The sequence below is a fragment of the Gossypium raimondii genome, chromosome 8 (assembly GCF_025698545.1).
Source record: "Gossypium raimondii isolate GPD5lz chromosome 8, ASM2569854v1, whole genome shotgun sequence".
NCBI lineage: Eukaryota > Viridiplantae > Streptophyta > Magnoliopsida > Malvales > Malvaceae > Gossypium > Gossypium raimondii.
In genome coordinates, this window is record NC_068572.1 from 46,508,657 (window position 1) to 46,563,464 (window position 54,808).

The 54,808-nt window shown below is 33.7% G+C and overlaps 2 protein-coding genes across 3 annotated transcripts; both read left to right on the forward strand.

Annotated features, from left to right (window-relative positions):
- Positions 1 to 17,827: 17,827 nt before the first annotated feature.
- On the forward strand, positions 17,828 to 25,534 carry LOC105791699 (protein VASCULAR ASSOCIATED DEATH 1, chloroplastic). 2 transcript variants are annotated; one of them, XM_012619907.2, is made up of 18 exons: positions 17,828 to 18,171; positions 18,612 to 18,671; positions 19,342 to 19,392; positions 19,605 to 19,670; positions 19,794 to 19,889; positions 19,984 to 20,085; positions 20,519 to 20,619; positions 20,731 to 20,882; positions 21,781 to 21,821; positions 21,928 to 22,015; positions 22,166 to 22,252; positions 22,488 to 22,542; positions 23,040 to 23,106; positions 23,740 to 23,839; positions 24,328 to 24,389; positions 24,478 to 24,517; positions 24,634 to 24,737; positions 25,105 to 25,534. In XM_012619907.2, the coding sequence occupies exons 1-18, from the start codon at positions 17,974 to 17,976 to the stop codon at positions 25,366 to 25,368; spliced, it is 1,734 nt and encodes a 577-aa protein (XP_012475361.1). In that variant the 5' UTR covers positions 17,828 to 17,973; the 3' UTR covers positions 25,369 to 25,534. The 2 variants fall into 2 exon arrangements, with proteins under 2 accessions (XP_012475361.1, XP_012475360.1); XM_012619906.2 differs by having other exon boundaries at positions 17,832 to 18,171; positions 24,634 to 24,935.
- Positions 25,535 to 25,927: 393 nt separating this feature from the next.
- Positions 25,928 to 29,541, forward strand: LOC105791700 (RGG repeats nuclear RNA binding protein A). Its single transcript, XM_012619908.2, has 7 exons — positions 25,928 to 26,390; positions 27,641 to 27,938; positions 28,045 to 28,110; positions 28,244 to 28,376; positions 28,473 to 28,628; positions 28,736 to 28,792; positions 29,069 to 29,541. Exons 1-7 carry the CDS (start codon positions 26,189 to 26,191, stop codon positions 29,246 to 29,248), a joined length of 1,092 nt encoding a protein of 363 aa, XP_012475362.1. The 5' UTR covers positions 25,928 to 26,188; the 3' UTR covers positions 29,249 to 29,541.
- The last annotated feature ends 25,267 nt before the right edge of the window (positions 29,542 to 54,808 follow it).

Here is a 54,808-nt window from a genome sequence, read left to right on the forward strand (position 1 = left end):
AGCATTGTAAAAATCACAAATAATTCGAGGGGTTACTTTAACTTCAATCCCCCGTACAGATACAATATCCCATATATGGTCATCAGTATTTCTAGATTCGTGATCCCGCAAAGATGCATAGAATTCTTGAACTATCAGAACCACTGTAAAATCTTTTGGGATTGTCCAAAAATGTTCCCACCTATGGTACCGAACTAATGGCCATATCTCCTTACAAATGATCATCGATGAATCAAATCCCCTCTCTTGAATGAATGTTTTCCCTTGAAGTTCATTAAAATCATTTTCAACATTTAGGTTCACAAAGCTAGATAGATTTTGAATTATGGATGGCTCCGGTTCGTTAGTTCGCCTAACTTTTCTAGGAGGCATTATCGTTAAACTAAGAACTAAAGTAAAATATCAAGTAAAGAATCTCAATGGAACAGTAAAAGTCTAAGTTAAGAACCCTTAACCTCGTAGAAGTTGTTGAATTACTCGTTCCGTGCAGTGTCTATTGTTCCCTTGAGTGTTCCCATTTTTTGTTGCACCAATGATGATTGAGAGATTGATTTTTAAACAAATTAAAAAGGAGAGGTGAAAAATAAGTTTTAAAGTTTAAGGGGTTTTAAGATATGTGGAATGTTTAAGAGGATTAAAAGGGAAAAAAAGGTTTAAATAGGTGAATAATTAAATTTTTAGTTTATAAATATGTAGTTAGATGGTTTAAAATCGGTTAAAATGGGTTTTAAAGCCACTGGGTTGCACTTAGCGGGTTGTGTCACCTGAAGAAAATTGCAGCGATGTTGTGAACAGGGGTTCTGTGTCGCAACATCCCTACCAGTATACCGACCTCACAGTCCAGACCGACTTGGGGTGAAGGTGCTCACGGATAGGCCATACCAGTTTTGGGTTAATTCCCACAGTGATGACTTCCTAGGGTTGTCAAGCCTAGGTTAAGGTTCTTCCTTTCTCAAACTACTGATCCGTTGTGTAACCCTATAAAATAGTTAATAGATCATACCTCCACTCTTTAATCCCCCATAAAAGGATTAGTTCCTCATGGTTTTCATAAACAAAATAGAATCGATATAAAGAGTAAACATGATAAATGAATCGCAAGTATAGAGTTTAAGAAAAAGCATGATTTGTATTAAGAATGAAAATGAATCCACAAAGTTTGATTGTCTCCACAAATCAGATCTCTCGAGATAAAATAAAGGATAAATTGAAAATAAATTTAAAACCTAAGAAAAGAGAAAAACTAAACTAAAATTAAAAGAAAAATTCTAAGCTAAGTAATTTGTGTCCATAACATGTGACAAGTGAACCTATTTATAGATTTTAGGTGGTCTTCATCCTTAACCCTAGGTTAGTTGACGTTCCTGAGCTTTAAGGTTTCTTGTGCGGACAAAAATACCCCTTAGCTCGTACTAGTTCTTGTCCAAAGCCGATCTCGCAACACATCAGGACCTATGTCACACATAGAAGTCAGTATACTCCTCTTCAACATGTCTTCAAGGGTATGTCGCAACATCGAAGGCAGCCTCAGGATTTCTCTATTCTGTCCCAATGTTGCGACATCGAACCCTCCATGTTGAGACATAATGACCAGTACTAGTTTAGCAAGCTTTCTAATGGTCTCCTACACACTCACGAAGTTCATTAGCCCACCTTTAGGCCTCATTCGGCCCCTAAGGTCAATAAAAGACTTAATTTGCACATCTTATTGAATTTAATTAAACTTACTAAAAATAATTAAAACCTAATGATAATGCTTGTTTTCAAGCTCCTAAAGTGCGAAAATTAGTTTAATTTCCTATACCGAATTATGGCAGATCAGTCATCATCTTCTTCAATTTCATTTCCAAAACTAAAAACTCTATTTTTGTTAACTTAAAGGTTCGACAACCATTTTCCTTTGCTTATAAGTGATTTTTGAGCTCATTTTTAGTAATTTTTATATTTTTGAGATCGTTATAGCTTAATTTAGCTAACTCAATGACTAATTCGTAAAACTGTTAGATGATTTGATTTATACCATTGATAGTTTTTTTTTATGTTTTTCTAGTTTAATGATAGATTTATAAGCTTGACAGTTAAATAAGGCAATTTTGTTAAGTAACTTTGGTTGGTTTTGAACTTAAAGACCTAATAGTTATAATTTCAAAATTTGCATAGTTTAATTGCAAATGTTCTGTTGTCTAGGGGTTGTAGAGGGACCATAAAGAATTTGGAACTAATATTTTTGGGTTAATTGTGAAAATTTTGCAAGTTTTGACATAAAGGCTAAATTGCATAAAAGGTGAACTTTTTGGGTAAATTTGTATAATGATAATAAAAGGGTTTATATGCATAAGTTTAATTATTTAGGTTGTTTAAAATGATTAATTGAATTAAAAATTATTATTTAGATTAAGAAACGAATCAACCAGACAGTAATTGTGGAGAAAAAAAATTAGCGGAGTAGACATCGGTGTCATGTTTGTAGCCATTTTTTATTAAGAAAGTTCATGAGTTATTTAAACTAATTAATTGTTGTTTTTGTGATTTAATACCTATTTATATATATTGTGATTGAGTTTAATTGCTTGATAAATGGTAAGTGATGAAATGGACTAAATTGGAATGTTAATTAAGTTAAAAGTTATGTATGAAAACAGGAAACAACATAGACAAATTTTTGTGATGAAATAATGTGTATTTGATTAAATGATATATATATATATGAAATGCGGCCGGTGCAAACCTTGTGAATGCTTAAGATAGAAATGACATGTCATTAGGGTTATTACCGTTTTGGGTGTTGGTGTTGGATGTCTTATCGATGGCTAAGATCCTGCATTTGTTACAGATTCTTCACAACTCGTGTGAGCAACATCGTGTAGCCTAACATCCTAACCCACAGCTTGTGTAAGCAGACCCATTTCATAGCTCGTGTGAGCATTTATCGTCACAGCTTGTGTGAGTATTCTCCCTCGTATCCAATATTTTTTGATGTGGTTCAACGGGTGTAAATGGATATATGAATGTGTTATACGAGATGATTATATGGAAATGGATTTATGAAATGGATATTTGAAACATATAATTGAAATGAAAATGATAAAATTAGAAGAGTATGTGATGGTTGATTATATGCCAAATGTATTTATTTGTATATATATACTACAACATGATAGTGTTATATGTTCCTTATATGAACTCACTAACCTCGTGAGATTTGTGATGTGTATAGGGGATAAATGACCTCATGGTCTTGATTATGAAATTATTTATGAAATGTTTAAATTATATTCTATATGGTAAGTTAAAGTTTAAGTTTAATACAAGCTTACGAAGCAATAATTTTCTTATGTCTTTTGTGTTTGGTTTCTTTGTAGATTATCGGAAGTTTTGAGTCAGTTAGAAGTCAAGTTGGAGCTCACACTATCCAGTAAATGACTTAGTAGTACTTTTGATCATTTTTTCTTGGTTATAAGTGGCATGTAGCAGATGTTTTAACTTCATATGTATATATTCAAGTGATTGTGTGTTTTGGCAATTTAAATATGGTTGTGACTTTTGGTGGTGGGTACTTTTTGATATATGAAGATGAATATACTTGAATGAATGGCTTTGCTCATGATATCGTTAGATTTGTTTTAGTAAGTGATAGGATAAAATGAATTTAAAGTTAGGTATAAGTTTTTGAAATGATGAATTATGTTTTGATTGAAATGATTCATCTTGTGTAAGCTTACTTGTTAAGGTTAGTTGATTGTATTCTTTATGCATATGGATATTTAATGGTGCTTAAATAGTATTCTTTGATAGCTTGTGAATGTTTGATTGGAGTGCAAATTGTGGCATATTGGTTAGGCGTTTAGGATGGATGATTCTAAGTGTTCTTTTTGGCATATTGTAGTGAATTGAATTAGTTTTTTATACATAAGAAATGCTACCTATATGTGTATATGAAATAAGTTAGGTTTGTGCATGAAATGGACTTTTCAACTTGTGATTTTTTGACCATTTTTATATAAGTATTTATAAAATGGACCAAAGTATCGGTACCAGACCAATTGAACAGTTCCAAGAATTACAGGATACATATTTGGTATCGACAATTTTGTTTAGTATCGATATTTTCGATAATTTGCATCGATACCTTGAAAATAATATCGATACTTTGAATTGGCAGAATGCCAAAATGGTATTGATAAATATTTTCGTATCAATACTTATTATAAAATATCAATACCTATTTTCTTGGTATCAATACTTATCTAAAGTTTTAAAGTTTTATCATTTAGTCCATATTTTCAAACTCTATCTAAATTTTAAGAGGTTTAAAGCTCGTTTTAATTTCACAAAAATATGTACAACATGTTTTCAGATATGTATAACATCATTAGTAAATGTATGGAACGTTTTAATTTGTTATAGCATGTATTGCCCTGTTTTGATTGGTAACATCCTGTAACCTTATTTCGATGACAGAAACGGGTGAGGGTGTTACAAGAATGGTGAAACTACCTGGGTCTTTGAGTTTTGGTAGGACTCTTCTAGACACAACAACACTAAACTCGGCATTAATAGCGAATCACTATTCTCTTTCTATCTTCTTCTCCTAGACATCACTTCCCTAAGGAACTTGGAGTATTTCAACACTTTTTTCTAGGACCTCAAGCAATGGGAGGTTGACGTTCAAAGCCTTAAACATCTTGAGGAAGTTTAGAAACCTTTTATTGTCTCGCTTTTTCTTCTCTTCTAGTTTACTCAAAAAAGGTATAGATGTTAGATTTGGTTATGGTATTGGAATGGTTCTATGCTTCAATTCAATTCGTGTGGGCTTGCTCTCAGGTCCTTCCTTCTCTTTCACCCAATCTCCAACACTAGGAGTATGAGTGCTCTCATCCTTCTCACTCACTTCCTTCTCCCCATTAATTGGTCGGAAAGGTTCCTGAACCACAACCCCAGATCTAAGGGCAATTGCCTTGGCATGTTCTTTTCCTTCCCTCTTCGAGCTTAGCTCAGTAATACTAAGCATGCTAGAAGTTAAATTGTTTTGCAATAATTGCAAAACATGGTCTAGTTGACCACAAATTTGACACACATCGGCTTAAACCACATGCAAACCTTCCTCTACCTTACTTACCCTAATCAACAATGGCGGGTCGCTATTATAGGCTGATTTTCTTTCTTGCTCTTGGAGTTTCTTAAATGGTAATGGAGGTTGATAAGGTGCATTGGGTCTAGAAGGATTAAGGTTTTGGGCTCCTTGATTGGAGAGACCTCCTTGGTTCCCTCCCTACTTACGGTTTGGATGGTCACGCCTGTAACACCCCTAACCCTTATCAGTCGTTGGAATAGGGTTACGAAACATTACAGGAATTTAAAGATCAAATAATAGACATTTCATATCATCTAGCATTCATATTAGAAACCAATCAAAATCAATCATATTGTCCCTTATGTGTGCCTTCGAGGCCCAAAATAAACATTAGAAATAAGTCGGGACTAAACCAAACACTCTAAGAAGTTTTTTTTAGAAAACATTAAAATTTTTCAAAGGTGCAGGGGACACACGCCCATGTGGCCAGGCCGTGTGTCTCATACAGTCAAGAGACACGCTCGTGTCTTAGGTCGTGTGGGCATTCGAAATAGGGACACACTACCGTGTCTCAACCCATACCGAAACTTATGAGCACTCTGACTTGAGTCACACGGCCAAGCTACACGCCCATGTGCTAGGCCGTGTGAGCATTCTGTTTTGTGTAAATTAAAAATACAGAGGACACACGGCTGAGACACACACCCGTGTGGACGAAATATACCATTTTTCTAGCCACATTTCTTTCCCAACTTGTCATCAACCTAACTCAACATTTTTACACAACAACAAGTCATAACAAGGCATTCAAATCAAGCCAAAATCAATATTTAAACATGTAAAACTATCACATACAAACAATATGCCCTTAGGCTCTTCCAATGACAACATAACTCATATCAACTAAATAACCAATTTCACCTACATGACCAATTACATATATGTATAATTTTCCAAATATACCAGTTCAACCCAACCATCAATATACCAATAAGATTACCATCATTCAACCATTTTAAACATACATCAAACATGATAAGGCCAGTTATATACACACCAAAATATATCCATCACAAGCCATTCAAATGGCTAGTTCCAACAAAACTTTTATATGCCATCAATGGCGAAGTTAACCTATACATGCCATTATAACCATAATTAATTTATTAAATATTCCAAAAGGGGTCGATGGATAGTGTGAATCAACTTCGACCAGCTTCCAACCGAGATGAGCTTCTGAATTACTATAAAACATGGAAAATGACACAGAGTAAGCATTTAATGCTTATTGAGTTCATATAACACGGAAATTAACTTACCATTCAATTGCATTTAAGGTAAGCATACAAAATGTATCCAAATCATTTTGGCCAAAAGCCTAAACACATATCCTCAACATGTTAGTCATGTGAAACTCATGTAATATTCAATAATCATGGATGAACATAATCACTAATCAAGTTCCACATTCATGTATCAATAGTTCGTATTAAACTCATTTTGTCTCATAACAGAACATTGCCTGTTGAACCATTTAAAATATCGTTGGATACACGGGTAGTACACACGAAGTGTACAAAACTGTAATCCGTCAATTCATATACATATGTGCTCATACGAGCATGTAAACGGGAATTTCTTCCAAGCCATATAACGAGAGACTCATGTGAGCTGTATAACGGGAAGCTTATGAGAGCCATAAATCAGGTAGCTCAAGAGAGCTATTAATCGGGAATCTCATACGAGCCAAATATCAGAAAGCTCATGAGAGCTGTGGTGTGTCCGCAACACATGCAGGACCACAACCAAAACGGGAACCCTAATGATATGTCATTTGTATCCTTTGAATTTTTTAGGGTCAAACGGGACTCGGTAATTTTTTTAGATGTGATCGATAATTATTCATGGAAATTGTACAAATCCCACAAAATAATATTCAATTTAAAACATAAAAATGTACAGTTTAGTTACACGAACTTACCTCGACAAGTGTACGTAGATTTGAAGACTACTAATCCGATACTTTTTCTTTGCCTCGATCTAACTCAGTATTAGGTCTATCCGGATCTATATGAATGGATTTAACTCAATTTAATACAGTTCATATTCAATCCAATCCAATACACATTTTTTGGAAAAATTACTATTTTTCTCCTATACTTTTAATTAATTACGATTTAGTCCCTAGGCTCGGAAAATGAAATTCATACAATTTAATCCTTATTAAAACCTAGCCAAATTTTCATATATATCAATAGAAACCCATGTATTTCACAAAATTCAAAATTTTTCCATAAATTTGTCATCTTTTCAATTTAGTCCCTAATTGACAATTTTATCAAAATTATCTTTACAAAAGTTGTTTATGTAACAAAAACCTTTCATTTTCTATCATAAAACCTCAAAATTCAACTATACTCATCCATGGAAAAACCCTAATACTTTAACAGTTTTGCAAATTAATCCTCGAGATAGCTAGATTAAGCTATTACGATATCGGAAACATAAAAATCATTAAAAACATGACAAAAATACTTATCCAAATGAGAAAAATAAGCCTGCTAAAACCTAAGCTTCCATGGCTAGGGTTTCCATCTCTTTCTCGATGATGAAAATAGATTTTTTTTCTTTTATTTAATATTACTTTAAATATTTAATTTCCAAAATTAACCTTAATAATTTATCAAATTTCCAAATATGAATAATCATTCTTATCCACTAACTCCTCTAAATGGTCTATTTTCTATATAAGGACCTCCAATTTTAAATTCCATAGTTATTTGATACCTTTAGCTAATAGAATTTAACTTTTGCACTTTATGCAATTTAGCCCTTTTTATCATGTTAGACATATAATAGGTGAAATTTCTTAACAAAATTTTCATACGATATTTCTATCATATTGTAGACCATAAAATAATTTTAAAATAAATTTTCTTCCGACTTCAGATTTGTGGTCCCAAAACCACTATTCTGATTTTACTGAAAATGGGCTATTATAACGCTACCTCGAGTTATTGGTGTTGAAGTATAGATTATATCATCTATTTTCTACATAGTTGGCCTCCATTTGGTTGCTTTCATTGGCGTTTACCCACAAGGTGCCTTCACTATCATGTCATGCATTAGAGGGGGTTAGAAGGGGCTGATTTTGAACTTATGCCTTGGTTGAATTCATCTCTAATTGATTGAGCCTTTCAAGGACTTGTTGATACTTATCCTTGCTACCGACCACATTCATGGTTGATTGTTTAGCTCTGTATGTGAACTACTCAGCCGACCACATATAGGAATTCATTGCCATATCCTCGATAAGTTGGCAAGCCTTGACATACGTTTTTGACATGAACGCTCCTGTAGACATTCCGTCAAGACTTAAGCACAAATTTCAATCCAGCCCATTATAAAAAACTTGAAGCTGCATCTAATCTTGCAATCCATGATATGGACACTTATGTAGCATGAGTTTAAAGCACTCTCAAGCCTTGTATAATGACTCCCTTTCCAATTGCTTAAAATTTGTAATATTCATACAAAGTTTCATTGTTTTGCTTGGGGAAAATATTTTTCCAAGACCTTGCTTGCTAGCTTTTCCTAAGAGTTGATGGAATCTATCAGCTATGAATCTAACCACATAAACACATCATTAGTAAGAGAGAAAAGGAATAACTGAAGATGGATAGCGTCATCAGATACCCCATTATATTTAAAGGTATCTCAAATAATTAGAAATCTTTTAATATGTTAGTTCGGATCCTCATTCATTAACCCTCAAAATTGAATGTTCACTTGTATCATTTGGATCATTGTCGGTTTGATTACGAAGTTATTAGCATTAATCGTCAAATGGGTGTAGTGATTATTGAATCTCTACTCGCGAATTGTCGATGGGTTGATCTTTTTGTAGAGGTTGGGCATCTCTCAAATGTTACGCCCTTCTTGCATGTGTGATGATATGTTTCGATTCCGGCTCAAATGGTCAGACACCGTTACTGGTCTGAGTCATACAACAAAAATAAAAAAATAGTTCAATCAAACGTTGATTCCCCAACAACGATGCCAATAACTTGATCGCCTCTCTCTTGATCGACGAGAGAAAGATAAATCAACACTCAGGAATTTAAAATAAGATAGAAAAATTACGGCTTTATTGCAAGTGTGACAGGTCAGTTGTAATATTTGTAGTGTTACAATGAAACACTAGAGTATTCAAAGGATCGAAACCATTAGAATCGTGGATTGAATCAATTTCTAAATATTGTGCGTATAAAACAAAGAGTCTAACCAACTAACCTCAAAATTTTATATTAAGACAAATCATAAAATTAATAGAAATTAATCTACTTTACTATTTAGCTAGCAAGGACAAATTGTAAAACATGCAAAGTTACGAATTAACTATTAAATAACAATCGGTGATTGGTTGACATTGATGTGGTTTACTAACCCTTGAATTAGGGATCCAAATTGCTTAAACTTCCAAAATGGCTTTGTTTTACCTCTTGGTCTCCACTTTGTCAAGTTAGACAAATTAATCTGGATTATCTCTCGATCTCACCGGTTAACCAGGGACTAATGAATTGTTGCCCAAAAAGATTTCCTCTCGATCTCACTTGTCTTAATGTTCCCTTAGGGTCGTCAAATCTAAGTTTTTAAGCTCATTCAAATTAGTCCAATTTATTAGATTAGGCCATTCATCCAAAAATCAGCTCACCACATCTCCATCAACTAACCCCTTAAAGGTTTAACTACTCATGTTGGAAATAAAACTAACAACTATGGAAATGAAAAGCAAAGAAGCCATTAAAGTAAAGCTTAATAAAATATAAAAGTTGAGATTTTTGTGTAAAAAATCTAAAAGGCACGTAAAGAAAAGCATTTAACAAGAAAATCTAAAGTAATAAACATAAAAGGAGCAAAATTTAACAAATACAAAGTAAAAGAAATTGAAATAGATTAAATTAAATCTGAAAATGTCTTACAACTAAGGTACATGGACTAAAATTACAAATAAACCTAAGCTAGCTATAGTGATAACTAACTTAACTAACACTAAGAACAACTAAAACAAGAAGAAAAGTTGCTAGTAAATGTAAAATCTACAACTAAGGAAATGAAAATAAAAAACCTTAGAAGAAGAATAAGAAAAGCTAAGAGAAAACCTAGAGAAAACTAAGCCTAAACTAAGGTAATGTGGCATCTTCTCTCTCTCAACCAAATTTTGGCTGATATAGTAGCTATCCTGACCCACTTTGTGTACCAAAAATACCCTTGAACGGGTATTCACTAATTGGTGCTTCAGGTGGACAAAGACTACCCTTTTTGTCCAATTTTGGCCCCTTAAGATTTCGGTATCGCGATATCAAGGAAGAGGATATCACGATACCTCGAATAGACTTGAACATGAGGGAATTCTTGGAGGGTGGATATCGTGATACCCAAAGTGAATATCGCGATACCACTGAAGGGTGGTCTCTAATCTTCGAGTCTGTTGGAGGTATCGCGATTCCAAGGTTTGGATATCGCAATACCCTCTCTTTTGGTGCCATTTTCGCTCGTATGTATCCACCAAGTATGAGTTTACAGGTATGTATCCACCAAAAGTGAACCCGCATGACTATCCACCAAATCTTTATGTTATATGTCTATTTGCAAGATTGCCTCAGACTATTTGAAATATGTTTATACGTAAGGCTATCTTCAGTGACTTGTTTCAGTGCGAGTTGAATATTATGCTAATCACTCTTATGCGATTGTAGCTCATGTGCAAGTTGTTCATCATGCAAATCAATCTATATTTGTAAGATGTGTTGTAACAGCCCGATTTCGACCCTAATCGGACATAGTGGTTTCAGGACCACAAATTTGAGTCAGAAAAATATTTTAATATTATTTTGTGTGTTTATTATGTGTGAATTTATATCCATGAATTTTTCGTGTTTTAATTTTGTTGTTTGAGTGCCGATTTAATAAAAAGGATTTAATCGCGTAAAATAAAAATTTAGGGGTTAAATATAAAAGCACCTAATTGTTGTTGTCTTTTTAAATGGGAGGATTTATGATGCAATAAGACCAAAAGAAGGATAGTGGGCGACATTTGACAAAACTAACCTTAAGGTATATGTTATATATTATTATAAGGTTAATTTAGTAATTAGGTAAATTATAACATTATAATAAAATAAGTCATAAAAAGATGAAAGCATTCATCTTTGTTAGCCGAATGTTGAAAAGGAAGAAACCATCCATGGCTTCTTAGGTTTCGACATTTACTTAGCTTGATTAAGGTATGTTTTGGTTTCAGTTTTTGATGATTTTTACGTTTTTGTGATCGTTGCTTTGAGTACTACAAGACCCATGCTTGAATTTTTGAAATTTATGATGATTTTGTGTTTTGCCATTGACAATAGCTTGTGATTTTCTATGTTTGATAATGAAATGTGAAATATATGTGTTAGATTAACATGTTTTATCTTGGGATTTTTGATGAATTTGAGTAATTAGGGTTAAATTGTGAAAATAAAATTTTTGAGGACTAAAATGCAAAATAAATGAAATGCATGGACTTGTATGAGTATAATAAAGATTCGGCCTAAGCATAGTCTGGTCAAAATTTGAATGTTTTGTGTAATTTGGACTAAATTGTGAAAAGTGTAAATGTTAGAAGCAAAATGGTAATTTGCCCATTTAAGTGTTTTTGAACTAAATTGAGTGACAATATTGTTGAATAAGTTTAATTTGAATATGTTTAGATCAAGAAAAGAGAAATTCATATTTGGATCGGGGGAAAACTAAAGTCGTCGACTAGCCGTTCCGTTCCGTTTTACATCACTGAGGTAAGTCTATTAGCAATTTAATGTTATTAAATCAGAATATATATCTATCATACATTTAATAAGCTAGAATTAATAGTATATAAATCGAATAGAACTTTGTGATTTTCATATGTGTTAGCCAAACATATGAATTGAATTAGTTAGATTCAAATTAGTGGTATAACTTACATGTATATTATCTATGGTATGCTTTAAGCTCAATGAAATGAAACTAATAGTAGAATTTACATGGTTAAAGTTCGAATGTATGATACAAGTTTATTAAGTTGAACTTAATATTATGAATTTCATATATATATGTGTGTGTGTGTGTTCAATATATATTCAAGTTCTTGAGTTGAATTTAATGTATGAATTTTATATACATATATGGTTCGAATATTAGTTACAAATTCCTTGAGCTAAAGTTAAAGTTGTGAATTGTACATATATGTTCGAATGTGTGTTTGCTATAAAGAATTTAATATAATTAAATTTTTACGGTGATACAGTTATTGAGTAAGACTTATGTAATCATAAAGAATTATACGAAAGATCATCTTTGTATCTAAGATTTTCAGACTTTACGTCTAGCAGGCTTAATGCTGGTGAAATATTTCAGACCTTACGTCTAGCAAGTTTAATGCCGGTGTATTGAATCAGGCTTCAAGCCTAGCAGGCTACGTGCCGGTGAATCTGTTCAATATATGTGTTTAGAAAGTTTATGTTTATTGTCAATGCAATATCATATGGATTGTAAAAAAATTTAAATAAACAGGTATGTATTACGATATATCCTATTCGATGTTGGGGTAAGTATATTGATTGATTGTATATAAAAGTGATATTGATAGGTATATATATGTATTTGTCAAATAAATATTCGGCCTTATGCTACAGTAGTTTAAATTCAAAAGTTTATATAATGTTTATTAGATGTAATGAAAATGTTCTAAGGTTAATAAATGTTTAGATAATAATTATATGAGGTACTTACGGTTTTAATAAATTTACTTAAGGAATTATATGATTCTTATATATTTTTGTTATGCTAAAGACTTACTAAGCTTTATAAGCCTACTTGGTGTGTTTACGTTTCTCTGTTTTATAGACTTTTAAATCAAACTTCAAGCTCAGGGATCATAAGAAAAGTTCATCACTCTATCTATTGTTTCGGTATTTAAATGTTTGAACTCAACTTATGACATGTATAGGTTGGATGATATTTTGAATGTCGTATTTTAAAATTTTGTATTTATAATTAATAGCCATGCGAATGTGGCTTATTTCCTTACAGTTGAGTTTGTTTTCAATTCATATGTTTTGTACTAATGGTTTAAAACCAAGCTTATACTTAGGCATATTTGATTTTGGTTTAAGCTTATGATATATAAATATATGTGATGCATATGTCTTGTTTTTGAATTTGTTGATTCGGCTACGGAGTTAGTTATTTGGCCGAATGTACATGAGGTTGAATGACATTTAGTTTGAATGTGTATGGGTTATAATAAATAAGTTGGTATTAGTCAAATATGTCATATACATGTAATATGTTTTGAATTTGGTATTATATGAATTCTGTTATGGCGTATAGGTAAAAGGTTTAGCATGTTTTAGATGAAATGGTTGTTAAATTTAGTTCATGAAAAGGTGTTTATATTAACAAAATGTTATGAAATAAATTAGTAATTTGCATATGTATATTGGATTATATGAAATTGAAAATCATGTATAATTTGGTATTAAACTAATTATGAGTATGAGTATGAGTATAGTTGACATGTAAATTGCATAGTCGGCTTATGTTTCTTTTAAAATGGCTATAATAGTATATTCATTTGTGCTAGTTGATAAGCTATAATAATATATTCATTTGTGTTAGTTGATAATATATAATAATGTATGTTTTAAAGCTCTTAAATAATATTATATTTATGTATTTAAAGTAAATTTGAAATTTATAAACTATTTACTTATACGTTCGGGTAAAGATAGTAATGTTAAAATGAAAATTTTTGGGATTAGTATTTAAAGTATTATAATTTTAATGGCTGACCGAATATGTGTATATGAATAAATGAGTAGTTAAGTTTAGGTATATTTTGAGTTAAACTAATAGCATGTGAATTGTTTGAATTCTTGAATTCTAATGAACGTCTGTTCTGAGTTGTGTTTTGTCCGGTAATACTTCGTAACCTTAACTCGGCGACGGATATGAGTTAGGGGTGTTTCATGTGTAGAAGCACTTGCCGTGCCAATGTGAGTGTGGCGCCAATATGTGAGCTATTCCAAGGCAAGTTGTGTAGATGTGTGCGCTATGTGAATGTGCAAGCTTTGTCTAAATGGGATCTCTGACAAGCCTACAAGTTAGCCAATGTAAAGGAAAGTATCAAATCAGCTAAAGTTGTAGATATGTTGGTCGATTTAAGTTTATACTCACTATCAAGCTGTTCATCTCCTGTTCTTTTACGATAGATTATTATGTTATTAAAAAGAGAAAAAAAGTAGAAAAGAATATATAATCATAAATGGAGTAGGTTACAGTGCCAGACTCACTAAATTCAACACGAAATTACCTCGTTCCTTTATCTTGTTTTCAAGAAGAAATCTATTTGCGGGAAGTGGGAGAGGGACTAAGCCAGAATCTTCAAACTTTTGTGAGCCTGTTTTCGTTTGTAGCATGTACATGCTAGGGGAATCTGTAAACTCGAGTTCTTACGCTCATACTTGTTATGTTTTTGAACTACGAAAATGATGTATTAATTTTAATGTCTTAAATTATGTAAAAGATGGATTTTTATAAGAGTATCTCACTCTAGTATATGTAGTTTATTTTGGCTAGCCTTTATCGAATTTCAGGTAATGTATGATATTCTACAAGTTGTTTATATGCACGTGTTACTGCTTCAAGTCAGAAATTAGTTTTGTGTAACCTCCCCGTTGGTTGATCATCTGGCCAGGCGTTGGGTGGGGGTGTTACAAGTTTCAACCCCTTCATAGCTTTCCTTTTTTTTCTTCTAGGTTCCTTCACCCACATGCTCTACCAAAAAAATAACTATAAGCCCAATTCCCTCCAAAGAAGTTATCAACGAGTTTCTAAACTTCAAAATGTTTTAATGGGTTCTTAATATAGCAATATTGTAAACTAAGTACTTTCATTAGCCAATTTATCAATTTAGTCATTAGATGTTAGTTTCGATAAGATGTAAATCATATTTAGCATATAAATTAAAATTTAAAAACGTTTATATATATTAAATAAACAATTTGAATTTTACTTGTTAAAAATAGAATTTAATGACTTTATTATTTTTAACACGTTATATTCAAATTATACAAATATACACATGTAAAAGTTTGATTTATGTATGCTTTATTGTGAAATTTGAGCTAACATTAAATGCTTAATTAGGTTGATGGGACAATCGATTTATATTATACTAATATTTCAAGACTCAATTAAAATATCCTAAAGTTTTAAATCAATTTAAAATATGAATTATAGTTTGTAGATGCTTGTTTTTGGTTAGTAACTATTCTATTAATAGTAGTTCCGGTAGACTTTGTTCTATGTAGGAGCACCTTTAGAAACAATTACCTTTGGGAACAACTATCTTTTGGGAACTACCTTTAGTAACTATTCTTAGACTGTTCCACTCCTGGGATGTCCTAGAGAGCATGGTTTGGAGACTCAGATGCAAAAATGGTAAGAAGCTTACTTAACCTTTCTTTGAAATACAAGTATTTCATTCTTATTTCTTTAATTAACAAACGATGAATGCTAAAATAATTTAAGAGGGTGTAACTTTCATGGAACCGTTATCATACAATTTTAACACATTCATGCCCACTTTCTCTGCATAATCATTTCCCTTTTAACTTTATTTTTTCGAAGCTTATAAATAAATCTTTGAATGTTTCATTAGGAACTTTTTGATCTTTTGGCAAACTTGGCACTTTAAAATTCTCTCTGCAAGTTTCTTTTTACATTCATAACAATCATCGTAACTCTTATATTTCTCAGTAGCTTATTGCTTCCATCACCAATACCTATTACCGAACTTGTTCTTTAGAGTCTACTCCGATCTTCTTCTCTATCATCTTTCCACAACATTTCATTTTGTTAGATAGTAACTTTTCCTCACTTTATCAAAATATCCTTTTACATAATTTAAGAAATTTTAATGAAATTAATCCACATTGAAAAGAGCCAACAATTTGAGCGGTAGTAACAATGCTAAGGAGAAGATATTTAACAGCTAGCTCACTAATGGAATTGTCCAAGAACTCAACAAAACTCCTCTAAGGCCTAGTTTAGAAATGCTTCTTAAAAGTGATTTTTGAAAAGAAAAAAAAAACTTTTGAGTTAAAATTGTCAGGTTCTGAAAAAAGTGTTTTTGGCCAATTTTGGCTTAGGAGAAGTACTTTCTTTATAAAAAAAAGTAGCTTGTTTAGAAATATTTTTATTCCAAAAATACTTTTTATCTCAAAAAGGGTTTTTAGAAGCAATACTAAACTATGCTTTTAACTTGGATTAAATAATTTATGGAGTTGCGTCCAAGTACTTTCAACTTATGGTGAATGCCATTAAAAATTGTAATTTTTGGCTGCTCTCAAGTAAAAAGAATTTTAACGGTATGAAAACGTGAGATAAATAATGGCAGTCAAAAGCCCAATAACCTCGGTTAAATCGGCCCAAAATAGACGTTGGATTTTTTTCCTAATTAAAGATAAGCTTAAATAAAAAAATTAGCCCCAGCACTTTTCTATCTAGACCTCTAAATTATTATTATTTATTAAAAATGGTATCTAAACTTTAATTCCTTCAATTAAAAGGAATTCTAAAACCAATTAAAATGTGATATGTAGCATTTTTAATTAAATCCACCTCACTGTTCTTGGAGGATCAGTCTGTTGGGAAGATCAGTATAGTCACTCGCTTCATGTACGTTCTGCCTCCATCAACGATGAGCTCAAGTCTTGGGAGTTGGGACGCTGATTTCGTCAAGGTCGATCAAGCCATGCTCTTCGACCTAATCCTGGTACCTCTGCCTTTGTTTGATGAGGATTTAAAGTTTATTTCGAAATTTATTTATATCTAAGGGTATGTCTTTTTCCTTTCTTAAAAATTTTCAATGTGCTTGAGAACATGCATGGGGTTGTTCTTCTTCTTCTTCTTCTTCAACTGTTATGTTTTGTCCAATAGTTCTAATGTTAATATATATTTTTCTTCATTAATTATCAGCCTGTATTTCTGGATGCGATTTTGCTACATTGAAGTGGAACATGTAGGAAAACAGAGATCCTGCTAAAGTCAAGTTAAAGAGCTTCGATTCATGTTTATTACAGTGCAACTCAGAACTCGTGGATCCTGCTATTTTTTATCTATTGCCAAGCTACCACTTTTACGGCTTATAGCAAATGAAATTATTGAAGTGGGAGAGGGGATTGGGCCATGGGAACTTGGTGTAAGAACACTGGTGAGGAGCAGCTGTGAGGGTGGAGGGATAAAAAAGACAATGAAACGAGGGATAGGAGAGAAGGAAAAAATAATAATTTAATTTAATTACTATTAAATTTAAATTTTTATTTAATTAAAATGCCATGTGTCATTTTGAGAGTTACTTCTACGGAGTTAACAGTTTAGATCAAAATTAGTAATGAAAGTAAAATTTAAATATCACTTTTAATAAAAGAAATAATTTAAGTACGTAAGTGAAAAAAACTATAATTCGGGTCAATTTTTTATTTAAGCCTAAAAAGTAACTTGACAGAATGTTTTGACTCCGTCATGTGGTAGAGTCCACCGGAGGACCGGTCGGTTGTCATTTTTATCCACTCAATAATACGCCACGTGTCGAAATTGTCAACGTCTCTCCTTCAATGACTTGGCGTGGCAGTGAAATAGACTGCAAAACCGTACCGCTTGTTGGCTTCCACTTTCAGAAATAAGTCCCTGTTTGTCAAACGGCGTAGTTTCTTTTAGCTATTCCTTCCCTTGGACTCTCCCACCCAAAAGAAAAAAAAAAACACTGAAAACTCAGATCTCTGCCATCTCTATCGGCTCTTCCCCACCCTGCTATGGCAGTGACCTCTGCTGCCGCCGAGAGGATCGATCTTCCGCGGTCTTCTATGGATCGTTCTCTTTCTAAAGCAGTCTCCGACGACGTTTCTGATTCTTCAACTTCGCCAAACGATTCCTCGCCTACCCACACGCCTGATCGCAACGATGCTTCCAATGCTTCACCCAACCCTAGCTACAAAGATGTTGATATTCAGGTTCTTTTTTTCTACCACTTACTTTTAGCTTAATTCATTTCCCTGCTCCCTTTACAAAAAGTCAGGAAGAAAAAAACGACGAGAAAGTAGATTAGGATTATGCTTTGAGTTCAATTTTGCTAATTCTTGATTATTATGCCCAAGTTCTAGAATAATCACCAACATTTAATCAAATTTACTTCAAAATTTTTTTGAAGGTTGCTTTTGCCAAACTTTCTATTATTAGAATCCTATTGAAGCTTTCATGTTTTCGTGGTGAAATTCTGAAAGATATATGATTTTTAAATAAAATCCAACAAGAGGTAGAAAAGAGGATGGCTTATAAGGAATTTTGATCGATGTAGTTAAACTTGGACTAATTAGACAATCATCGAGAATTTAGTTTTCAAGAACTGAATACTTCTAGAACCATGGCTAAATCTGATGCTTATGAATTTCAGTCTCAGTCAGCATTGAGGAGTGAAGAATACCGCCAACTGTTTAGGCTTCCACCTGAAGAGGTGAGCATCTTTAGTAACAAGCTGTTAGCAGTTCTCCTCGTCTTGTCTCCTTTGTATTTTGTTTTGACATTCTTTGGCTTGTAAATGCTAAAATTGTTTCTTGTATTTGTGTGAAAATATATTGCCAGTTTTGTATTTTAGAAGTTTTGAGCGCCTAAACATTCATGTAGAATACTCACCAACCCAATATTTAAAAAGATAAAGTTATTGGTTAAAGATTCAAAAATGCTTGTTCATGCTTTCTTTCCTACTTTAGTATCTAAATGTCATCTATTGTTATCTTTAAAACTTTTTTTGAAAATTGAAACACTTTTCTTTTAAGTTCAAAATAAATGTGTTTTCTCGTCTTTAGTCTATTTTTGGTTACCATGGGTAAGTAGATCTCTGATCCTCTCGTTTTTGTTTTATAGTCTTTGTTCTGTAAATGAATTCATTCTTGGCATGATTAGTGTGAGAGAGATAATAACACATTGCGTGCAAGGAATTCCTGATACCTAACATTCATGTAGCATTGATGCTATAACCTATCTTCTTTAGTTTCTTTTGGTGATGGATTTTAAAATACTTGCTAATTGAATTGCTTTTAATTTGAAATTTCTCTCACCGTCTTGCATTTTAGAAATGCATCATAAAAATAGTTTTAAACACTTTCTTTTCTCCTCTGTTGTAGTTCCTTGTCCAGGATTTCAACTGTGCATTCCAGGAGAGTATTCTTCTTCAGGTAATCTAGATCTTTACAATGACTTTTACTGCTTTTGTTCTGCTGCATCTGGTAGTTTTTTAGCTAGGTACATCACCTTATGTTCCTTTTTTCAAACTGTGGGAGGTTTTTTATTATTAATTTTTTCTTGGGGGCGGGGGCTGGTAGGTTTATATTTTTCAAATATTTGGCGGCTGTATAAATGTGTTCCCCTCTCTAATTGCCTTTTGCAGGGTCACATGTACCTGTTTGTTCATTACATTTGCTTTTATTCCAATATATTTGGATTTGAAACAAAGGTATTCCTCAGAAGTTAGTATTATTCTTTCTTTGTTTTCCAGTGTCCTATTTACCGGGAAACTGTTTTAACTTTTTACGTAACATGGTATGATCATGGAATATTGTATGAGTTCCTTTTGCAGAAAGTAATTGCCTTCAACGAAATTACAAGTGTTAACAGAGCAAAGACTGCTGGAATCTTTCCTAATGCAATAGAAATTTTTGCTGGAGGAAGGAGGGTACTAGTACTTGACATGCAGATTTCTTCTATGTGCTTGTTTAAGTGTGCATGCATTAGTTCTTCTATCTGACTCGACTTTTTGATTTGGGCAGTACTTCTTTGCATCATTCCTATCTCGTGATGAAGCTTTCAAGATCATTAATGATGGATGGTTGCAGCATGTCAATGGAGCCCAAGAAATTACAGAACAACAGGTATCTTATATTTCACAGCTTATATATTGAAAAGATAGAAAAATCATAGTTTTTTTTATTGGAAAAAAATCACAGCTTAGGATTACCATCGAAGGGGATTTTTCTGCTTCTTACTTTAAGTAATTCACTAGTTATGCAGTAAATGTTAACAAAGTCATTTAGCCCTTCATACAGCATACTTGCACATCTTAAATGTGAACAACTGGTTTGTCAGTGTTTGCGCTTCATTTAGAGGTATTTTGCATCATATGCTGATTTCATAATCTTGTTCTTTATCTATATGTAGAATTTCAGTGAAAATTTTCATTCTTTCAGTAAGATTTAAGACATTTTTCCCTGTTGAGATGTTCTGAAAACTTTGAGTTTCATAGGTTAGTAATAGCAAATTGTATATTTATCCCCATCGGTTATTTTCATATTCCATTTATTTTAGGAATCCATGTCTGAGTCCAGCACCCAAGAGAATGGCTTTGTTGCAATTGAAAATATCAATAGCTCACTAAACCCTGTAAATGACACGGAATCTGCAGACAGGTATTCTTTATGAGCAGAACAGTTTGGGAACTTTCTTGTGAATTCCTTAGAGTTTTTTTTATATGGATGTGAAACCGTGAATTATTTATTGAAGTACATTTTTTCATACAGGCATGAGGACGCTCCCACTTCTAGTGGCTCTAAGGTTCCATCCACTACTGACACTAATGCAGAAGTAGGTAGTGGATCAGTTATAAATAGTGGGGTTTCAGCATCAGAAGGTACCTTTTCATGGAAGCCAGAGAATTGTGATGCACCAAAGGGTTAGTTAAGGCAGTTCTGAATTTTAACTTTCTCATATTTTTCATCGTTTCTAGTTGTGTCAGTCTAATTTCACACTTTGCTACATAGAAAGTTCCTTGGTTATGTATTTAATGTTATGTGTGCACCCTACTCCTATCTGATTGGATTTCACTTCTGGCCCTAGACTGGTGATTTGGATGATTAGAAATAGGGAAAAGGTGAGAAAATAGAGAAATAGAGGGAGTATAAACTGAAAACCAGAAGAAACAAAGAACCCGGGGGGGGGGGTCAAGGAGAACAATAGTGGAAGGAAAAAAGTGAACTTGATAGAGAAAATTTTGGGATAAATTGCCAAATCCATATGGCTCAAAGAAACAATAATTCCAAAAGCTTCTCAGAAGCTTACAACTTAATTTTATATGCCCTATATAAACCTGATATCATTGTGAAATTCCTAATATAACCGCAAATCTGGTAATAATCTTCAAAGGTGGTTCCAACTCAACTTATTAGGAGGCTAAGGGAAGTCTCGACTTAACTGGTTCTGTAGGTGTTGAAGTAAACATAATGGATAGAGTATGGAAGCTCATCATTTCTTGTAGAAATGGGCAGAATCATCATCATGTTGTTTGCAAATGAGGGTATATGTGGCAAGAGAATGTAGATGTGTTTAGTGTTGTACCATGAAGGCTTATTTAAATGCACTTGTGGGCTTTGGCTGTAGAAAATTTCAAGTGTGGGAGGAAAGTAAACTGATTTTCTTTTTCGGATTCAGATATAGACATGAGGTCATAGATTTTCCACTTTCTTCCTCTGTGCTGAGGGATGATATGCTGCGTCTAGCTAGTCTCATTTTTATATATGATACTTCACGTTCATTTTTGCAAATGTCATTGTAATCTATGTTTTTTTTGCCAGTTGCTGAATGTTTTACCAAGGTTGCAGAAACAAAGTTTCCGGTACTAAATTGTGAACTCATTTTCCTAAAGTTCTACCATATTGCAAAATATTTGTAACATCGGTATGTTCTTTATTTATTCTGAAGTAATGTTTCTTGGGCTGCAGATTAAGGTAGAGGAGTTCTTCAATTTGTTTTTTTCGGATAATGCTGTTAATTTCATTGAATCTTTTCATAGAAGGTGTGGAGATAAAGGTAATCTGCTCTGAACTTTCAAGAATTATGTAATTTCCAATTATGCCTTTTAATTTATGTTTGTGTTAAATTTTTTGATTATATCAAGTCATAAAAGTGATCTTTTTTGTACATATGCCTTTATGCTTAATAAATTGTTATGTTTTACAGAATTTAAGTGCTCTTCATGGTGCCCTCATGACAAATTTGGACATGTCCGTGATGTGTCATTTCAACATCCAATAAAAATATACTTTGGTATTAGTCTTTTTTTCTTCCTGGAGTTATTATTTTATGCAGAGATTAGCATCATTTCTTATACTTGTTGTAATTAATTAAAAAATTTTGAAATAAGAAGAAAAATCTTAATGCCACAAAAAGCTTATTTTTCTTTGTTCTTTTGATGGATTTAGTATTGGTTTAAGTATCGAGTCAGTTTAATGCTGCCTTGACTGTGTTTCTTTTGGTGTTAACTGTTTTTGTTTTGATCAAGGTGCAAAATTTGGTAGCTGCCAGGAGGCCCAGAAATTTCGAATTTACAGAAACAGGTTTATTATATTTTATGGTGCCTTATATGCTATTATATAGTTGAAGGCACTGTTTATTTGTTATTGTTGTTTCTCATTTAAAAGGACGCGTCATTGGAATGAACCATTTTCTCTTGATACCTTTGGTAGTCGAAAACAACAAATGAAATTTAACATGTGTAGGTCTAAGTATATTATAAAACCAGAGCCATTCGTATGTCTATAGTTTTAGTTAATGGGAAATATTATTGAAGTTGCAGTTGTTGATGCACTGAGCTATCAAAATATTGCTGTTTTTGGGTCATATGCTAAAACCAAAGTTTTATCTTAGTAGTTTTCTACCCTTAGATTTCACTAAGTAGTTTATTATTCCATACCTTTAAACACACTGCTCAAACTAGGAATAGGCATTACCTTATAATTCTTTGAGTTGGCTGCGTTTTTTTTACTCCTTTAGATCTTCCATATTAGTTTTATTCTTGTATATATTCTGACAGTACCTCTTTTACTTTGGACAGTCACTTGGTTATAGAGACATCACAAGAGATCAGTGATGTACCATATGGAGATTATTTCCGTGTAGAGGTACAAGCTAGACCTGAGCTCCCTTGAAATGCGTTAACGTGTAAAGTGCTCTTCTGCTCTCCATTCCCTAGTTTGCCACTATTAGGCATAAATTATCCTGCTATAAGAGTATGTGTCAGAATTTTCAGAAACAGAGGAAAATTGTATTTTAGCCCTTCAAGTTGAGAACTAAATACAAAAGCATGATGTTGTGTCCACATTTTGTTGGTGTATGTTCATGCAATATATATTGGAGACAAATTTGTCCATTGCATTTCAAGAAGTTTAGGTTGGTAATTTTCTTGAGCCAAATCTTTTTTTGCCCAGATTTGGGCAATGTGCTAAATTAAATCTTGGTTTAAGAATCATTGATAACTAAGCATACAAACTGGCATGTAAGGTTTTGAGCTAACTTAAATGCGCATTTTTTTACTATCAATCTACTCTAGTATTCTTCTTATCAGGGTATATATCATGGAGAGTAGAAGACGCTAAATATGAATACTTCTAAATTGTGGAAGTTCATGAAAAACAGTTCTGTTTTAGTTGTTCTGAAATATTCCTTGTTTTGTGCATAATCTGTTTTTTTTTTTTGACACTTTTAGCTCAGTTGAAATGTTTCTAATATGTGCTTGAAGTTGCTGTGTATTCCAGGGGCTTTGGGATGTAGAAAGAGACAATGATGGCCCACAAGAAGGCTGCATTTTGCGGGTTTATGTTAATGTGGCTTTTAGCAAGAAAACTGTTTGGAAAGGTTTGCCTTGGCTGAATGATGATGAATCTCTTGTTTATATAGTGTGCTCTTTTATCATTTATGTATTTCTTGTGTCGCATCTTTGTATTTTGATTTGCTGAGTTTCTATTGTTATTGACTCCTGTTACAAAGACTTTACATTTACGTGTCTCATATTATCATTGCATCTGAACTATTATAGCCGAAGTGCCAAAAGGATTTCTCCTTTAAGAATGAAAATGATTACTTATTGTTTGTGGAAGAAGGAATTATTTGGCAAGAAATAAAGAAATAGGACTTTCGAGAGTGCAAAATCTTTTTGTGATGCTTCTAAATTGTTTTGAACTTGTCAATCGGGGCTGTCTTTTAAACTTTGAAGATGAGTTCCAAAGGATGTATGGTGTTCTTTTTCTTGAACAGCTTACGTAGTGGACCTTTTGCTTTTATATAAATGAATAATGATTATACTTGTTCATTTTCCTTCATCTGATGCCATGCACATGGGACAGGGAAAATAGTGCAGTCTACTCTTGAAGAGTGTCGAGAAGCATATGCAACGTGGATAGACAGGGTATTATATTTCTCTTGTAGTTTTATGTTATATTTTGTAAATTTTGTTTGAACATTGATCAAAATAATTTTTATCATTAATGTTTCAGGCACATGAATTGTTGAAGCAGAACATTGATAAACAAGGAGGTTCATAATTCGACCATCAGATTTTTTTTTGAATAATTTCATCTTAATGATATTTATGATCTGAGCAGTTATGCACATGTTGGAGTTACTGACATAAGCTCCTTTGTTTGAATCAGGGGTAAAGCCTTCTGAAAGCTCAGCTGGAAATGGTGAACTCCAAGTCGAAAGGGAAGTGGCTACCACGGAACCTTCAGAAAGATCTCATACCTTAAGTGATCCAGTAAGGACATTGCAGATGTCCGATTCTCTGGATGTTAACCAGCGAATTGGGAATCTTTTGCAAGAAAGTTTGACTAGTGCTTTATCCATTGCATCTTTGTTAAGCGAGTTTGCGAGGAAATCCTTCTCATACTTGAAAAGCCAAGGCCACATTTCACTAGTCTTAGCTGTTGCCTTCACTGTGATTCTCCTGATGCAGGTCTATAGTTCCCAGTTAGCTTATTACCTCTAATTCATTGGTTAAGTGATTTTGATAATCGTACGCCATAGCTAGTCCCTAATAACTAGTCATTCTGGATTTTATCATTCTCATATAGTATTGTTGGATCCTCACGACTCTCATTCCTCCTTTCGGTTTCTAACTGCAGGTAAGCATTGTTGTGCTATTAAACAGGCCACAACAAGTGCATGTGAATTACCCAGTTGAGTACATGGGTAGCATGATGAGAGGTGGTGGAGGCGGAGGTGGAGAAAGCAGAGCTGAAGCAGTGGCTTGGTTGGAGAAGCGGATGCATCACCTTAAAGAAGAGACGACAATGGTTGAAGCTCGGCTAGAGAGGATGTGGCATGAGCATGCTGCTTTAAAAGCAGAGTTAAAAGAATTAGGGTATCCGAAGAAGCATAATAGATAAAATCTTACATGTATAGTTTTTTTACAAATGAGTATTTTTCATAGTAAATCATGAAAAATCAATACATGCTTTTCATATAATTAGTATATGTATGTAGAAGTCTGTAATTGAAATCATATAAACTGTTTGGTTGATAATGAATGAATGAAATAGGGGTTGGAATTTATTTGTGATTGTAATTTTCTTTTGTCAAACTTAGGGTCGTACTTTTGTTTTTAATATTTATGGAAAAGCCTTTAATTGATAATTATTCATATTTTTGAAATTATAATAAATAAATTAGGGTACTTAGTTAACAAATTTGTGCTTTTATATATATTTCTGATTAGAAACAAATATTTTAAAAGAAGTATGATCAAATAAGATTACAGTTTTTAAAACAATGTTTTCTTAATGCAAATTTAGATTTTAATTTTTTATTTTGAAATCAAGTCGTATTGAATTTTAAATGAAAGATATAAAAGATTTTGATCACAAAATTTAAATCTGAGATATTAATCAACTCTACCCAATTTTGGTATTTTCTATGTGTTTTTATGCACCAAAATAAATTAATAAACATCATAGTGCAGAAAAAGAGTCAGATTAGGTTTCTCTCTCTCTTACGCTTCTATACTCTTATCTCTTTTGCGGCTAGGGTTTTTCTTTCTACTGCACCTCTCCTAACTTTTTTTTTTAATTATTAAAAGATTGGTTTGGTTTCATAATATAAAAATCTAATGGAAGTTTTGTTAGAGTAAGGGATTTCGTGGTTATTATAAAAGAAAGATTCTAAGGGGTTTGGAAGTGGTTAGTGTGGATTTTTCATTCAAGAAAAGAGATGGCTGGCTTGAACCCTTTTGATTTGTTGGGGGATGACGACACTGGGGAACTATCATTGCTGATCGCTGCTCAGCAAAAGGCTGTCGCAGCCACTGCTACTGCTGCTGCCCCAAAGAAGGGCCCAGCAAAGTCTCAAGCTAAGACGCAACCTGCAACTCAGGCTAAGCTTCCCTCCAAGCCTCTCCCTCCTGCTCAGGCTGGTGAGCTTTCTCTATTGAAGTTACTCATTATTTTCAGCTGTCTGTGTCGGGTATTGAGTTTAACTGATTGTCTTAAGCTGAAGTGTCCTTTTCTTAATGGTCGAGTTCCTTTCTTTTTTTTGGGGGGGGGGGGGCGGGTGAGAGGGTTGAGTGGGTTTAAGTTCATTATACTTCCGTTTCATTTCTTGTAAAGTGAAGTTGGGCTCTGATTGTTAAAGAGTATTTGTTATCCGTTATTTACTTGGAATATAATCACTGCGAGTTTCTTATTTGTATAGACTTATTTCTTATAGTGAACAGAGCAAAAGATTCCGAAAAGCATTTTGGTTTTCTTGTTGTTCTTTCTTAAAATGAAATCCAATGTTGTCAAGTTGCACTCAAGCTGCTAGAATCCTTCTATTACCTTAGCCGCCTAAAAGTACTTGCTTGAGTGATATAAGGCGCAATATGTACAAGTGTATGTGCTTGTTTGTTTTATATATATGCATGTGTATATATGTGTATATGTAGGTGTGTGTAGAAGCTTAAGATATATGGTCATGATAATAAACTCTTAAGATTGATCAACTTTATTCTCCTACAAAACATGAAATTATAATTTTTTGTTGGCCAATATGATTGGTTTTCTTATGATCTCATGTCTGTGTTGGATAGTCAAGCATTGAGAAGTGGAGTGGTAGCTAGCATCTTAATCTTCTTAGTAAATGTACAATTAATGAAAAATAAGTAAAAATGAATGAAACTAGTGCGAACTTCTATCAAGCAAATTGCTTTAGTGCCTATCATCTTATGAAAAAATGCTAGTAGGCACATGTATGCGCTCCTAACCGAATGCATCTTGCCCAAAGAGGTTTCGTGGCGCTTTTGTTGTTTGATGCTAAGGTGCATGCCTTAACTATAGAAATTTAATCAGAATGCAGCGGGGAACCTTGTCTTTTTTCTGTTTACTCTCTGAAAGTGTCAGTTGGTATTCCATCGAAACTGAGATTTTTTTCCCGAAGTGTTTACGCATTGGTATGAATTTTTGTTTTTAGGGAAGTTTGATAGTTGTATATCTGATCTCATCTTGATAGTTATGACAGTTAACATTGTTTTATATCTAATTGTCAATTATGGTTTCTCCTTTATAGCATAAATCATATAAACCTGAAATTTCTGTATTTGAAGATTTTGTTTCTTGAGCTGCCTTCAAGATGAAGCTCTTAGCTCTCTTGGGCTTATCACTGATGTCAGTGTTTTTAATTCCTAAGTGAGGGAGGCAAAGAGTGAAGGTGCTCGTGGCGGAGGTCGTGGTGGGCGAGGATATGGACGTGGACGTGGTGGTAGTGGTAGTGGTGGATACAGACGTGATTTTGCAAATGACGAGAACTTATTCAGCAATAATGCTGTACCTGAAGATGGAGAGAGTGGAAAACCCTCTGAAAGGCGTGGTTATGGTGGTCCTCGACCTTACCGTGGTGGTCGCCGTGGTGGTTTCAGTAATGGGGAAGATGCAGATGGGGAGCGACCTCGCAGGTTGTATGAACGCCGTAGTGGGACAGGGCGCGGGTAAAAAAGGAAGCTTTTGTTTAACATTAGCTTTGATATATTCTGCATATCGGTATTTTAGCCAAGTCTCAAAGCTGATGTTTTTGTGTTCTGTTCATGTCTGCAGAAATGAGCTCAAACGTGAAGGCTCTGGTCGTGGTAATTGGGGAACTCAAACTGATGAACTTGCTCAGTGAGTTATCTCTAGTAGTTACAACCACAACCTTCAATTTTATTGTAAATCAATAAAATATCACTTTGTTTCACTCTTCTTCCCTTATTATAATCATAAAATGAAAATGAAATATTGTATTTTTATTGTTAAGGGTGACTGAAGAAGTTGCCAATGAAGGTGAGAGGAATTTAGGTGATGAAAAACCAGCAGGAGAAGAGGATGCTAGAGATGCTAACAAGGAGAGTGCTTCAAACGAGCCTGAAGAAAAAGAGCCCGAGGATAAGGTAAGGTTATTGACGTCTGCAACTTTTGTTAATTATATATGATAGCTGCTAATTTGGCTATTACTTTGTTCAACGTTTCATATTGCATTTTTATAGGAGATGACTCTTGAGGAGTATGAGAAGGTGCTGGAAGAGAAGAGGAAGGCTCTGCAGGCTCTCAAGATCGAGGAAAGAAAAGTAGATGCCAAGGAGTTTGAATCTATGCAACAGCTTTCAAACAAGAAAAGTAATGATGAGGTCTTCATCAAATTGGTAAGACCCTTCGATTCACTTTGAGAAATTCATCGTTAATGACTCCATCTTATTATTGGGAAAATATGTAGTATTAATCACTTGTTCCCTATAATTGGCTTCTACAGGGATCTGATAAAGATAAGAGAAAAGAGGCTTATGACAGAGAAGAGAGAGCAAAAAAGGTACTTTTACTTATTTTTATTGATCTGTGTCATATAATTTGCCTTCCCTTTTCCAGTTTGAACCTCATTTGTGTGATTATTCTGTATTTAAGGGACCTTAGTTTATACTGATGTCAAAGTCCCTTGATTTAAGAAGTAGTCCTATCTCTTCCATGATTAAAGCTTGCATATGTGCTTTCTCCTTTTACCGGTTTGTGCAAGTTTATCTATGGCTTGCGTTTATATTTTTTGCTGGCACGTACTGATGATCCCTATCCATGTGGTGGTGGTGGGTAGTCTGTCAGCATTAATGAATTTCTGAAGCCCGCTGAAGGGGAGAGGTACTATAATCCAAGTGGACGTGGGCGTGGTCGTGGACGAGGTTCAAGAGGATTCGGTGGAGGTAATGCAGCAAGAGATGTGGCAGCACCATCCATTGAAGACCCTGGGCACTTCCCAATTCTTGGGGGCAAGTGAAGAAGGGAGATTCCTTTAGAACCCGACATATGATATCCATGGGTTTTATTGGATTTTTAGGTACTTTTAAATTTTGGGCTGGGAATAAGATAAATAATCTGGTTTCCTGTCGCCAAAGGATCTCTGAATTTTATGTAGTAAAATGTATGTTTCAGGGTTTTTCTCTCTTTTTGTTTTTTGGGGGTATTGCCCCCACTATTGTTATGCTTTGATCGTACTGCTCACTGCTCACTGCTCACTGCTCACTGCTCACTGCTCAGTTTTCTTTTGGAATAGATGGAACTATTTTGCTACTTGTTTTCGAGCACTTTAGCAGTGTTTGCACCTGTTGCTCCCCAGAATCTAAAGATGAATTAATAGCGATGCAGGGGAAGTAAAGCCTAAGATTCTCTACCGTAGGGGTGAGCAAAATTCGATTCGACTCGAAAAAATCGAAAAAAATTCGAATTTCGAGTTAAACGAATCGAGTTATCCGAATCAACTCGAATTTTTTTTCAAATTTCGAGTTCGAATCGAGTTGAGTTTTTGAATTCGAATAACTCAAATGATTCGAATATCAAACTATAATATTTTACATTTTTATCTTAAACTCTTAAATTTTTTTACTTTTCTCTCAAAATTTTTACTCCTTCCAACTTACTCCCAAATCTTTTACTCCTCTTCCCTCCCAACCTCTAAATTTATTCAAAATTCATTTCCCACCAAAATTTTACTCTCCTATTTATTTTTTCTTAAAATTTTACTCTGAAAAACCTTCAAAATCTTTTATTTTCCCTCAAAATTTATACTTTCTCGTACTTTTTTCCTAAAACTTTTATTCTTTTCCCATTCCACCTCTCATCTACCCCAAACCTTTCCCTCTTCAATTTTTTTAAAAATATTTTCCCTCCAAAATTTTGCTCCCCTATTTATTTTCCCTTAAATTTTTATTACTCAAAACTTTTATTTTTTCCTTAAACTTTTACTCCTCTCCATTTACTCTTAAATAAAAATCAAAATTATCAAAAAATCACTAAATATAAATAGTAATAATTTTATTTATATCTACTATTTATATTATTAAATTAAATTAAATTTTACATTTTATATTATTTATATTATTGAATTGTTTAGTCATATTGAATATTTATATTAAAATTGAATTCTTAATTATGCCATAAAATATTCGTGTTAAAATTTTATATTAGTATCAATTTCACATTTTATTTTTAAAATAACTTTTATTAAAAAGTCATATTTTTACATTTAATATATTTTTAATTCCAAAATACATAGTGACAAGAATTTGAAGATAATTGAAACAACTAAGCAAGCAAAGAAGCTAACCAAGATATAAAAATTAATATATAAATTATAAGGTGATGAAAGTTAATAAAAATTTTGATTAAGGTGGACAAATTTTATTACGATAGGTTATAGTGGTTATAAGGACTCAAAATTATTTTTTAAAATTTAACTCGAACAAATATATTCGATTCGATTCGATTCGAATTCCATCTCACTCGACTCGATTCGAGAAAACTTCAAATAAAGTTAAGATGATAAAATGAGATTCGAAAACTTGATTAACTTGAAAATTTTCGATTCAATTCGATTCGATCGAATGCTCACCTCTACTCTACCGTACTTCTGCCATGGCTGCATTGCATTGTCTCGACTCGTCTTCCATGAGATGAGATGAAGCCAAATGCTTTTAGATCTTAATCGTCAATGCATTTGAACATCTGATTACTGTTTTCAAATCATATTGTTTTACATAATCTTTAAATCATATTGTGTAAAAGCATAGACGCAAGCAGCGACATCAGCAACAACATCGAAGCTTAGAAAGTTGGATCAGATTATTGTCGGATTTGCGTCATGAATCCGCCTTGTTTGCTATTGTAAGTTGTACGTTTCAGGGAAGGGTTGCGTGGTTTAGATAACATATGAATCAAATTTTTATTGTTGGCTTACCTACTCGAATTTGAAGTTAAATATTTAAAATATGTGAATCAATTTTTAATTATATCTATTTATTACACAGACAGTTTGGATGTGATGAGTAATAAAATATTTCTTTTAAATTTTATTATATTATTCGTTTTTTAATACGTTACTTGTCGATTATTCAAGTAGTATGTACATGTATGTTTAAACTTTGATCTACATATTTTAAATACGTTTTATATCAAATTTGACTTAGAATTTAATGCTTAATCGACAATTAAGTTAATAGAAAGATTTTATTAATACGATACTAGTATTTTGACTACTAAATTAAAAATATGATGAGAGTTAAATATTTAACAAAAGCAATAGAAAATCATGGAATAAAATAAGAATATGTATTAATTATAACCATAAAGAATATTGACATTATAGCCAATAACCTTGTCTAAATGGGAAAGTCAAATCTCCTAAACAAAATTTAAATAACAGATCACCTACGAAACTAAAACAATCCCTGCAATATTTGTTGATACAAATAATTAACAAAGAGGAGATGGAGGGGAGTGTCAATTCACCTGACAAGAGAAGGGGAATGGGAGAAAGTTTGGTTGATGTTTAGGGTTTTTGTCTACGAAAGGAGAGATTATTGGTCTCTCGTGCACTTGGATATATATAGGGGCTCACCCATTGTATTGTTGTGCCACGTAGCCGACAACATTAGGGTCTGTATGGTTATGTGGTCCTGCTCAGACATACAGTGTACTATGAGGTCCTACTCAAACATTCTTATCCTTGACATTTTACGAGGTTGTTACATCTCAATAGTCTCCACGAAGGGTATACAACGAGTGATCCCCACGAAGGGTGCGTAGTGGGTTGTTTCTAAGTTGGTTTGGACAGAAAATCTGCAGACCATCCTAAGCGAAGGGTCGTTACGAACAGTCCCTAGCGGAGGGTTGTCAACAGGTTGTTCCGTACCTTGCCATGTGTCATGCTCTTGTAAGGGTATAATAATTGCCTCCTAGGCAAGAGGTAGTTTACAAAGTGGCCTGCCTTGAGACTATTTAGTCAATAGCTATAACGGAGAGTTACCAAAGTAAGCCATGTAATGGAAGGGGTGGAAGATGAAAAGTTGTGATGCTTACGCGTATTGAGAACGCTTTAGGAAAAAGGGGGTGCACTGAATATTCTAGAAATTGTGCATTAATGGTGGAGCATTGCAACTATTCTTTGGGAAATGACGCCAATGATGGGGTAGACTTTGTGTCCTTTTGTGGGACACAGTCTAGTTGGGTTGCTCCGTGAATTATTAGGTCTGCTAGAATTGAAATGCACCATTTTGAGAAGTCCCTTTAAAAGAGGCTTAAGGGTTATTTGCTTCATCTTCAAAATTTCCTAAGTGTTTAAGCCTTCAAGTTTTCCGGTTTTATTTTTCGTTATTTAAATTTTCTAAGTGTTTACTCTTCATTTTCTCTATTATTCTCATCTTCTTTCACTTTCATTTTTTCACCACATTTGCTTGCTCAGAGTTAGGGCGTATGTTGAGGGTAAGGCTCAATTTTTGAATCTTTCCTTTTCTTTTTGTTTTGAATTAGCACCGATAGCCAAAGGAAATAAAGGAGAGGAGATTGGGCCTTAAGAGGCAGTGGCTAAGAAGGTGAAAAAAATTCCTAGGTTAGAGAGAGATGTGGTGGTGGTTGGCACTTTTGAGTGCACCAACAGGACAAAAGAGATGACTCGATTACTCCGATGCTGAGGGCTGGAGCCGAAGCACTATCGATATGAATTCAATAATCTAAGGGGTGAGTTTTCTCTAAGTGCAATGAGTAGGCCTAACCATAGGGGAAAGATGCATGGGTTTTACTTGTCGCTATATGTGTTAGAGGCAAGGTTTCATCTTCCACTTCACCACTTTGTATGTGAGATTCTTAATTATTATAGGATAGTTTTGGGACAATTAGCAGGGTTTTCATGGTGGATAATAATTGGGTTTTTGTTGTTGTGCTGTGAGTGTGGGAGGGGGGAGAGGTCCCCCACTAGTTGAACCAAACAACTCACCCCAGGTTGTGTACCTCACAAAGCATCAAAGGCCCTCTGGTAGAAAATTTGCTCTATGGGTGGGCCAGCAACTTGAGCCTAGATAGACAGACACAAGTACATTGTAGTGACCCGAAAGTCAGTGGTGTTGGAAAACGCGATTTCGAGATCTCATTTCTGTAAATTGAGACCGTAAATATTTACGGATGTATATTGTAGATTAATTGAATTTTGGATAGACAATTTTGTTAAATTAGAGTTTAATTAAGGTATAGAGACTAAATCATAAAATTGGTAAAAAGTTTTATCACTAAAGAATTTAATAATTAGAAATAAGGATAGGGACTATTATGGTAATTATACCGTCTAATTATTATTGTGGCTAATTTTTAACTAAGGTATGCATTTATATTATAAAAATTTTAGTTTAATTAAAAATTACAAATAAAACATAAATTAAAAAGGAATGAAATATAAATAGTGGAGAAACAAAATATTTCCTATTCATTTTCCATTCATGCAGCCCAGAAACAAGAAAAAGAAAGAAGAAGTTTGGCCTTAGGATTCCATTTTTAATGCTTCAAATTGGTATGTGCAATTTAATCATTTTCTTGTAAATTTTATGTTTTTGGAGTCCCAAGAGCTTAATCTAGATGAATTGTATGTTATTTTTTAGAATTTTTAAAGTTTTAGAATGATGCCATTGATGAATCTTTGAAGTTTTAGATACTAAATTGATAGATTTAAAGCTTAGAAGTGAAAAGGGACTAAATTGTGAAGTTAATTTATAGTTTTGTATAATAGAGACTAAAATGAAAAAATTTTAAAATTTATGGTAGAAATTAGAAACAGGAAGTCCTAATTGGACTATAGTGAAAATGAATTGAAAATATGAGTTCTAGATTGAAAGTTATGTTAGTCTTAGTTTTAGGGACTAAATTTAATAAAATGTAAAAGTTATATAAATTTTCAATTTAGTGTGAATTTGATTGTGTATTGATGAATTATTATTGTGTTTATATTAATCCGTAGCTAACGTCGACCTGGATTCCTAAAAAAAGAAAGGAAAAGATAAAATTATCGACGAATAGCTTAGAGTTTTCAATTTGTGTTTCTATAATCTGAATTGTCTCAATTGTTGCATGTATGAACTTCGTTGTATGGTAAGATCATAAGGTGAGTTACAATTGATAAAATGGGTTGAAATGATTCGATACGAATTGGTTGTCTATGTTAAGGACTGAATTGAATAGATTTAAAAATATTATATATTGTTTTAAATGTGAAATTGTATCAATTTTGTGATGATTTATGTTGATATATATAAGAATTGTTGATTGGTTGATTGAGATTATGAAATGGAAATTGGGAATCGATTATAAATGAATGTGAGAAACTTGTTACCCTATTGACTGTTCGAGCAGGGTTGGGTATAATTGGCATGCCATAGGATAGGAAGAGTTTAGGGTTTTTACGACTACGAGTTGAGGTGAGATGGGCACACCTAATTTTCGGTTATACCAACCAACGCTGGGCGCAACTTACCATTTCAGATTTATCCGATTGGCACTAGGTGTTAAATTGGTGTGATTGGTTGAATTTGTGTATCCGTTCGAATCCGAGTCAGTTTAATAGGGGTTAAAAGTGGAAATAAAAATAATGAATTATGAAATAAATTGATAAAAAGATCGATGATATTCATTTTTATTGAAAGCTTGGAATTGAGATAGACATGTGGCAATATATTTTGTTGAGACGTTAACTATGTTATAAAATGCATTCGATATTATAATGGTAGTAGATATGATGAAAATGCATTGTATAATATTTGGTTGGTATATACACGCTATGATCTTTGAACCATAACTTTATACGTTTTCTATTCCGTTTTATTATTCGAATTATGGAAATACCATTGAGTTCATACTCAACGTACGATATTGTTTATTCATGCGCAAGTTAGGTGTTAGATCATATACGTTTGTTGATATCAACATCCATTCGTGATCTCGGACTTATCATGTTGGTGATACTTTAGTTAGTTTGTTGGCATGTACTTAAGGGGTCTTATACCTATATTATGCTAATTGGATAAATGTTGACATTTTGGCATAGTTGGTGCATATGTAAATGTTTACTATTAATGGTATGGATCATGTGTTTATAAATGTGTTGGATGCGCTTAAAGATTAAAAGGTACAATGCAAGCTAGTAAATAAACGAGTTATATTGAATGATGATTAATAGTGAAATGGTTAAGTAAATAGCATGTTAACGTTAATATGAATTGGTAAGAAAAATGTTGGTTATGTTAAACATGAAATGGTCATTTGTTGATAGATGAACATGTATTATGGATGATTAAGTTGAATTTGGTAATGTTTTTTAATGTGAATTGATATGTTTTAGGTGCCATTTGAGGCATATTGGTATTTTGATTGTATGTGCTATGAATGTGTCAAATTGGTATGTTTTCTATTGAATTTATGCAGGTTTTGAGTAGGAATTATTGTGCATTTGAACATAGGTTATGCTTTGAATATGGTTAAACATGAACTAGGCCCTAGATGACATATTTTGTGCCACACAGTTTGGCCACACAATCGTGTGTCACACAAGGGTTAGTGACACGACTGTGTGCCACTAAAATATAGGATGTATAAGAAGCACACGGTTCCCAATTGATACAGGGGCTGGCCATACGCCCATATGACTACTGTAGTTATGGTCATTTAGTTTTCACACAGTTTCAATTTGTTACACAGCCCAGCCACATGGCCATGTGACTTTTGTTGAATATTTGCATTTTGACCCACACGACCATAGTGAGTTACACGGTTTGGATACATGGTCGTGTGACTCCAATTCTACACGGTTATAGGTTGTTACACGGTTGTGTGACCCCTATTTTGCACAATTGCCCTTCTTTTTTGTAAAAGTTTCAAAATGATTATTGTTTGATATCGGGTCAATTTAAGAGCTTTTGTAAGCTCAATTTAAACCAAATTTTGTTTGCAAAGTATGATTTATGTGAATGTTTGTATTTATTTAATGTATAATTGATTTTTTTATGAAACACGTGTAACTATTTTGTTAATTGTTGTAGCATCTTGCCACTCGAGTCTGACGACCGAACCGGGTGAGGGGTGTTACATACATACTTGTGGAATTAAATTTTGGGGATAGCTTTGATTTCCTAATTGAGTGGCCCATGCATTCAAATGATTTATGTAACTTTAAGCCTTCATTAGAAACTTATGAAGGAGGCTGAAAAGAAGTTTAATGACTTGAGAATGGAGGGTTTCATTGTGCTACCTTATGATATAACCATTCATAGAATTTGAAACACTGTCTTAGTTGAGTAATTCCATTTAGCTTCCATAATATTGACTTCTAGTGAAGGTTCACCAATAACGGTATGAGGGCGCCCTATACCCATGCCTAGCCACACAACAGTGAATATGTGGTGTATGGGATTTTGTTTGGCCTAGAGGAGAAGGCGTAGTTGTATATAGTACATTTTGGACTATGTCTTGATCGTAAGTGAGGGGCCTCTAAAGGCGTAACACATGTAACATTATTAGACCCTTCTAAGGTTGAAGAATGACAATATAATATAGGAAATAGGGTCTAAAAGTTGTCTAGGGGTCTGGGGCTAATGCACACACTACCGCGAAGCATATTAATGCTAGCATTATTGCTGGTGCAAGAACCAGTTGATCATCCGTGGCACGTTCTTACTCTTAGGCTTTAGGTGAGGAAATAACTTCTGCAACTTCCACTCTTGTGATTGAAATTTCCTCAGATGGGGAGGAAGCTTCTTTCAATATCCCTACATTGGGAATGGCTATATATGTGCATACCCTTTGGGAATTCATTAACCAGTAGAAGGAGTGGGAAAATATGTGCTAGAGGGCTCATATAAGAGGGCTGAGAATTTTAGTTGTACCTTCTCCACAACTATTTTATTTTTATAACTTGTGAATTTGAGTTTTTGCTTTAGGTCTGATTGTTTGTCTTGCTTGTGTAGCTACTTCAACAGTCACAATCGAAGGGATGTATGCTAATTTTATAGACTGTTATTCCTGTCCCCAATAGAAAGAGAGCTAACAACCCTTCAAGTAATCAATTAAAAAGGGGTAGGACCAAAACTACAATGGTTCGTTCCTGCGAGGTGGTGATCAATAAGCCATATCCTACTACAACTAATCCCAACACACTCATTGTGACGAGCCAAGGTGTATTTGGGATCCTTTTTAGTGATTATGTGTTGGGATTTAGTGCTCTTAGTGTAGTTATTTCATCATAGATATATTTGTAATTTTTCGAATAGATTGGTTTAGATAAAATTCCATCATTCACATTTTTATTTTTTGTATTTGTCCTCAATGGTTTTTACATGCAAAACAAAATGTATAAGCATATATTGGCTCACTGATTACCTTACGTTTGACTAATATTAACGTACATTATGTGGTTGGATCATAATGCAAGAAGACAACTTATATTAGTAGGTAATCTAAATGGTTTGTAGTCTGATGAATCGAAATTGAGTAAATCAATTCAAGACTACTATGTTGTTTATTAAGTCTAATTGGGGGATACCTTGTCTTACGATTGGAATGGATAACTCTCAAAAGATAGAGACATAAATGTAACTGACTAGACTGACAGTAAATCGGATTGGACCCAAGTAGAGTAGATCCTAGATTTGTTTATGGATTTATTCACTTATGACATTCATAGTGTGACTTACCTCAATCCCAAGCAAGTGATACATTGTGTGTGCATGACTCGTGTACTTTGATGTATTGTTAACTTGTGTTCAATTAGTAATAGATTCGAAAGTTGGTACGTTGGATATGCAGCTTTTGCATAACATAGCTTCACGTACAATAGTAGAATTCATAACCCAATAAAGAGTAAATGATATCCTCTCATTGGCATTACATAATAGGTGGGAAACGAGTCATTTGTCTTAAGATGAATTATTTAATTACTATTTGTTAGTAATTTATTTTTCATGAAGTAAGATGTAATGATTATCAGGAAATAAAATAGGATTATATTGAGAGAACAAATTTATCCCAAAGAGATTAAAGATATCCTATGAGGGTACCACATATGGCAAGGTCATTGGACGAACATTTAATAAAGCAACTTTTGTAATGGTATATAATACGGAGAGCTCAATCATGGGACTTTAGTGGAATGACTTCATGATTAAATAATGTTGTAATTAATAGACAAAGATTTGGAACTTAATTAAAAATTATTTGAATCCTAATTATATATGTCTAGTCGGTTCCTCCGTTAGCTAGATATAACATTGATGGTTTACATTAATTGATGAAATGGAAACATGTGAAACAATGGACTAGAGAAATAGATCGCATGTATCATTATCTGCAGTGAATACGTCTTCTTGCAATAAACAAGAAGTGACTCAAAAATTAATTTATATATTTGAATTATTTATTTAATTATTCTAAAATTAAATAATTAAAGTTCAAAGAAGAAATTAAATTAATTCAATCAACATAGTTTCTTAAGAACAAGATTAATTAAATTAATTTACTAAAATTTTAAAAAGGTAAAGTGGTTATGACTTTCATTGAATTAACTTTGGGTTGAGAAAATAATTTAATAAGTATAATTAATTAGATTAAATGAATAAGTAATATTTTGACATAAGAAAATATTTATTGGTTTTGAAATATTTCAATAATTATCCCACAACTTCCTTCATATCTAAGTAAAATAATCACCTTGGTCTCCAAGTAAAAAGATAAGGACAAGTATAAAGATAAGGATAGAATAAAGCATAGCTTGACAATAATTTGCGAATAGTGTAACAATCATGAAGATCAAAGTAAAAAAATGCCAATTTTATAATGTAGTTGAACTATCTTGAAGACATATCCAAACTGTTGTTCAAAGGTTTGTCCAAACAACTGTTCAAACAAGGACAAACCATGGTGATAAAACATGTAATTCGAGAAACTATTCAAACATGAGAAGATACTTCAAATACAAGACAACTAAGATCCCAACATTTTTCATCTTTCTATTCTTTCACCATTCAATTTTCTATCTTTTTTATTTCCTTTGTTCTCTACCAAGTAAAACTATTTGTCATTACAAAGGAAACACATGCCCTTGGATTCTATTTTGCCGCTGGGCATCCCATGAATAAGTTGAATTTGGGTGCGTTGTTGGCTAAAAGGATGGTGGATTGGTGCTTGTGGCTGTTGGTAGGTTACAGTAGTTTAGCCTCCACATGATAGAGGAATTCAAGTAATATTGTTGGTGTTTGACCTTGAGGAAGTGGACCAACAGGGCCCTTGTGTCATATAATTGGAGCTTAATTTAGGCATGATACACCATGGGAGGCTTATGTACCCTTACGTTATGTAATTATCAACCATGGCATAAAGAATTATGGTCTAATTAATTCTGCTAGTCAAATACTTTCTGGAAATTATAACTCTTTGCAATTACAAAAAGTATAATTCAATTATTTTGCTTTCAAAATCCAATCACTGAAAAGTAAAATCTTTCCAACGCTTTTTCTTTGTTCACAAAATTTGAACTCAAGATATTAATTTATTCAACCCAATATTGGTCATTTTAAAGTATTTTGTTTAAAAGTCTTTGTACTCTTTTAAAATTTAAAATTAATTATGTATTTTATTTTGAGATATTAAATCCCATTACTTTTTTATTTAAAATTATGGTCTCTCCATTTAACTATTACTGATGTGATAATTAGAAAATAAATATAATATTTTTTAACTCTCAATATTTATAATTTTTTATTAATTTAATCATTGCTCTTTAAAAGTTAATACTTTTTATTATAATTTATATAATCTTCTTCCTTTCTACGTAAGTATCTGTTACACTGCAACTCTTTTTACTGCCATTTTCCCGCATATCTTCCTCTCATATTACTTTTCTTTTCATAAAAAATAATATTATATAATTTTCATTGTACAATTAAAACCTTAAATTGTAAATATTAAGGGCTAAAAAGTTATTCTATCTATTTTATAATCGTCATATCAACAAAATTAATGAAAAATGGACAAAGGGATCAAAATTTTTAAATAAAAAAGTTGTTGAGTGTTTTTCCGTTCTGTCATATTGAAGGGGACAATCAAATATTTATGCACATGATTATTATTCATGGAATTGATATTCTTGGTAAGCTCTATACATGCTGGATACGTTTATTGTTCTGGTTTGCTTGCTAGACTTCGTAGCCCCCACATGCGAACTCCTTGCACATGTGAACTAGGAGAGTGAACTACCCTTGCTAGCCCCTCTGCCTTACCCCCACTACAAGACCTGCATGCATCCAATTGGTTGGGCCTAACCGGGTCACAGGTAGGTGATCCAGATTTTATCTGGGTTTCGGGTTGGTGATCACAAATACGTAACAATCTAGTCCCCCTATTGAATTTAAAGAGGGTTATAAAGTGGCACTCCTTAGAGCCATCACTTCGCATTTATACAACTTGTTGAATAAGCGACCACTAAAGCATGACGTTAGTCTCACCACATGTACGGAGGGTTATAAAGTGATGTTCCTTAAAGCTATCACTTCACATTTAGACAGTTTGTTGAATACGCTGCGACCACTGAAGCATGGCATTAGCCTAGCCACATGTGCGGGTGGATCATGTCTATCTGCATCTGGTCGTTGGTGCTCATCGGTTATTTGAACCGTCAAAACACGGGAAAGAGAAACTCTTTAAAAATAGGGTTTCAAAAGCCTTAAAACTCACAAACTTAACACTTTCTGCAACCAGAGTTGATCGAGGCTTTTCTTTAAAGTAAATCTTGTTAACTTCTTCGTTTTATATTTTAACTTTCTTCTTCTTCTTCTTTTTTATTGAAACTATGTCAAGAATGAGAGGGACTGGTGGTCGAATAACTCCCAGCTATCCACCATGAGAGCGTGCAACAAAAGTCTCTGTAGAAGCCAACTTTTGCATCTGCACTGCAAAAGAAGAAGAGATGACTCAGGCTTTAGCCATGCGAGGGATTAAAATCCCCAACTTCACTTACGACTTCCCCATTCTTAAGGGGCCACATAGGTTGAGTGACACTAGTGATGGTAACTTACTGCTCCCCTCCACGTTCTAAAAGCTGGATTCTATTTGCCCTTGAACCCGTTCTTCTGTCATCTTCTCCAATAGTACAGGATCGCTCTTGGTCAGCTTTCTGGGTTTTCTTGGTGGATCGCAGTGGCTTACTTCATCGACTGCTACCGATGCAATGAAGTGTCACAGTTGCGGTTTTTCAACGTTTATGTTTGTTGAAAGCCCAGAACTAAGGGAATTTACCGGGCTTCTACTATTTCTCTCCTCACGAATAGGTTAAGACTATAATCGCCAACTGATGTTTTAATCTTCGACTGAATCGAGGGAAATGCATTAGGGTGGAATGTAGGCTCAGCGATTGGTTTGGTTTGCCAACAGAGTGGTCGCACCAAACAGGGACGTGTCTATTTAAGTGAAGCATTACAACAAAAAATGGTTCAGCCCAACTTGAAAGGCTTCACACTAGCAATCCTCTGGTTGTAGAGGATGTTATAAGTGCAATGAATGTGTTTCGGTATTGTTTGAAAGGCTTTAACCCCAATGGATGGAAGCGGGGTGACAGTAGGGAAGTGGCCAAAGCTGCTGGTGCGTGACCTAAAAGACAGACATGGATTTATAGGGCTAGAGATGACCTGGGTCTGATATTAACAAGATATAACGAGGAGCCTAGGAACTTCTTTTACAGTTTCTGCAGGATGAAACTTCACCCTTGGATCTCAGCGGTCTCATCGCACAAAGAAAGTTATGCAAATATTAATTTGATAATTGCTTCCGCTGACCTTGGAATTATTATTGGTGCAGGCACAGCTCGCGGTTTTGGAAGCGATTTAGAGGAAACTACTAGTCTGTCTCGTGAAATTAACAAAGTCATGGACCTGCGAGCTTCTCTGAAGGACATGTACAAGAAGCGCAGAACCGATGTGGGGCCTATGAATGTGGTTATCAGCAGTAAAGAGGAGGCAAATAGTGGAAGACTAGAGTATTACCGTAAAAGGAAAGTAAATCATACTAGGCCTTCTTCTATGATAACCGCTACTCTTATTTCTCCCTCAGTAAGCTCGCCATCAATAGCCCATGCAAGTTTTTTTATTGCTGCTCATGGCATCTCTCCTCTTTCTACTCCTCTTTGTATTCCTTCTTTTTTACCTCTTGTTGAGGAAACCTTATCTGGAGAGGATGGTGAGCTATTCCCGTGGTGTGGACATATGAGTATGTGAGAGTACCCCTATGACCCCAACAAAGTGGTGGAGAAGTGGAAGGCTTTTTTACCAGAAACTACAAAAAGGAAAATGTACATCGCTGAGTCATCGAGTGGTGCAAAGAATCCTCTACTGTCAAAGCTTACCTCATCCTTGCAAGTTCTGCTGGCTGAGGCTACTATGGTTAACTTAAGCCTTAATGAAAACGTTGGTAAAGCTGAGGCCAGTCAAAGGGAGCTCGAGGAAACTAAAGGGGATTTGGAGAGAACTCACAAGTTATACCTCAAGATTAGGAAGGAGAATAAAGATCTTTATAGATAAATTATAGAGATCGTTGGTCGTCTGGAAGCTGCTAAGGTCAAAATTGATGAGTTATTTGAGAAGGTCACAGTTGAAAAAAAAAAGAAAAGAGGCCGTAGACTGATTTGAAGAAAATGACTAAAGAGCATAAGGTAACTGTGAATCGAATTGTTCAAGAATAGGAAGCTGCTATGGCAAGGTCAGAGTAGAAACAAACTGAGGCCTTAGAAAAATTTAAAGGGAAGACTCTGAAGAACTTGAGCAACCTTGATTAATAGCTCAAGTCGAATGAACTTATGCATGCCCAAGTTGTAGGTGGCCTTTTTGATGCTCGCGGGGTTGACCTCGATGCTCTCTACGATGTGGATATGAACCAACTGAGTGTCAATGTTCGCTACCCTTCCGAAGCTTCCTGGGATGAGTTCACATCCAAAATAAAAAACTCAAAAGGCTTTTACCAGGATGAAGACCTAGCCGAAACCAACACTACTCCTGTTGACAACAATGAAGCCAATGTTGCTCCTACTAATGGTAATGACCACATTGAAGTTGCTGGAAGAGAAGGAGAAAATGAGATCCTCAGCGACCATGAATGGGCTGATAATATGCTTTAATTGTAACTTTGTATTAGTTTTCTCATCTTGAAATGAAAATTTAAACTTTGAAAATTTTCAAATTTGCTTGTTACTATTATGACATCATATCCTTTTGTGGACTTATTTTATCTTTTCGCATAACACTACTGCATGTACCAAAAATTTGAACTTAAACAAATTTTTAAAGATATTCTCAGAAACTTTTAATTGACTTAGTGTAATTCAATGGTTCTGTTTTAAGTGACTTATCATCAATTTTGACTTGAGTGTTCTTAAACATCTGTGTTGTGAATTTAAGTAAGCAAACTCGAAGGAAATTAAGTTACGATCTCAAATCAATTAAGCCTTAAGTACCACACAAGAAGGTAGCTTTGCTAGCTGTGTTGGATTTGCGAGCTTAACTATGCGAGCTCTTATAATGTCAACTGGGAGCATAGGTCTGCGAGCTGCTTTAGAAGTTGTGATTTTAAATCGTCAAACCTTTAAGACATCAACTGGGAGCGTATGACCGCTAGCTGCTTTAGAGTTTGCGATATTAAACCGTTAAACCTTTATGACATCAACTAGGAACGTAGGTTCGCTAGTTGCTTTGGAGGTTATGATCTTAAACCGTCAAACCTCTATGACATCAACTGGGAGCGTAGGTCTGCTAGTTGTATTGGAGCTGCGAGCTTAACTCTTCGAGCTTTTATAATGCCAGCTGGGAGCGTGGGTCCGCTAGCTACTTTGGAGGTTACGACCTTAAACCGTCAAACCTTTATGACATCAGTTGGAGCGTAGGTCCGCTAGCTGTGCTGGAGCTGCAAGCTTAACTGTTGCAGTATGATGCGAAGTTCGTAGGGCCCAATAAGATTCCTGGTAGTTCATTTAACCACACACCCTTAGCCTCAACAACCTTCTTTTTTAAGGTTGTTAGAATCTTCTTATTCATTGCTTTAGTTTGCCCATTTGTTTGTGGTGTTTTAATAAAACTCTAAGCCAAAGCAATCTGAAGATCTACACAAAAAATTTTGAACTTTTCCTGAAACTGTGTGTCATTGTCTGTGATAATCAGGTGAGGTACACCAAACCATCACACAATTGATTTCCAAAGAAAAGACTCCATTTGTTTCTCTATGATGGTCGCCAAAGGTTTAGCTTCAATCCACTTGGTGAAATGGTCAACAACCACCACTATGAATTTTTCTGTACTATAGCCATCAGGAATGAATTGAGAATATCAATTCCCCAAGTCACAAATGGTCAAGGGCTCGACATGACTAGAAGAGGTTTTACTGATTGTCGATGCACCTGAACATATCTTTGGCAGGAGTCGCATGTGTGAACCAAATGATGTGTATCCTTTTGAACCATAGGCTAGTAATACCCTTGCCTGAAAATTTTTTGGGTAGGTAGTCTTCCACCCAAATGGTCACCACAAATGCCTTCATGAATTTCTTACATTACGTACTCAACCTCAAACGATGATAAACATCGCAGTAGCGGATGCAAAAACCCATTTCTATATAGTACACCCATTAAAAGAGTATACATAACAATTGTAAGTCAAAACTAATTATTTTAACTCACTATGTAATTGAGTAATTTAAAAATTATCTACACAGTACTCAAATGTCTAATTTATAGATTAAAATTTTTCGGGAGTATGTAACTTGTGACAATGACATACCTCGCAGCTTTATGTTGTAACCTTGTGAGCTCTTTCTTGTCCAGATTATCATACACTCTTTGTAATGTGCGAACTAAGTGAGTAATCAATGTCTCTTCCTGATCTATAGTCAAAACTTGTTGCATGTCGTGGCTCGGGGTATCATTGTACTCCAATAAAATTTTTCCTCTTTGTTCAATGACAATAGATGATGCAAATTTAGATAAAGTATTTGTACGTTTGTTATCACTCCTTATGAACTGCTTCATCTAAACTTTGTAAAATCCTGCGAGCAACTGAATTGCAACTGAATGATATCTCTTTAACACTACTTCCTTAACCTCGTACTCGTCACTCATTTACTTCGTCACTAATTGTGAATTTGTATGGATGATCATATCCTTCACTCCTAGTTGGCGTGCTAGTTGTAACCCTGATATTAAAACTTCATATTCTATTGCGTTTTTGGATGTTTGAAATCCAAAAGTTAATCTGTACCGCCATTCATTCCCACTGGGATCAATCAGAAGTACTCCTACTCCTGAACCTGTCTTGTTTGTGGAGCCATCAAAATACACTAGCCACATTTTCCAATTATCGATTGTATCTACAACCCCCTGAGGTGGACTAACTACTGGGTTGCATACAATAGATGAAAAATATATCTTAAAATAAAGTGTGAGTTGATCATAAATTATTATTAAAACAATAAGCTAAATTGTAACAGCTCGTTTTTCAGTGGTGATAGAACAACGGTTTTGGAACCACAAATTTCCATCGTGTTGACCCGTAAGTATTATTTATAGAATATTTACGAAGTCATTAGAGTCGTATTAAAATTTGGTTAAGAAATTTTATCGTTTAAATAGTTAATTAAAAAAGGACTAAATTAAAAAAGATGTAAAACTTGGTAATTATTGCATTTAGATGATTTAATAGCTTAAATATCATAGGAGGGAGGACCTAAGTAGTAATTAAACCCTAGTTATTATTGTTGGATGGCTATTGGAATGAAAATAATAAAATAACACATGTTTTAATGGCAAAATAGTAATTAACATAAAATTAAAACAAAATAATTAGAAAAAGATAGCATCTTCTTCTCCATTTTATTTTCAAAGTTGGCCAAAAACACCATAACAGAGAAGCTTAAACATTCAGCTGGTTTGAGCCTTGCATGGGTAAGTTTTGAGTCCCGTTTTTAATGAATTTTATGTTTTTGAGATCGTTACAACTAGGTCCAACTAATTCGTACCTTCCTTTCTGAATCTGTTAAAATTTTAGAAGTTTCCATTGATGAATCTTGATTTTTTTATGATAATTATGTGTTTGAAGCTTTGATTGTGGTATTTGGTTGTTTTATAAAGTAATTTTAATTAGTTTTTATTTAAGGATTAAATTATTAAAATGTCAAAATTTTAAGGTTTGATGGTGAACGAGATGTATAATTAGGACTGTTTAAGGGCCAATATTATTCGGTTGTAAATTTTGACTTTAGAAAATAGTTAATTTGATTATTTTCAGGTTGTTAACTTGAGAAAATGATTTTCAGTTGTTAATTTGCTAAAAGTTGGAAAAGTTAGGGGTAATTGTGTAATTTTGAAAAATAAAATGTAACAGCCTGATTTTAGTGGTGTTGGAAACAGTGGTTCGAGACCACCAAATCCAACGAGTAAGCTCGTAAAATTTTTTATTTAGTCTTTATGAGTCAAATATGGTTTTAGAAAGATTTTTGAAGTGGTAATTTATGTTTTATAATGAATTATTAGGTTAGAATGGTAAAACCCTAGGTCAAGTGGTTTTAAAAAATGAGGCATCGAGATCGTGTTTCTATAAACTGAGCCGTAAATATTTTTATAAATATTTACGGAGTGTCATTAACATAGTATTAAAGCTACGTTAAAAAATTTTAACGTTTCGGTAGTTAATTGATTAAACAGGACTAAATTGAAAAAGGTACAAAACTTGCAAATTGTAAGAAATAATTGATTAAATGACTTACTTAATAAACAATGGAGGGCTTAACGAGTAAATATGCCTAAAATAAAAGGGTAGGACGACATGTAAGTGTGAAATAATAAAATAAAGTAAACGAATGGCAAAATTGTATTTTGCATGAAATTAAACATACAAATTAAAATTAAAAGAGAATTCTAGACAACTTTCTTCTTCAACTTCAGTAAACCGACATGGGAGAGAGTTTCTAAGCTAGTTTTTCTTATTTTTGTTGCATGTGAGTCTAATTCTTACATGTTTCTTGTATTTTTATGTTTTTGAGATTGTTACAATTAGGTACAACTAAATCCTACCTTAGTTTTTGATTTTATTAGAAATTTTGAAAGTTATCATTGATGAATAATAGATTTTTTGATGAATAACATGGATTTAGAGTTTTAATTTTGTTGTATGATGATTTTATAAAGTGATTTTGTTAAATATTGATTTTAGGATCAAATTTTGAAAAAGTTAAAATATTAGGGTTTGGTATTAAATTTCTATTTTATTAAGAGCTGTATAATAACCTAGAATGTTTAGTTAAATTATTAATTGAGGAAAATTAGTTAATTTGATAGATTAACTAGTTAATGAACTAAATTACAAAAGTTGTAAAACTTTGGGGTAATTGTGTAAATTTGAAAATTGAAAGGTAGTAATTGTGAAATGAATTGGAACTAAAATATATGCTAATGAATGAGTAATTTTATATTTTAGATGAAGATCCGTATATACTGTAAAAAGGAAAATTAGCAAAATAGTCCTTAAACTTTTGCAAATATTACAATTTAACCCAGGTAAGTTCGTACGGTTAAAAGTTAATAATTATATTGATTTGATGAATGGTATTATATATATTTATTCTATTGTTGAAAATGAATTATTGTTGAAGTTATAATTTTGTATTGAATAATCGGATTAAATGGAACGCGAGATTTGAGTACATTCGTTATGTGGCGCATGGCAATATTGGAGGAAAAAGATGAATAATTATCCAGGTAAATCTGGGTTCAGTATTTGTTGTGAACTCTCGTGTTTTACTTTCTGTTTAGCTATTACGAGCTTCTATTTAACTCATATGAGTTTCTATTTAGCTCTTATGAGCTTCTGTTAAACTCTTATGAGTTTTTTTTCAGCTCTTACGAGCTTCTGTTCAACTCTAATCGGTTTTTGTTTAGCTCTTATGAGCTTCTATTTAGCTCTCATGAGCTTTTGTTTAGTTTTCGGGATTCTTAAAATGATGTACTCTTATACATAACCCGTTCTTCAGTTTGGGAAAGATTTGGTAAGGTGATTTATATATTGAAATCGAAAGACATATTATTTATTTTTGGTATTAACTTGAAACAAGTGTATTCATCGATTTAAGTTGTGGTTGACAGGGAGTTTACATGAATGATTTTATTTAATTGATTTGTTATAGTAGGTTCGGTAAGATTTATGTTTAACCCACCGAACTTACTAAGCTTCATTAAGCTTATGTGTATTGTTTCTTGTCTTTGTAGATTTTCAGAAGGTTGGGCGATTGGATCAACATTCAAATCACACTATCCAATTTATTCCGGTAGTTTTTGAAACATTCAATACGATTTATATGGCATGTATAGGGTTGGTGTGGATTTGATTAAAATTTGTCTTGTGTAAATGTTAGGAGTGATGTTTTGTTTATAAAATCAATTTAAATATATATTTTGGTTTGGAAATGAAGTAAATTTGTGATGTGGGTGTGAATGATATATGTTTGTATGTATTTAATTTGTGGTAAACTTTAGTAGAATTGCTAAATTGATTAAATAGGTAAGTTTGAGTATTTGGGTATGTGTGATGATATGTTATGTTTAAAACATGATTTTGGCTTGTTTTGATTGCTTTGTTATGGCTTATTGATGTGTTAAAATGTTGTGTTTAGGTTGGTACCAAAATGAGTGAGAAATGTGGCCTTGAAATGGCCTATTTTCATCCACACAAGTAGAGACACGGGTGTGTGTCTCAGCAGTGTCTGACACATGGCCAAGTGACACGGCCGTTTGTCCCCTGTAACTTAGAAATTTGTACAAGTCAGTATCCTCACACGGCCTAGCATACTGTCATATGGCTTGGCCATGTGACCCAAGTAAGAGAGCTCCTAAGTTTGGACACGGGCTGGGACACGGCCGTGTGCCCTTATTTCGAATGCCCACACGGCCTGAGACACGGGCGTGTCTCTTGATCGTGTGAGCCACACGACCTGGCCACATGGGCGGGTGTCCCCTGCGCCTTTGAAAATTTTTTATGTTTCCTGAAAAAACAAATTTTCTCTAAGTACCCGGTTTAGTCTTGATTTATTTTTAATGTGTATTTTGGGCCTCGATGGCTCATATAAGGGACTTTATGATTGATTTATCATATGAATACTATATGATGAGAAATATCAGTTTTCTTGATTTGTAAATATCGGTAATACTTCGTAACCCTATTCTAAAAACGGATACGGGTTAGGGGTGTTATATTTGTGGTATCAGAGCATCAATTTAGCCGATTCTCAGACTAAACGTAGCATGTGAAATATCTAAAAATACATGCCATATAAATCTGTGATAGTGTGATGCGTATGATCCGATCTAACCTTTGTTTTCTTATAGATTGTAAAGATGTCAGATGGATCTGAACGTGCTGAAAATGATGAGGTTAATAGTAAAGCACCAACTTCTTAACATAGGATGAGTAGTAATGTCCTGATTCCTCCGGTTCAGGAACAAGAACTTTAAATCATGTTCTTTAGGTATATGAACCAGTGGTTCAACGAGTTTATGCAAGAAAGAAATCCGGCTCAGCTACCTCCACCTCCTACTATACCATTTGTAGTACCTCCGGTTGCACCTCCACATCCTCCAGTGACTGAACCTACTAGACGTACTCCAATTGAGAAACTCAGAAAGTATGGTGCTGAAGAATTTGGAGTAGGTCAGAGGATGATCCAGTTAAAGTTGAGTATTGACTTCAAAATATAATAAGGGTCTTCGAAGTAATGGCTTGTTCCCCTGATGATTACCTTATATGTGTTGTTTCATTATTGAAAAAGGAAGCATATAACTAGTAGTCGACAATAGTAGCTGTGGTACCAAAATTGAAAATTTCCTGGGAATTTTTCCAAACTGAATTTAAAAAGAAATATGTAGGAAAAAGGTATTTGGATAAAAAAAAAGAGAAAATTTCTTGAGTTACGTCAAGGATATAGATCAATAGCTGAGTATGAGAGAGAATTTGTATATCTCAGTAAAAATGCTCAAGAAATTGTGTCAACTGAAGCAAAAATGTGTATCTGGTTTAAAGATGGGTTGAATGATAAAATTCGAATGATGATCGGAGGTAATGAAATACAAGAATTTGTTGTCTTATCTGATCGTGCATAGAAAATGGAAAAAGTGTACAACTGTAAGATACAACGAGACAGGCGGAATCGAGAATTTTACAAAAGAGACTCTTCTAAATCATTTCCGGCATCACTAGAGAAAAAGTCTAAAGATGATTTTAGTCGAGCTACCTTAGTGCCTTAACGTTCAAATAAAAACAAGACGATCCAATACGATTTCAGGGTGCCTACTAGACTAATTGATAGTGTAGATAGTGTACAACTTACTCTAAAGCCTAAATATAGATACTGTGGAAAATATCACCCTGGCGAGTGTAAAAGTAAAATGGGAGCCTGTTATAGGTGTGGATCAACTGATCATTTTATTCGTGATTGTCTCAAATTGCTAAGAGAAGATTATGTGCAGAAAGAACAGGAATTGTCTACTTCTCAGAAAAGTAGATGCTCGGACCAAAATAGTGCTACTAGTACTGCTCATTCAGGAATGAAAGATACTGTTGTTCGGTCAGAAGCTAAAGCACCTGCACGTACCTACGCCATTCGAGCTAGAAAGGAAGCTACTACTCCAAATGTGATTGCTGGTATATTCTATCTCTTTGATGTTACTGTGTATGTTTTGATTACCCTGGGTCAACTCATTCTTATATTTTCACTGTATTAGTAACAAAAAGAAAGTTGCCTTGATTATGATATTAAAGTTACTAATCTATTAAGTCAAAGTGTGATAGTTAATTTAGTTAGTCGAAATTGTCCACTGAAAGTTAAGAGCTGTGAATTCCCTGCTGATTAGATGTTGTTACCCTTTCGGGAATTTGATGTTATCCTGGCAATGGATTGGTCATTTTTGCATGATGTTGTGGTAAATTGTAGACAGAAATGGATTGATTTGAAATGTCAGATAGGATAGATGATTTCTGTTGAGTCTGAGAATCCGAAAGATGTTGTTAAAATTATTTCAGCTTTTTCTGCTCAGAAATTGATACAAAAAGGTAACGAAGCATTTCTAGCATATATCCTTGATACCCGAGATTTAGAATTGAAGCTAGATCAGTTACCAGTTGTTAGTGAGTTTGCTGATGTATTTTCTAAAGAATTGTCAGGTTTACCTCCTAACCGTGAAGTGGAGTTTGTAATTGATTAGATTCCTAGAACTGCTCTGATATCAGTAACACCATACTGTATAGCACCAGCTGAACTAAAGGAATTAAAAGCATAGTTGCAAGAGTTATTAGACCGAGGGTTTATCAGACCAAGCATGTCTTCTTGGGGTGCACCTGTTTTGTTTGTGAAAAAGAAAGACAATTCTTTGAGATTGTGTATAGACCACAAACAATTTAACAAAGATACAATTAAAAATAAATACCCTTTACCACGTATCGATGATTTGTTTGATCAACTGAAAGGTGCCGCAGTGTTCTCAAAAATAGACCTTAGATTTGGGTATTATCAATTGAAGGTTAAAGAATGTGATGTGCTAAAAAATTCTTTCAGAACTCGTTATGTTTATTATGAGTTTTTGGTAATGCCATTTGGTTTGACTAAAGCCCCTGTTGCTTTTATGGATTTAATGAACCAAATTTTTCAACCTCACTTGGATAGATTCGTGGTTGTGTTTATTGACGACATACTAATCTATTCAAAGACAGAATCCGAGCATACACAACATTTAAGGATCATACTACAGACTTTGAGAAAAAAGCAGTTGTATGCAAAGTTTAGTAAATGTGAATTCTGGCTTCGTGAGGTTGGATTTTTAGGTCATATAGTATCAGCTGATGGGATTCGAGTTGATCCGAGTAAAGTTTTTACTGTGATAAATTGGAAAACTCTGAAAAATGTTTCAGAAGTGCAAAGTTTTCTGGGTTTACCAGGTTACTACCGACGCTTTGTCAAAAACTTTTCAATTATTGTTTTACCGATGACCCAATTATTTCAAAAAATGTGGAGTTTGTTTGGTCCGAAGAGTGTCAACAGAGCTTTGATCAGCTAAAGAAAATGTTGACTGAAACTCCACTCTTGACTCAGCCAGAATCTGGTGTAGCGTATGTTGTTTATAGTGATGCATCTCTCAATGGTTTGGGTTGTGTACTGATACAGTCAGGAAAGGTAGTAGCTTATTCTTCTCAACAATTAAAGTCGTATGAGAAGAATTATCCTACACATGATCTTAAGTTGGCTACGATCATATTCACTTTGAAGATTTGGAGACATTAATTATACAGCGAGAAATGTTACGTGTTCACAGATCACAAAAGTTTAAAGTATTTCATGACCCAGAAAGAATTGAATTTAAGAAAGATGTGTGGTTAGAATTACTCAAAGATTACGATCTAGTTATTGATTACCACCCGAGAAAGGCTAATGTGGTTGCGGATGCATTTAGTCGAAAATCATCATTGTTTGCACTCCGAGCATTGAACGCTCATTTAACTCTTAGTGAAGATAGTTCTGTATTAGCCGAATTGAGAACGAAACCCCTGTTTCTGTAACTGATTCGAGAATTGCTAAATGACGATCCGAAATTGGTGTAGAAACGACAGATGGTTCAGGACAATCTGAGTTCAGAGTATAGTGCTGATGGTAGTGGTATGTTGCGTTATTGCAATAGAATTTGTGTTTCGAATAATTTGGATTTGAAAAATGATATTCTTTCTAAAGCTCATAGTAGCACGTACTCCATTCATCCGGGGAGTACAAAGATGTATTGTGACTTGAAACAGATGTATTGCTGGCCGGGTATAAAACAGGAAATCTATGAATTTGTAGCTAAACGTTTGATATGTCAGCAGGTGAAAGCAAAACATTAGGTACCAACGGGTTTATTACAACCTGTTTTGATTCCTAAATGGAAGTGCGAACGAGTCACAATGGATTTTGTATCTGGATTACCTATAACTCCGAGAAAAAAAGATTCGATCTGGGTGATTGTTGATAGATTGACTAAATCGACACATTTTATTCCAGTAAGAACAGACTTTACACTGGAAAAACTAGTGGAACTGTATATATCTGAGATTGTAAGATTACATGGAGTTCTGACCTCTATTATTTTGGATCGAGATCCAAGATTTACATCGAGATTTTAGAGTAATTGCAGCACAACATTTCATCCTCAGACTGACGGACAATCAGAACGAGTAATTCAGATACTGGAAGATATGTTGAGATATTTTATACTCAAATTTGGAGGTAGCTGGGAAATGTGTTTACCGTTAGCTGAATTTGCATATAATAATTATCAATCCAGTTTAAAAATGGCACCATTTGAAGCTCTTTATGAGAGAATATGTAAAACACCATTATATTGGTCTGAACTGAGTGAATCCAAACTAGTAAGAGTTGATTTGATCCGCGAGACTGAGGATAAAGTTTAGATTATCTGGGATAGTTTGAAAGATGCTTCTGATCGTCAGAAATCGTATGCAAATTTGAAAAGAAAAGATATAGAATTTGCTGTTGGGATCGGGTATTCTTAAAAGTCTCTCCATAGAAGAAAGTATTACGGTTCGGCAAGAAAGGAAAGCTGAGTCCAAGATTTATCGGACCGTATGAAATCGTTAAAAGAATCGGCCTTGTAGATTATAAATTAGCTTTGCCTCTTGAACTTGAGAAAATTCATAATGTGTTCCACGTATCGATGCTGAGACAGTACAGATCTAATCCTACACATGTGATTCCTCATAGTGACATTGAGCTACAGCCAAATAAAACATATTCGGAAGAACATGTGAGAATTTTAGCTCGAAAGGTTAAAGAATTGCAACATAAACGAGTACCATTGGTAACAGTATTGTGGCATCGTCATGATTCGGAAGAAGCGACTTGGGAAACAGAAGAATCAATGAGGTCATAATTTCTGAATCTATTCTCAGGTAACAAATTTCAAGGACAATTTCTTAAAGGGGAAGAGTTGTAACAGCCTGATTTTCAGTGGTGTCGGAAACAGTGGTTCGAAACCACCAAATTTGACCAGTAACCTCGTAAATTTTATTATCTAGTATTTACGAGTCAAATGTGGTTTTAGAAAGATTTTTGAACTGGTAATTTATGTTTTATAATGAATTATTAGGTTAGAATGGTAAAATCCTAGGTCAACTGGTTTTAAAAAATAAGGTATCGAGACCTCGTTTCTATCAACTGAGCCATAAATATTTTTATAAATATTTACGAAGTGCCATTAAGATAGTATTAAAGTTTCGTTGAAAAATTTTAACATTTCTGTAGTTAATTGATTAAAAAAGACTAAATTGAAAAAGGTGCAAAACTTGCAAATTATAAGAAATAAGTGATTAAATGACTTAATTAATAAACAAGGGAGGACTTAAGGAGTAAATATGCCTAAAATGAAAGGGCGGGATGGCATGTAAGTATGAAATAATAAAATAAAGTAAAT

What these genes read in the sequence shown, in the direction of transcription:
- LOC105791700 (XM_012619908.2), top strand. Translation starts at nt 26,189, where the DNA reads ATGGCTGGCTTGAACCCTTTTGATTTGTTGGGGGATGACGACACTGGG. An exon ending in CAAACTGATGAACTTGCTCA is followed by an intron (nt 28,111 to 28,243) that starts GTGAGTTATCTC and finishes TTTATTGTTAAG; the next exon opens with GGTGACTGAAGAAGTTGCCA. An exon ending in ATGAGGTCTTCATCAAATTG is followed by an intron (nt 28,629 to 28,735) that starts GTAAGACCCTTC and finishes TGGCTTCTACAG; the next exon opens with GGATCTGATAAAGATAAGAG.
- LOC105791699 (XM_012619906.2), top strand. Translation starts at nt 17,974, where the DNA reads ATGGCAGTGACCTCTGCTGCCGCCGAGAGGATCGATCTTCCGCGGTCT. An exon ending in TATTTGGATTTGAAACAAAG is followed by an intron (nt 19,671 to 19,793) that starts GTATTCCTCAGA and finishes TTCCTTTTGCAG; the next exon opens with AAAGTAATTGCCTTCAACGA. An exon ending in AAGAAATTACAGAACAACAG is followed by an intron (nt 20,086 to 20,518) that starts GTATCTTATATT and finishes CATTTATTTTAG; the next exon opens with GAATCCATGTCTGAGTCCAG.